Below are 72,089 nucleotides of genomic sequence, written 5' to 3'. Positions count from 1 at the left end.
GCTCAGCAAACATAACTGAATCAGCTGGTGGGGCTGGGGGTTAGTGGGAGGTGAACAGGATCTGCCTGTCTCATTTCTGGCCAGGGATATGAGTGAGTGTCAGATCATTAGGACTAGCGTTGTCTTCCCAGACAGCAGAACTAGAGTCACAGCTGCTGTGAGCACAGGCTTCAAACCACCAGGATCAGGGTATTATGTCCTCTACTCTGAGTGTGCAGAGTGGAGGGCAGAGCCTTAAGGCTGGGGAAGCTTCTTGGCTACTGGCCCCAGGGCTGGACACGTTCCTGTAAGGGCTCTAGTTTTAAGATGGTGCCATCCTGCATTGCTTGGGTCATGAGGGTGGATGTTGGGGGTGCATAGTTTGTGCTAGTGTTCGAGGGCAAAGCAGTATATATTTTCTGGGACACTCCCCACACTTGGCTTCAGGCTTGTCCTGCCAAGGGAAGTGCAGGCATCTGTGGTGAGGAGGGGGGTTGGTGTGGATCCTCTGCCTACCTTTTCACCACAAAGGAAAATTCTTCCTATGCTGATCCTGATATCAGAGACGTGTGTTTCTCTCTCCTCTCTATGCCATCATCCTAGGCTTTTGTGCTCCACAGGGATTTCACCTGTCTCTTGCTGCACTCCTACACTCTTCCACCAATGCTCCCATCAATATTGAGCTATATGTTAGAAGTTCTAGGACTTTTCTATGTGAGGAACAAACCCTGGGCTCCTCTAGTCCTTCATGTTGCCCTGCTCCCACAGCCACATGTTAATTTTCATTAAACATTCACATAGAAATAACAAGCAATCAATCAGTTGCCTTTTTTAAGTCCACTATTCAGAAGAGAGATAGAAGCTATAAAAATTATACATATGTGTATATACACATATATACATATACTTACATATATACATATACATCTATACATATATATGTGTGTGTGTGTGATGGAAGGAGAATTTTGGAACTATAAGAATTAGTTTTTTTAGCCATGATCAGAAGAGTCATAGGATTGCCTAACTTTTCACTGTGAAGGGAGAAGGACTTCTGCCTGTGATCAAATTCATAGAAATTGTTATATACAAATTAAAATAAAGATGGAATGAAATGGTTATATATCATGAGATTTGCTCCTTCAATATAAGGTAATATTTTTGTAAGTATGAATAATTGGTTATTACTTTGGCCAAGTCATTATATTATTTCCTTATACAACTTTTGTTCCTAGTGTTAATAACAGTTTTGTCTTTTGCATCTGCGTGGTTATCTTTGTCCTTGTGAATACATCTTTTACAGCACTGCAGCAAGTAAAATTATCCAGAAGTCAGTTCTTTTACATGTCTTGAGCTTTCAATCCTCCAGCTCCAGAAGTCATTTCTTTTATGGTAGCTGCCATCCTTGGATTTTTTTTTTTTTTTCTTCTGTCAATTCCTGTCATTCCTCTCCTCTGTGAGATATCCTGTTTCCTCAATTCAATTTTTTCTTTTTTTTAGATTAAGTTACTGTTTTGGTTAAACACACCTTTCAATATCTTTCTGAGTTTGCATTGTAGATAAATTATTCAATACATAATGTTTGAAAATTTTCTACCCTCCCTTTCACAATTGTTATGTTTTGTTGCTGTGTAAAATTCAGGTTGAAAATTACTTTTTCTCACACGGTTGGAAGCTGTTGCTCCATTTTCACCCAGCTGTCATTGAAAAAGTTTGACATCATTCTGATTCCAGTACTTGCACATTATTCATATTTTTTTCCTCTCTTTGAAACTTTTTCTGTCTTTTCTTTATCTCAAGTACTGTGACAGTTTATGATTATGTGCCTGAAATTTTGTGGAGGAAACTTGATGTACATATTGTGGTTTGCCCCTTTGTGGATATAATGGTTTGATTTTTCTCTAATCTCCAATATCAGTTACTAATCTATTTTCATATATTGGTATTCAAGATTATAGTTATCTTCCAGTTTCATCAAACATAGCTATTTTTTCCCCAAATACATGTGATTGACTTCTTTCTTCAAACATGCACTGAACTAAAAGCACAACAAATAAAACATGGAACCAATATGTTAGTGTCTGGAAAGATCTTTTCCAGGTCAATGAGACTCCAAAGCAGTTCATAGACAGTTGGCCATCACCACACTATGTGTACCATTTCTCTGCTATCGTACCTCTTTTCTCTAATTAATGATTCTGCTCCTCCTTACCTTCTCTTCTTTTTCTTTTTCCAAAATACATTATCTCAGTTGACACAAGACTTGATTGCTCTGTTAATGCATGTAACTCAAATGTGTGCGTGCCTTGAAAATCTGTGTCCACATATGACTTTTAAGTAAGTTTTATTTTGCTCTCTTTATAATATGCATATTTGTTTACCCTCTCGTGTATTTCATTACAATAAAGTGTCTCTCTAAAATGGTTGATTTTTGACCTTTTAATACTCTTTTTTTAAAAAAAATTCTCTAAGCCCCTTTATAACTACTAAATGCATTTATCTTCTCTCAAATTACTGAGCTGTAAAGGAAGTGAATCATTATTATGGTAATTTTTTGTGTTTGTTCCATTAAAGAATATAGAAGAGTCTCTGACTTTAATACACTATTCCACTTAATGCACTGTGTTGCTTAAATAAATCTTTATTTACCAATTTTCCACATCAGAGCTGGCATTGTAAATAAATATATCTTACTCTCTAGGCATTTTGGACATTTATAAAAGAATAATTATGACTTTAAAAGCAACGTGTTGACACAAAATATATTGTAGAAACAGAGGCAAATTAAATATTAATATATTTTATAGTTCCACAGCTAGGAATATATGTTATAAACTTCAACAATTTATTTTGTCCCCCAGACACCACATAATGGTCTATGTCAGAAATGTTCCACTATCATTATTAAAGTTGTTTTCCCTCATTCTGTCTTTGCTCACTTATTTACTTGTAGGCACTTTGAAATTAGATAAAATAGATTTACCTGTGACTATAGGAATATTAGGATAGGGTTCAGTTAATAATTCAAAGTCAAAGTCCTTGATGTAATGAGAAACTTAGGAGAATGATTGAGATTCTGGTATTTAAAGGGAAATTTGATACGTAATTACATATTTATCTGATTTTGAAATATTTTTCTTATGTTCTTCCTGATAAGTCTGTCTTTTGGGACTCTCTTCCTACCTTTTTCTCACATCCTTCAATGACAAGCTAAAGTCTCTCAGAAGTTGTTTCTGACCTCATTATACTAGGAGACGGCTTCCTCCCTATAAAATTCTTGACCTTGCTATTTATTAATCCTGCTAATACCACCAACTACATCACTGAAAATGATGCTTAATCCTCTAACAACTATAATCAAATTATGTCTTTCACTTTTGATATTACCTCTGTGCCTAAAGAGCAGGTATTAAAATTGAAGCTACCTGACTGAGAGTGCTCACCAAATTTATTGCTCCCTTAAGGAGTCAGACCATCAATGAAATCAAAGACCAGTGTTTCTAGTATCTTGTTATCGGTGAATAAATGATCAGAAATTTTAAAGTCTAATAACAGAACATACTGTAAAACAAAAGTTTTTAAATAACACAAAGAACATAGACATATGCACTTTTAATATTTTTATTTGATAGTACATGGGATACTAAACTGCAGGATAAATATGCAACCACCATACAACAAAAGACTTAACTACAGATCATTTTTATTCCCAGATACCCCTGTGCCAACTAGGGGCCAGCATGAGCAGTCTTATTTACCTATTTACCTCAACTATTTAGCAGTACGGGAATTGTAATATCAGATATGCTTATCTCAATAATCTTGGCATCTCCAATCATGAGCAGGTGCAGGAAAACTATGAGGTGCTGGGCCCAGACTCTGGAGTAAGATACTTCTTGACACTGGCCCCAGTAAAGCCAGCACTCTGAGAACAAAGCATGGCTGTGTGTGCCAAGAAGAGCCATGAACTCATTGTGTCTGCACAATGTATACATGGGAGGTTATGCAAGGCAATGAGGTTGGTGTGGGAGCCAGAGGCCAAGTAGAACATTGTAGGTCTGGAAAGGACCATTGAGTTCATTCTACCTGGAATGGGAAGCCTTTAGAGTTACGTCTTAGTCCTGGATGCCATAACAAAGTACAGTAGACTGGGTGGTTTTAAAATGATAGAACTTTACTTCTTACACTTTGGGATCCTGGAAGTCTGAGATCAGGATGCCAGCATGGTCAGACGGTCCTCTTCCGAGTTACAGACAACTGACTTCTCATTCTATCCTCACATGGCAGAGAATAACCTCGCTCTCTGGCCTCCTCTTATAAGGGCACTAATTTCATTCATGAGGGCTCCACTCACATTACTTAATCACCTCCAAATAGTATCACACTGGGGACTAGATTTCAACATATTAATTTGGGGGACACACAAACATTCAGGCCCAAACAAGTTTTGAGCAAAGAACTGGCATGGTTTTATTTGCTGTCAAACTGTCACTCTGAATTTGAGGTGAGCAACTTACTAGGACAGGAAAGAGAGGTGCTGGTGGACTAGAAATAGAAAAAAATAATTAGTAGAGTATTAAAGTAATCCAAGTCCAAGCAAAAGATAATGTTATTTAGTTTAAGGTGGTAACTGGAGAAAACAAAAGTGGTTGCATTTGGGATTTTTTTTTTTTGTAAGATTGAGAAAATTGAGTACAAATAAAAGAATAACGTTATTTGAGAAGAAATGTACTAAACTTATAAACAAATGCAGTAGAAGCAAGTAAAAATAAGAGGTCAGGTATGAAAGTCTCTTTCAACATAAAATAAACAGAGTTTGATAGATTTTCAGGGTGTGGGAGAGAGGGGCTCACAATTCTTTGAGATTTTAAGCCCACCTGACTGGAAGAATGATGAATGTACTAGTCATCACAGTGAATTATGGAGAAAAACAAGCTTTATAGATAAACCGCTGGAGACAGTTGAAGATATATTGGTGCTGTGCTGTAGAGATGGCCAACAAATAATTGTAAGTTTGGATCTGATGACCGGGGGTAGCAAAGAGCTGAGGATTATGTCTTCATCTTTAGAAACTTATAAATATCAGCCAAAATCTGATCCAATAAGTCAAAAAGAAAAGGAAGCAAAACAAAAGCTTATGAAACTGCATTAAAAAATGTGAGGAACTGGAGCTTACTCAAAGACTATAAATGAATTGTTCTTTAATAGAACCAAGAAGTTCAATTTTATTTAGAAACACTTCAAGGAATCTTTGTGGGAAAGGACTATAGCATAACAAGCTACTGAAGTTCAGAGTTCATGAAGGTCAGAGTTCATTTTTTTAAAGAGATGTAGAAGATAAACCGTAGGCAAGGGAAACCCTTCCATTTCTCTGGGAATAGATTTTAGAAAATGTTTGTTTCTTAGAATCTTTCTGATTATCTATGAATATATCCATCACACATCAACGGCTTCAGACCACTTGTTCTTCAAATGTTTCCTCTTTGAATATCATTCCCTTTTGAGATACCAACTAATCACAGGATAAGATTGGAGCATTTGGTCTGAGGATACAACTTAAGAGTGGACAGAAGGATTAGTAGTACCTAAGGGTATCAGCAATTGTTATACAAAGCAGATTTCTGCATTTTGGTTAAAGTTGAAACTGAAGAGTTTACTCCCTTCTATTTCTTATGTGAGTATTATGAATTTTAGTGGTTATGAAGCTATAAGACCATCTCTCCTAAATTCTTGGCAGAGAAAAATTCTCTCAAAATTCACTATTATGGAAAGACCATTGTGGCAGGGACATAGGAGGAGAGTGAGTTGCTGTTACCTATAGATGTCTTCATATCTAAACTCAAAGAACTGACCTTAATTTGAAACAGCCACCAGAGAAAAATACATGTTAAGACTGGACATAAATGGCAGTACGGTAGGAAAAGAAGGCTGATAGAGTGGGGAGGAAATAGGTAAAATAATAAAAGGTCTATATTCAAATTTTATGTGGTTTATAGCAAATGCAATTTTTAAGTGTAAAGAATTTATGTATTCATTTCCAACAAAGTGGCAGATTTAGTATCTTGACCAGCTTTCCAAAAATGTTAAAAATGCTAATTAATTGTTTTTAAGTTCTATTACATGCTGTGGTGATCCAACAAAAGAAACAAACAAATAGGTAGAATATAGATCAAAATATAAGTGAGGGCAATGATCAAGAGAAGAAGTATAAGCTGCAGCTGACATTCACTTAAGGTTATTTACTAATCTATGGCAAGGTGAAAATTTTAATGAGAAATCCACCATAAAATTAACATCCCAAAGAACTCTAACTTCATTGAAAGTGTGACTGACAGACATAAAACTTGCTCCCTCACTCTAGGCGCACTGTACTACTAAGAAAATTGAATATCTTGTACCCTGATGCAAACAGATGAAAAGTCATGTTTCTGAAAATTGCTTATGATATACATTATAATATGTTGTTGATCATCAGACATTCATTCTCCAATCCCATTCCATGTACAGAGAATACTGGAAATGCCATTAACTTTGGCACTGTTATGGGTCTCTATTTGACTGGTGGATAATGAGCAGATATGTGACAATAAATACACGGTCCAGAGAGTGAATGAGAAAAGTAAGACATGTAATATGGACTTGAACCTGACCCATAGCCCAGAGGTGAGCAGAGCAGAGCTCTAAGACTTTGAGGAAGAAATAAATGATTGTTATTGCAACCCACAGAGTTTGGGGAATATTATCAATGTATCATTATAAAAATCTGACTAATACACATTCTTACTGTTTTAAAATCTGAAATGTCACTTTCTAGGGAATTTTCTCTAAAGAACCTATGGTCATCTCTAACACAATATTTTCTCAGGAGAAGCTCCAAGGAAAATGAGCTTCTTAAATTAAAATGTGTGCATGCATACACGGCAACAAGATACCATTAACAGCAATCAGCTGTCAGATACAGGATGTTACATAATTATATTTATTTTTAAAAATATCTTTAGAGGACATAATGGAGATGGCAGAATAGATGGTCCCCAGCATCATTCTCTCCCACAATTGGTCAATTTATAACTATCAAAAAAGAAAGACTGCTAACCCAGGACTACTGGAACTCAGGGGAAGAGGAAGAGAGGACTACAATGTTTGTGAAGATAGGAGAAGCCATGGTGAGAAACAGAAGGGACCATTCCAACTGTTTTAAGCCCTAGCCACTTCAAGGCTGGCCCTGGTGAATACACAGGGCAGGAGTTGGCAAAAGCCACAGCTGTGCCATTTGAGTGAAGCTGCTCGGATTTTGCAGGAGAAAAAAGGGCCTTGGTATGCACCATATCAACCCACAGGCCAGTGAGACCATTCACAGAGTTCCTGTGAACCCATTTAGGAGTGAGGGTCTACAGAAAATAGGAGCCAGCCAGAGGCTGATGGGTCATTGCAAGAGATTGGTGCACGGCCCACCGCACAGGAAGTGTTTGGAGTGTGGGGAGAAGCTGGCCCACTGGAGGAACATTGTGGCACAGCATGGGCAGCTGATTTACATTTCAACTGGCACAGGCCCACTCAGTGAAGACTGGACAGGGTGATAGAACAGCAAGGGGCCCAGTCTGCTGGAAAGACTCAGTCCCAGGCTAGAATTTCCACACAGCCCAGGTGTATCTGACCTCACAAGACCTGGCATCAACAATTAAAACCGAAGCTGCATAAAATGCCTTCCCCAGAGAATCAGCACCAATGCAGTCATTTAGCTCAACCATGGGGTTCAATTGCTGGTCCCCACAGGAATTTCCCCTATTTTGCAATTAACCAAAGGACAACAAATTAGTTCTAGTTCAGACTTTAAGTGGTGTCAGATAATAATCCAAAACAGAACTGAAAGAAAGAAAAAAATAACACAGATCAGGGACAATGCTCTTATATTAACCAGTAAAGATCTTACACCACCAAAGAACATCTATAAAACGTAGAAGAGGTAGAAGTCTCCTCAAATGCCCAGGCATCAACTTAAAGACAAAGAATAAGAAAGAACAGAGAAATATGACACCATCAAAGGAAATAACCAAGCACCAGCAATGGACACAGGGGAAGAGCAGATTTATGAATGTCTGCCATAGAATTCAGACTTAGCCTCTTAAGGATGTTCAGGGAATCACAAGAGCATACAAACAGAAAATTAAGTGAAAATACAGATAGAAAATTAATGATATCTGGAAAACAATCCAGGAGTAGAAAGAGAACTTCCCCCCCACACACACAAATTAAATCAATTAAAAAAAATAGAAATACTAGACATAAAGAACACATTATCTGAACTGAAAAACTTGATAGAAAGCTCCAACAGCAGACTTGATCAAAATGAGGAAAGAATCAGTGAGCTCAAAGATAAAACACATGAAATTATCAAATCAGAGGAGCAAGAGGAAAAAAGAATAAGAAAAAAATGAAACAGAAATATGATAAATATGGGACTCCTCCAAGTGAAACAACTTCTGCATAATTGGGATACCTGCAGGAGAAGAAAAAGAAAGAAATATAGAAAGCATATTAAAGGAAATAATGGCTGAAAAATTCCCAAGTATGCAGAAAAATGGCAGCATTCTGATACACGAAGCTCAGTTCAATCCAAGGAGGAACACACCAAGGCACATCATAATCAAATTATCAAAAACCATAGACAAAGAAAGGATACTGAAAGCAGCAGGAAAAATGAAATATATAGCATTCAATGGAACTCCAGTACATCTCTCAGTGAATTCCTCTGTAGAAACCCTACAGGTCAGAAAAGGATGGGATGATATATTCATAATGCTGAAGGAAGAAGACTGTCAACCAAGAATTCTCTAACCAGTAAAACTAACATTCAAATATGAAGGAGAAATAAAGTCTTTCCCAGACATATAAAAGCTAAGGGAATTCACCAACACTATACCTGCCCTGCAAGAAATGCTAAAAAGAGTTCCTCAATTTGAAAGAATATGACAGTAAGGAGAAGCAAGACAACATTTGAAGATACATAGCTCACTAATAAAGTAAATTCACAGAAAACCTCTCCAATGTCATAAGGGTGGTGAATAAACTGCTTACATCCTTAGTATGAAGACTAAAGAACAAACCTAAAAACAACTAATACAACAACTGCATAAGAGATAGGCAATACTAAAAGATGTAACTTGCAAAACAAAATGTCAAAAAGTTGGGGGGGCATTATTGGCTTTGATTTTTTCTTTTTTCTTATATATCAAAGTAAGTTGTTATTAGTCTAAAATAATCTGTTTTGACTGTAACATGTTTTTGTAAGCCTCATGGTAACCATAACAAAAACAAGACATACTAAAAATAAATAGCAAGAAATAAAAATACACTCCTAGAGAAAACCACTCAATCACAAAGGAAAACAGTAAGATGGAAAAAAAAAAAAAGGATTAAAATAATAACCAGAAAATAGTATCAAAATGGCAGTAACAGGTCCCTATATATCAAATAATAATTCTAAGTGTGAATGGGTTAAATGTTCCAATTAAAAGGCAGACACAGAGTGGCTCAATGGATTACAAAACAAGAACCAACAATATGCTGCTATAAGAACCTTACTTCCACCTGTAAAGACATGCTACATCTGAAAGCAAAGGGATGGAAAAAGATATTTTATGCAAATGGAAACCAAAGAAGAGCAAGAGCAGCTATACTTATATTAGATAAAATAGACTTCAAGCCAAGGAAAGTAAAAAAGATAAAGGTCATTATATAGTAAAGTAATTTGACAAGAGATTGTAACAATTCTAAATATATATTCACCCAAGTTTGGAGTACCCAGTTAAACAAAGCAACTACTGTTAGACCTAATAGGAGAAATAGACTCCAACACAATAATAGTTGAGGACTTTAACTGCTCATTTTCAGCAAAGGACAGATCATCTAGACAGAAAATTAAACAGAAAACATAAGAATTAATCTCTACCTAGGCCATTTAGACCTATCAGACATATATAGAACATTTAATTTAACAGCTTCAGAATACATTCTTCTCAGCAGCACATGGAACATCACCTAGAGTAGACCATATGTTAGGATACAAAACAAGCCTCAAAAGATTTTTAAAAAAACTGAAATCATATTAATGACCTTGTTTGACCACAGTGGAATAAAAGTAGAAATAATAAAATGGACACTAGAACCCATACAAATACATGGAAATTAAACAACATGCTCCTAAATAATGAATGACTCAAAGAAGAAATCAAAAAGGAAATTAAAATATTCCTGGAGACAAATGAAAATGAAAGCACAACATACAATAACCTATGGGATACAACGAAAACAGTTCTAAGAGGGAAGTGTATAGCAGTAAATGCCTACATAATAAAAAAGAAAGATTCCAAAATAATCAACGTAATAGCACACCTCAAGGAACTAGAAAAGCAAAGATCAGAGAAACAAAGCAAACTAGAGAAACAAAGATCAGAGCAGAAATATGGGTTAGAGATTAATAAAACAATACAAAAGATGGACCAAAAAGAGTTAGTTTTTTAAAGATTAAATCAATAAGTCTTCAGCTAGACTAACAGAGAAGACTAAGATAAAATTGAAAATGAAAAAGGAGACATTACAATTGATACCACAGAAATACAAAGGACCATAAGAGACTACTGTGAACAACTACATGTGAACAAACTGGAAAACACAGAAAAAATGGATAAATTCCTGGACACATACAACTTACCAAAGCTGAACCATAAATAACTAGAAAACCTAAACTGACTAATAATGAGTAATGAGATTGAAGCAGTAATAAAATGTTTTCCAACAAAGAAAACCCCAGGACCAGATGGCTTTAGTGCTAAATTCTACAAAACATTTAAGAAAGAAGTAATACTAATTCTTCTCAAACTCTTCCAAAAAGTTGAAGAGGAGGGAATACTTCCAAACTCTTTCTATGAAGCCAACATTAACCTTAAAACAAAACCATAAAAAGATACAACAACAAAAAAAGAAAACTGCAGGCCAGTATCCCTAATAAATACAAATGAAAAAAATCCTCAACAAAATACTAGCAAACAGAATCCAGCAACACATTAAAAAGATCATTCACCATGATCAAGTGGGATTTATTCCAGGGATGCAAGGATTGCTCAACATATGCAAATCAATAAATGTGATGCATTACATAAATAGAATGAAGGACAAAAATCATATGATCATTTCAATAGATGCAGCAAAAGCTTTTGGTAAAACTCAATACCCCTTCATGATAAAAACAACAAACTAGGTATAGAAGAAACATACCTTATGGGAAACGTATGCAGGTTTCTAAAACAACCACAGAACTGCTCTATGATTCAGTAATCCCACTGCTAAGTATATACCCTAAGGAATAGAAATCATCAAGTCAAAGGGATACATGCACTCGCAGGTTCATCACAGATCTGTTTACCATAGCCAAGAGTTGGAAGCAACCTAAATGTCTATCAATAGACAATGGGATAAGGGAATTGAGGTATATATACTCAATGGAATACGACTCTGCCATTAAAAACAACAACAACAAAAAAAAAAAACATGAAATTCTACCATTTGCAGCAACATGGATAACTTAGACAAAATTAAATGCAATAAGCCAGGCACAGAAAGAGAAATACCATATGTCCTCAATCGTAAGTGGGAGCTAAAAGAAAGCAAATAAATAAACAAATGAAATAAAAAGAAAGATGCAATGATCACAATAATATGCTGAACTTTCCAAAGAAAAGAACAGAACTGAGATCACCAGAGGTGGGAAAGAGGGAGAGAGCTTAGGGAGAAATTGGTAAATGGCCACAAGAAATCATTACATTGTGTAATGTTGAATATAATAATTATCATGATATGAGCATCACATATTGCATGCAGATATTGATATTCAACTCTGTACCCCACAGCTATGTACAATAAATTATTTTTCAATTAAAAAAATTTTTTTGAAAGAAGAAATGTATCTCAGCACAATAAAGGCCATTTATGACAAACCTACAACTAATATACTGAACAAACAAAAATTGGAGGCTTTTCCTTTAAGATCTGGAACAAAACAAAAATTCCCACTTTCCCTACTCTTAGCCAACACAATACTGGAAGTTCTAGCCAGTGTGATAAAGCAAGAGGGAGAAATAAATGGCATCCAAATTGGAAAAAAGGAAGTTAAACTATCCCTATTTTCAGATGACATGATCATACACATGGAAAACCCTAAAACTTGACAAAAAAAATTGCTAGAAGTTATAAATCAATTCAATAAAATGGCTGGATACAAAATTAACAAAAAATAGCCTTCCTGTGTGCCAATAATGAAATAGCTGAAGAAGAAATCATGAAAGTAATTTCATTCACAAAAGTTACCAAAAAAAAAAAAATGAAATGTCTAGGAGTAAATTTAACGAAGGAGATGAGAGACTTTGGTCTCTCAATGGAAACTATAAAACATTGGTGAAAAAAAATTGAAAAGGGCACAAATAAATGGAAAGATATCTCATGTTCATGGATTGGAAGAATTAACATAATTAAAATGCCCATATTATACATATACATTCAATGCAATCCCTATCCAAATACCAATGACATTCTTCACAGAAATGAAAAAAAAAAATCTTAAAATTTACATGGAACCACAAAAAGCCCCATATATGTAAAGCAATCTTGAATAAAAAGAACAAAGTTGGAAGCATCAGACTTCCTGACTTCAAATTATACTATAAAGCTATAATAACCCAAACAGCATGGTACTGACATTAAAATAGACACAGACCAATGTAGCAGAATAGAGAGCCCAGAAATAAACTCATGTACTTAACAGCCAACTGGTTTTCAATGAAGGTGCCGAGAATATACAGTGGGGAAAGAACAACCTGTTCAATAAATGGTGCTGGAAAAACTGGATATCCACATGCAAAAGACTGAAACTAGACCCTTATCTTTCACCATTCATAAGAATCAACTCAAAATGGATTAAAAACCTAAATTTAAGACCCAAAACTATGAGACTACTAGAAGAAAACATATGGGAAATGCTACATGAAATGAGAGCAGGCAGTGCTTTTTTGAACAAGACTGCAAAGGCACAGGGAACTAAAGTAAAAATACCCAAATGGGAATATGTCAAACTAAAAGCTTCTGCACAGCAGGGGCACTATCAAGAAAATGAACTGCCTACAGAATGGGAGAAAGTGTTTACAAACTACACATCAGATGAGTTGCTAATATCTGGAGTATACAGGGAACTCAAACAACTCAACACCACAAAAACAAATGACCCAATTAAAAAATGGGCAAAGGACCTGAAGAGACATTTCTTAAAAGAAGACATACAAATGCCCAGCAAGCACATGAAAAAAATGCTCAAAATCACAAATCATCAGAGAAACTCAAGTTTAAACTGCAATGAGATATCATCTCATTCCAGTTAGGATGGCTATTATCAACAAGACAAAATAACAAATGCTGACGAGTAGGCAGAGAAAAGGCAGCCCTCCTACATTGTTCATGGGAATGTAAATTGATACAGCAATTGTGGAAAATGGATCTACCTTATGACCCACCTATCCCACTACTGGGTATATACCAAAGGAAATGAAATCAATATATCAAAAGACACTTGAGATGAAATCAACCTAAATGTCCATCAAAAGATGAATGGATAAAAATACTGTGCTATACATACACAATGGAATACTATTCAGCCATTAAAAGAAATGATATCCTATCATATGCAGCAACATGGATGAGACTATAAGTATCATGTTACATGAAGTCAGTCAGGCACAGAAAGATAAATACTGCATGTTCTCACTCATATGTGGAATCTGCGGGGGGGAAAGTAGTTTCCATAGAAGTAGAGAATAGAATAATGGTTACTAGAGGCTGGCAGAGTCGGTGGGGGAGGTGGCTGAGTGGGAGGAGAAGTGATGGACTAAAGGGTACAAAACTAAGCTGTCTACCCTAAGTGGTTCATCGTGCATTGTATGCATGTATTGAAACAACATGCTGTATCCCACAAAAATAAATATAAATACAGTAGAAAATAAATAACTAAATCAGAAAAATAACTTTATGTATTATTTATGTAAAATAAAACATATTATAATTGCTCAGATCAGTTATGTATATAACCATGTTAACATTACCATAAATGAATATTTCCCTCATCCAAAAAGTTGTATTTGCCGCTTCACACTCACACTCTCCCCCAGATCTTGTCCTAGATAACTACAGCTCTGCTATTTGTTATAATCAGTGCAATTTGCTTTTTCTGGAATTCCATATAAATGATGGAATAGTGCAAAATTTACTTTTTGGGTCTGGATTCATTCACTCAGCATATTTTTCAGTTTTATCAATGTTCCTGTGTAAATAGTGTATTTCTCTTTATATATTAGTATTGCATTATATGGATATACCTCAATGTGTTTATTCATTGATATTTGATGGTCATTTTGCACAAGTTTTCGACTTGTAAAATCATGAGTTTCTATCTGTAAAGTAACTAGAAACATGCCTGTAGAAGTCCTTGTGAGTTCATAGATTTTTATTTCTTTTGGGTAAAGACCAAGGAGTGAAATTTTGGGGTCATATGAAAGGTATATTTTTAATATTATAAAAAATGAACACTTTTTTCCCAAAGTAGTTATGCCATTTTACATTTTCACCAGCTGTGTATGAGACTTCTAATTGCTCCAGGGTCTTGCAAACCCTTGATTTGTCAGTGCTTGTCTTTTTTCTGGCTTTGTGGTTGTTTGCATTTTCCTGATGACTAAAGATGATGAGAACTTTCTTTTACATTCTTATTGTTTATTTGTATACTTTCTTTTGTATAGTGCCTGTTCAAATATGTTGCACATTTCTTTTTTCTTATTATGAGTTAATGGGGTTCATTTACATGTAAGGGCACAAGTTGTTTTCAGAGGTATTTATTGCAAGTATGTTCTCCCAGCATGTGTCTGCTTCTTTTGCGTTCCTAATGTAGAAAGTCTGAGAGAAGTTTTAAATTTTGTTAAAGTCCAATTTCATCTTTTTTTTAATTTTATGATTCCTACTTTTTGTGTCTTGCTTACAAAGTCATTGACCTTTTCAAGGTCACAAAGATATTCACCCAGTAATTTATGTTTTCTTAATATTTTCATAGTTTTAGCTTCAGTTTCCATATTAATTTTACATGTAGACTGAGGAAAAGGTTTGAGGTTAATTTAAAAAAAAAAAAAAAAGCAAGAATACACCACAGTTTAACAAAAGCTGTTCTTTCCCTGATGAATTAATTACTTCGATGCATTTAAGGAAATATACATATTTATATATGTGTGTGTTCATATGTAGATTCTGTTCTTTTATTTATATCAGTGCATCTATCCTACTGCCAATAACACACAGTCTTGATGAATATATATTCAGAATAAATCTTGGAATCACATATTATATGTCTTCCAAATGTGTTTTATTTCCCCTCAAAATAGTTTTGGCTAATATAGAGGCTTTATACTTCTCTGTGAACTTGACAATTATCTTTCACACTTCTTTCAATATATTGCTGAGATTTTGACTGGATCCTGTTAAATTTAGAGGCTAATTTATTGAGAATTGATTTCTTAACTATCTTTTGTGACTCAATCAATGAACAGAGTCAATCTCTCAATTTACTTAGGACTTACTTAATTTCCCTTAGTGATATTTTCAGTTTTAATGAACACATCCTGCACATATTTTGGAATCAAACTATTCCATGTTTTTAATGCTGCTGTAAATGTTAATTTATATTTAAAAAATCCTTTCCAGCTATTTGTTTCTAATATATAGAAATAAAATAAATAAGTAACATTTTGTATTCTGATTTTGTGTCTCATGAATTTGCTAAATTTATTACTTGTTCTGTTATAGCATGTTACAGCTGTGTTATAGCAAACTCTCAAGGAGAGCCAGGATACTGAGGCTTGCAGCAGGAAGCAGAGTTTATTGATGCCGGCAACAGCTCAGAAGACTCATGTCACAAAGGCTGAGCCCTGAACACAGTGGGTTATATTGTTACACTTCTGGTTTTTACAGTGGGGTAAAGGGGTGACCTTATATGGTTATAAGTTCCATTAAGGCAGGAGAAGTTCAAAGTTCATTAGCCATTACAGCAGGGCAGGAAAGTCAAGTGTTGCATCATCCATTGCAGCAGAGTGGGGCACAGATAGGCATATATGATAGCAGGGTGGGAGCAGTCAGGAGAAAATGGGTGCCTCAGTTCTAATAGGTTTCTGTGTGTAAACAAAACCAGTTTTATTTCCTCCTTTCCAATATGTATGCTATTTCTCTTTACTTGTCTTATTGCATTGACTAAAAACTCCAGTACAATATGTAAAGTGGTGAGAATGAACATCTATTTCTCAAACATAGAGAAATATCAATGTTTAGCATTAAGCATGGTTTTTGTAGATTCCTTTATAAATTTAAGGAATTTTCTTTCTTTTCCTAGTTTTCACTTTGTAATGAGTTGAATTTTTAAAATCCTTTTTCTGCATGTTGGGAAAATAGAATAATTTGATAAAGCCCCCTTGCCTTAGGTCCAGTTGGGGCTGGTGCAGTGCATTCTTTGTAAATAAGTAGTGTGTGGGTGGAGTTAGGGTGCATGCATGGTGCCATCACTTGGCAGGCATTGACTGCCTCAGGCACCTGCCCTGTGTGGTCATGCTCTCCATCCTATGGCTCCAAGGACATTTTTGCCAGTTATCTAGCTCGTAGACCTGCGTGTGAAGGGTTTGTGACCCAGTCTGTGAACAGGCTTGAGGGGTCTATGAGCTCCAGACCCAGCCCTAGATCAAAAATTGGTGTAGTCATAGCAGGATTCTGAACAGGTACAGGAGACAAAAGTCCTTGGAAGAAGTAGGAAATGTGGCTATTTGTAAATATGCTCTACCCTATGGCCACCTTCCTGTTGACTGAGATCTGGTTTCTGTTCACTGTATTGCAAGGCAGCATAGACCAGGCACTGTGGCAGAAAAACCCTTGGGAGGGGGGAGGAAACGTGGCTATCCTTCAGCATGTGGTGCCCGGTGGCCACTTTTCTGCTGACCGGAGCCTGGCTACTGCTCACTATGCTGCAAACTGATTGAGATTTGTGGCAGAAAGCAGAGTTACTGGAATCAAGGATGATTATACTGGAGGATGATGTGCAGTGACTGGCCACCGCTGCCTCTCACACCAGGGAAGACTACCAACATAGTGGTGAGTTCAGGAAAAACATGTGTCTCCAGGCATGACCTGTTGTGCATCAGAAAATGAAGCACGAGCAGCCTATGGGACCAGACGGAAAACCGGTGGGTGATCCACAGGTGACACAGTTCACCACCTATGTCCCATATTCCCAGGTTAAACTAGTTGACTTGGGAAGACAGTTCAGGTAGAAACATGGGGAGACCCTGGCTTCTTGGCTGTTGCGGTTATGGGACCTAGGGGTGGATGGTGTGATGTGCTCCAGTGAGGAGATGGAGAAATTGGCCACGGTCACCATGCACCTGTCCCTGAGGTAGCAGCTGCAGAATAGCTGCAGATATACACAAGGGCGAGGTAATCACTCCTTTATGGACTGGATGAATGCAGCTACCCAAACCATGTGGGCAAATGCTGCAGAACTGGCCAAGATTGTTAGTAAATGGCAAACATATGCTGAGCTGGTCCAAATCTTTTGGGAGCTGGGAATGTAGCAGTCCATGTTTAATCTGAACACTCATGGCCCAGACGATGAAAATTGTACAGGCAGTGTGAGAGATGTAGTGCTTCAGAATGCCCATCAACGTCCTTTGGGTCACTGATGGCCTTACTGGCCCTGTATGTTGGTTGTCCTATACATGAGGTAATGACCATGTTAGCCAGCTTGGGTGAAGTACAGGAGAGGAGACAAGCCAAAGGGGTCCGAAAGGTGGCTAAGACCAAGCCCCCAAGAAATGCTCAGGATTTTAGCCCAAAGGGACCAAGAAAGACTAGCCATAAGCAGATGTGGCTTGACTTGACTTGCAGCCAGGGTTGATAGGAAGAAAATTGACCGGCAGCCAGATGCAGTCCTGTTTGCCTCGTGGCAGCAATTACACCCTGAACAGTGTTTTACCAAATGTCCAGAAACAGGCAGCAAGGTATGCTCAGTGGATTTAAAAGATTTTTTGGTTGCTCCTGAAGAGGCAGATGAACTGTTCCATTTCAGTCAGGGAGCAGGCCAAGGTGCTCGTCTTTTGGGGGCAGGTGGGGACTGGAGGCCTCATGTTGAATTGGCAATATATTGGTTGAGGACAAATGTGCAGCATGTTTTGGCATTGGTGGATACAGGTGCAGAATGTAGCCTGATATATGGCAATCCAGATAAGTTTCCAGGGGTCACAGTTCATCTAGATGACTATGGAGGACATACTACTGAGGTCAAAGGTGTGTCATTGCCATTGGGCATAGGAAGATTACCTCCTCGTGTATATATTGTATATATATCCCCCATAGCTGAATACATCTTGGGTATGGATGTACTTTATGGTTTGCACCTGCAAACAACAGTTGGAGAATTTCGGCTGCAAATACGGAAAGTAAAGCCTGTGTTATGAGGATATGTAAAACATGACCCACAGGTGTAACCCAAGCCAAGACGTGTAGTTAACGTAAAGCAGTATCGCCTACTAGGAGGACATGCAGAGATAAGTGCCACCATATTGGAATTAGAGAAAGTTGGCATTATTCATCTGGCTCAGAGCCCATTTAATGCTCCAGTATGACCAGTGAAAAAGCCTGATGGTACCTGGAGAATGACTGTAGATTATTGAGAACTGAACAAAGTAGTGTTTCCTTTGCATGCAGCTGTGCCTTCAGTTCACAACTTGATGGATCAGCTGTTGACTCAGCTGGGAACTTATAATTATGTATCAGACCTTGAAAATGCTTTTTTCTCTATTCCAATCTCAGCTGATAGCCAAAATCCGTTCACCTTCAGCTGGGAAGGAAGACAGTGGACCTTTCAAGTATTGCCCCAAGGTTATCTGCATAGCCCAACCATCTGTCATGGTTTGGTGGCTGGGGACCTAGCCAAGTGAACTCGGCCCAGCACAGTTACAATGTTTCACTACATTGATGAGGTGTCCCTAACCTCCGATTCTCTTGTAGATTTAACTCAGGCAGCTTCAATGCTGTTAAGTCATTTGGAACAGTGTGGGTGGGCCATGAACACAGCCGAAGTACAAAGATCTGGGCTGTCAGTCAAATTCCTGGGAGGAGTCTGCTCAACTAAGGCAAGGGTCATCCCAGAAGCTATTATAGGTAAGATAGAGGCATACCTTTGACCCACAACCGTAGCTCAGCTACAAACATATTTGGGACTCCTGGGGTATTGGAGAGCTTTTGTAACCCATATGGCCCAAATGGCACACCAACTATATGCATTGACAAAGAAAGGAGTCCTCTGGGATTGGACTGAGGAAGTAGAACAAGCTTATTGGGCTACAAAAAGGGCAATACAGCAAGTACAGGCTTTACAAGTGGTGGACCTCACTAAGTTAGACATACATATAACCCAGGAGTGGTTAGGATAGGGTTTGTGGCAGAGACAAGACTGATTCTGCACACCTGTAGGATTCTGGTCTCAGCTCTGGAAAGGTGCTGACATGCATTATACCCTAATAGAAAAGCAATTAGCAGCTGTGTATTCTGCCTTGATAGCCACTGAAGCTATCACAGGAACTGCCAAAGTCCCAGTAAGGATGGCATACCCCATAACAGGTTGGCTGCGCATGAGGGCAACCAACCCTAAAACAGGTGTAGCTCAGACTCCCACTCTGTCTAAATGGGGAGCATGTATAGAACAAAGGTGCACTGTGTCAATGAGTCCTCTGTCCAAAGATTTGCAAACTGTGCTAGGCCCAGTGGACATTGTGGAGGAAACTTTGGCATAACCCTTACCCATGGAGGTGGAGGCTACACCTTTCCATGAGGGACAGGGGCCTATCACAGAGCAAGCTTGGTATATAGATTGTTCTAGCATGGGAACTTCAACATCATGGACAGTTGTTGCTGTCCAACCCTTAACAGATACCATGTGGTATGAAAACAGCACAGGACAAAGCAGTCAATGGGCTGTATCGAGAGCAGTATGGATGGTGACAAAAAATGAGCCTGGGCCATTAGCCATCTGTACTGACAACTGGGCTGTGTACAATGGTTTAACCCTTTGGATCTGTACTTGGAAGAATCAACAGTGGATGGTAGGCCACCAACCCCTGTGGGGACAAGCCATGTGGCAAGAGTTATGGAAATTGGGGAATGAGAAAGAACTAACTCTTCCATGTCACAGGACATTTTCCCTTATCCAGTCCAGAAAATGATGAAGCGAATGCCTTGGCTAATATAAAATGGCTGGAAAGAGCCCCAGCTGCTGATGTAGCCCAGTGGTTACATTGACGAATGCAGCATGCTGGCAGCAAAACCATGTGGATGGCAGCTCAAAGATGGGCCCTGCCTATAAAATGGGAAGATGTAGTAAATGCCTTTCATGCTTTTCCAATGTGTAGTCAAGAGAGTCCACACCCATGGCAGGTACCCCATACACATGGGCAAATAACTCGAGGAAGGGTGCCCCTGACTCGATGGCAAGTGGACTTTGTCAGACGACTGCCAAGGTCCGAAAATTTCAGATACATCTTCACTGCTGTTGATACAGCTACTTGTCTTTTGTTTGTATTGCCTTGCAAGGCCCCAGACCAGGTAAACACTGTGAAGGCATTGAATAGCCTTACGGCTATGTATGGCCAGCCTGTAGTCATAGAGAGTGACAATAGAACCCACTTTCCTGGACATGGGGTTCAGATGCGGGCCTCCCAGTTGTCCACTCAGTTACATGTGCCATATCATCCCCAGACAGCAGGAATGATTGAACAGTACAATGGCCTTTCAAAGAAGGGACTAAGGCTATCTACCCAACCCCCATCCCTGAAGGGATGGACACGGCGATTATGGCTGACAATCAGGATCCTAAATGAGAGACCCCACAAGGGTGGACCCTCTCCAGTGGAAGCTCTGTTGCATAGGGCTGCAGCACCTATACAGCTGCAAATCACTACTAAAGATTAGCTTTTGAAGCCAGTATATGGCAAGAATGGAAATATTCTCTTACTGCCCAACCTCTTTGCAACAGGGACAGACAGTACAATGGGAATGGCCTTGGAATATAAAAGTCCCCCATGTACGCTGGGTAGGTTTAATAGGGCCTTGGGGAAAAGGATTAGAGGAATGCTTGCAAGTTTCACCTTGGGTGACAAGTACCTGGTCTCCTCAAATAAAGGTAAAATGGCCTGGAACAGACAAGCACTCTATTCTAAAGGGCATATTTGTTTTATCATTGTGGCCAATTATGAGTTCCCCTATACTATTACATGTAGAACCTACAGATCCAACAGTGTTAGCAGATAAAGTATGGTATCATAAACCAGGTAAGATACCTATTCCTGTAATCATCCTTTCTCAGAATGGCAAACTGGCATGTATCTTACCATAGGGGTGAGAACTTTCCCTACTGGTACCAATAATTCTTCTGTTATTGGTTAAACTGACAGAACTACAAGACTTAAGGCATATTGAATGGAAAATAGGTTATGTAAATGTAAGGGTCATCTATCCTCACTAAGGGAACATCACAGAAGATTCTGAATGCATATTGTATGGCAAAGGACCCTGAAGGTGTGGATTGTTGGGAAAATAGAATAATCAGGCCCCCTCATCTTAGGTCTGGTTGGGAGTGGTTTGGGACATTCTTTGTAAATAAGTTGTGTGTGGGTGGAGTTAGTGCGCATGCACGGTGCTGCCACTTGGCTGGCATAGACTGCCTTGGGCATTCACCCTGCACGGCCATGCTCTCAAACCTATGGCTCTAACGACCTTTTTGGCCAGTTACCTAGCTCATAGACCTGCATATGAGAGGTCTGGTGACCCAGCCTCACATGTGAAGAGTTTGTGACTCAGTCTGTTAATGGGCTTGAGGGGTCTGTGAGCTCCAGACTCAGCCCTAGCTCGACATTGCATCAATTTAGATGAAGAATAATTTTTTGTTTTCTTTTGTTTTTGCCTATATTATGTATAATATGGACAGAATTTTTAAAATATAGACTGTCCACTAACCAAATATCAAAGTAAAAATCAATAAGAATCAAATAATTACACAATTCCACTTTTGAGATACAAAAAAAATTTCTAAATAACTCATAAATTGTGGATATCATAGTGAATATTATAACACAATTTATAATAACATTATTAAGAAAATACTGAATATCAAAATTTTGAAAGAAAGTGATAAAGTATGTTTATAATATCAATTGTTTATGTTAGGAAAAAAGGAAGGCTGAAAATTAATGATTGAAGCATTCAGTTCAAGTTAAACAAATAACAATAAAATAATCTCCGGAATAAATAAAGGTGTAAGTATTAAAGTTATTTCCTGAAATATTCAAAAAATACTTAAAATACAATAGAAAAGATCAAGAAACAAAAGTCAGATTTTGAAAACCAAAAAGAAACCAACAAGCCTCTGTTAAAATGATCAAAAACACACAAAAGAAGAAAGCACCAATAAACAATATTAGAAATCAAAAAAATATTAACAGCTTTTGTAAGTCCTAACTATAAATCAGGTAGACATTAAAAAGATAAGTGAAAAGAAAAGATGAGAAGTCCTGAAAATTACAGTTCTTCCAAACAATAGAAGAGGAAATAAAACTCCTTAATTAGGTTATAACTATAAAGACATTTTATCAAAATCGCAATCACACCGTTAAGAAAAACTCCATAGCCAGATAATGTTACCATGTAGTTCTAATAAGCATTAGTGAAATCAGTAGTTCCAGATTCACAAAGTTAGTCCAAAAAAAGAATGAAAATTCTTCATCTCACTTTGTTAGACCATTTAACTCTACACAAGGAAAGCAAAGCTTCAAACAAAAAGCAGTCTATACAAACTCATCAAAACTGATGCCACAGCGTGTAAATATCAAATCAAATCTAACAATGTATTTCAAAAGATAATGTTATGATTAAATGAGCCTATCCCAGGAATACAAGATTGGTAATGTTAGAAAATCAAATAGTTTGATTGAAAATATTCATAGGTTTAAGGAGAAAAATCTAATGAATATCTCAATAGATGCAGAAAAGGCATGTAGAAATGTATCTAATCATGGCAAATATTTTACAACCCAGAAATAGAGAGAAACTGCTTTAATAAAATAAAAAGTGGCTACCAAAACTAACAAAAGCAACAATAACAGAAAATATCATATGTAATGATGAAGCATTATGGGAATTTCTGTTGATATTGTCAATACATGTAAATGCATTTGCTATTTCACATCTATCGAACATTTTCTGGTATACCTTTGTAAAAACAATAAGGCATAAAAAAATTAAGAAATGAGTGAAAAGGAATATATAGTTAAATTTATTTCCCAGATATTATTATAATGTATATAAAAATTTTTAAAATCTATAGTAAAGTCTTAGAATCAGTTAGGGATCTGAAGAGAAATCTGTTTACAAAAATCTAGTGAGATATGAATTGCATTTCAATGTACCTGTCACAGAGGTAAAATAAGGTTGTATTTAGAATAGTCAAAAATATGATTACCTAGATCTTAACTTATCACCAAATATCTAAAAAGCAATTAGGAAGAAAATTATAAAACTCTTCTATTTAAAAAAATTTAAATAAATAGAAAGATATACATCTTCACAGTTTGTATTACTTAATGAAAGTCTTCTCCAAGCTAACATGTAGATTCAGTGAGATTTCAGTTTAATATTAACTGTGTGTGTTTTTACATGTGTGTGTATGTCTTAATAAGGTACTTCTAAAATTGATGTTGAAGTGCCTTTGGCAAAGAATATCTGAGACATACTTGAAGAAGAAGACAGTACGTCTATGGGGTTTATTTCAATATCAGCTTTCAAAGCTTATTATAAAGCTATATGTATATAAGACAAATAGACTAATGGAATAGAATTAGAAGTCCAGAAGCATATGTGGACCTGATAAATAACAGAGGGGGTATTTCAGATTTGCAATGAAAAGGCAGATTTTTAAAAATGATCTTGTGAAAATAGGCTAATATGGAATAAAATGAATTTGGACCCATACTTTGCACCATAGTAAAGAAACAATTCAAGGAAAATTCAATATGTTAATGTAAAAGACCATGTTATAACATTGTAGAAAATAATACAAGAAAATATTTTCAAATCTTTAGTTTTTAAAAAAACTTTCTTAAATGTGACTCTGAAAATGCAAACCATTTAGGAAAAATGGATAAATAATTATAGAGACCTCTATTTGGCACTAATATTGCTAGGTAACTTAGTTAATAGGAGAATTGAAGTTTTAAGTAGAATTGATTGGGCTTTAAAATTAAAAATTCTTTATATCAAAGTGCATCACAAGGAAATTATGAAAAATAGTATATTAGAAAGAGATATTTTAGATATAAAACAAAATTTACTTGTATCTAAAATATGTAAAGTGCTACTACGGTTAATAAGAAATAGATAATTCAACTTTAAAGAGTAAAAGTATTAACAGTTTAGTACATGCACTTCAGAAGTGAGAAAATCTATTTCTGATCAAATAAATATTAGAAAGTGGGAAAACTCAGATTCAAATTATGAGATACAATTTTATAACAGTGTAATTTAACACATTTAAATGACTCATCCTATCAGTTGTTTACAAGTGCAGCAAAGAGAGCTTTCATACACAGGTAGGTAAGGAGTAAATTAGAAATTGTGCTTTTGATGATACTTCGGCAATTCCTGGTAAAGTGGAGCAATTCCTCTTGTGTTTTGCCTAGATAAACGTACATATGTGTGCACCACTGGACATGAAATAGAATGTTTATAGTGTCATTGTATGAGTAAACTGGGGACACCCCAATATTCACTAAGACAAGAATGAAAATAAATTCATGCTATATTGATAAAGTACAGTAATATTCAGACATGAAAATGAATGAAATAGAGTTATATAGAGCAATAAGGTGAAGGGTGTAAATCACAGTAGAACACACACAATATGATTCAACTTATGCAAGGTTTAAAGCTAGGCCATGCCAAACAACGTGTGCTTCAGAAAAAAAAAATAGGCCTAAGTGAAAAATTGTAGAAATAATTAGAATGATTAAAAGAAAACTAAGGATAGCATTTAACCTTGGTGGAGAGGGAGGATCTATTATCAGGCAAAAGTACTCAAACGAGGATGAGGAAACTTCTATATAATGTTGTGTATCTTAATGTTGTGTGTGTTGTGTATCTTAATTTGGATGAAAAGTTCCTTTGTGTTCATTTTATTGTGATTAACCATACTGTAGTTTGTATACAATTCATGTGTGTGTGTGCGTGTGTGTGTGTGTGTGTGTGTGTGTGTGTGTGTGTGTTTACCATCATTACAGACTTGGCCAAGTTAATACGACCAATTTCTAAAACAGTTAAAATCAATTAATGTTCAATTTTAGTAGCATTTATGGATTTACATTTGTAAATATGTTTCAGAATTAAATTATACTCTGTATTCTCTTAACGAAGATGCAGCAAGAAGCTCAATCGCATATTGATTTTTTTCTTTGTGTTTCATTGATCTTCCTTTTGGCAAGATTTAGAATTAATAGCATTTGGAAAGCATGAACACAATTTGGCAAATGTAGCACCTACTCAAATATCACAGATTTGGGTTTGAAATTGAACTCACACATTTCAAGTTTTAAGTTCCATTTGTTACTAGAGAAAATCAATTTCTGGTTTAAGAGAAAAGGCTTGTTTTTACTTACTCCAGGAACATTTAACACATTCTGTGTGAAAAATATGTGGCTAATTGAGTTAAACATATATTTGATTTTAAAGAATTTTAATTATATTTTAATATAAAATTATCCCCCAATATTTAAGTGTCCCGTAAATTTCTCACACTAAGTATCAGTGATTTGATTGAGGACCAGCGGTTACCTATACCTTGATTAAGACTGGTTTCATACAAACATGAAGATTTTGAATGAAATATTACAGGTTTTAAAGTTTAATCTGAATTTAATTGGTGACATTGGAGGAAAACAAAATAGTCATTTTATTTTATATATTTATTTATTTCAAACATTTTGTCTATATAATTCACGAATATTCAACAATTTCTGAGTCTGTTTGTGACGCTAATAAGTGTTAATATCTATAGACAATGTTTGGAATATTTTTAAATTGTCCCTCCTACTGATAATTGAGAATCCATAACAGGTGGAAAACCTCAACTTTAGTTACTTACAGAGATAGAAAGCATCACAGATGACTACTTATTGGATATTTGCAGAACACTTGTGGGGAGCTGGGAAAAGGTTCCCTCCAATCTCACCTAATACCCCTTGTGAAAACACACCTAAAGATCATTGGGACAGCATGCCCAGGTAAATGGTCACTTAGTAAGTATGCCTCACAGTGTTTTATCTATTTATTTTTAATGCCACCTGCATGTTACTGACAGTGTAGATTTCACATCTATTAAGTATTTCTACTACTAATAAAATCAACCTTTTAAGGACAGGTGTGTTAATGGCACTTGGGACAAGTCATTAAAGCAATATGATTCTCTCCATATTTCCAGAAACTGTAGAAAGAGCCCCAGATCTCATTTGCTATCTTGCAATTTGCAGCACACGTGATTGTTGTGGCTTCAACAGCATCTGTTTCCTCTTCTTCTGTAAGACCACCTTGACATTGCTTTGGGCAGCCATCCCTCCCCCACACTGTCCCAGGGTTTGGGTGGGGCTGCACCTGAACCAGCTCCCCTGGTTTGACGCAGGCCAGTGGCCAGTGTTTGGTATAGGCTGGGCCCATCATCCGCTCTGGGCCAGCAAGAGCAAGTCTAGAAATTCTGCTGGCGCACTGAGTGGGAACTTTCCTGAAATGTGACCTGTGAGCTGTAGACCTGGAGCCACTGCAGCCTGAGGACAAGCCTACAACATAGTCATTTTATATTGCAATTTGTATCACTAAGCTCTATTCTACAAATTATCAAAGAATAACAGAATATATCAGAAATACAGTATCATTTCCCCAAAAAAGCATGTTGTAATTTAATATTGAACATAAATATTCAATTACTGCAATATCCAATTGAAGAAAAAAAGTAATTAAAATTAATATGCAATTTTGGAAAAAAACTAAGAAAATTTTAAGTTATTATAAGGAATATATGACAATAAGTTCAAAGTTTTCTCTCATTTCCCAGGGAAAACCATGTAGTTCTAGTGGTTCTGTTGATGTTTTGCAATATGTTCATCCCTACTTTACAATTGTTTCAGTAGGCACATTTTTAATGTACCCTCCAGAAAGGCTTTTAACAATGACTTTCACACCTATAAACCCAGGATATGAGGTTTTATTAATACCACTTAGATAGATCTGTAGCAAACTTACTAGAGGAAATCATTCATAGCTATAACCTGAGGGCTGAAGAAAAATTATAACTCAGGAGAGAAAAAAAAAAGTTGGTAAAGATCAACGGAGGAAAACTGAACAGCAGATCCAAGATGAAAATTTAATTTCTAAAACATTAATTAGAAAACTGATCTAGGGAAAATGTTTTAAGGCATAAAATCCTAGCAAGTTAAGATTGTAGGGAAATTAATCTTACTGAATACTGGGCATGTAACCCAGGAATAGACCAGTTGGCTGTAACACTTGGGGTCAGGATTCATATGAAATATTGTTAATGTAAAATTGAATGAGTTCTTTACTCAACAGTCATTTAATGATTGCCTTCCAGTATGAACTATGTTAGATTTCAGAGACACTGTGAACAAAACTCAATCTTTTCCCTCAAAAGGATGATGCATTGTTTGGTAAATAATTTCTCTCATTCACAATGTAAGAACTAATACAACAAATAAGAACTAGTATGCATTGTGATTTAAAAATGTATATCAAAGTTGCAGCTCCTTCTGGGCTAAAGGGTTAAAGATAAAGATATGAACCTTGAAGTACAAGTATGATATACTTCCGGTAAGACTCATGAAAATCATAACCACTTTGCTAAGAATATGAACAAAGACAAGAAAGGAGAAGAAAAAGTAACCAGGAATGGGTTATGAACAGAGACATGATTCCAGATGATAAGCCTGAAAAGGTAGGACCAAATATGAAGGTTTTGTATGAAATGCCACAGTCTTTAATGTTTAACTTGAAAGCAATATGGAACTCCTGAATAAGTTAATGTAAGGAGGCTAAATGATTGGATTATTATGTTAAAGAGACCACTCTATCAATAATATTCAGGAAGACTCCAAGATATAGAATACATTTACATGTATCCCTAACAAAAAACTAATGAGTTCTTCATAAAAGATGAAAATAATTATATGTATTATAAAATAAATATTGAAGGCAAAATCAATAGGACCTAATAATAATTTAGATGAGAGTAAAAGAGAGAAGATAAGGTGAAGAATGATTTCAGGTTTCTGGCTTACTTGATAACGAAGTTAAACATGTTTCCCCCACCCTTCTTCACTGGCTATCCTGCCCTCAATCTCTTTAAGCCACAGATTTATATGGGAGTTCATTCACTGAAAAATACAATTTGATAGACCCAGAGAGATACAACATTCAGTCAAAATGGGTGCAGCACATACGGTGATCCATAGAATGCACATTGCTAAAGTCGTTAGCATATTACTGGACTTGCAGGAATCACAAGAGCCAAATAGTCTAAGGTTGCATTCCATGATGAAAATTAAAATTGGGGGCCAAGCCCGTGACGCACTCGGGAGAGTGCGGCACTGGGAGCGCTGCGACGCTCCTGCCGCGGGTTCGGATCCTATATAGGAATGGCCGGTGCACTCACTGGCTGAGTGCCGGTCACGAAAAAGACAAAAAACAAAAACAAAAAAAAATTAAAATTGGTAGCATATATTGTGCTATTATTCTGTGCCATACATTATTCTAAACTCTTTACATCTACTAACATATCTAATCCTCTTTACACTCCTACTAGATATGTACTGTTACTGTCTCCACTTGACACATGAGGCAACTAAGACACAGCGAAATTATAAAAACCCTTCCAAGAACACATGACTGCTACTAAGATTTAAATCCAGCCAACCAAACTCCAGTATATCTTCCCTACTATTCATACTTAGTTCCTTTGTTTTATTTGGGTATTTTCTTGTCAAAGAGAATTTTAATAAGTAGAAATAATAAATTCATGGCTGTAATGATAGTAGGAAACTTCATGATTCCTGAACTATCACCAACAGATTTAAATTTCTTTTTAATTCAAGTTTATTGATGAAATTCTTGTTTTTCAGTAAGTAAATGTACTTTAAGTATAATCAGACTAATACTATGTGATCTCATTTTATGTGAAAGTAGACTCAAAGGAGAGAATAGAATAGTGGTTACCAGAAGCTGAAAATAGTACATAGGTGGGGGGAGGAATTGGGGAAAAGTTGGTTAAAGGATATAAAATTTCAATTAGACAGGAGAAATAAGTTTCTCCAGTAGAAGATTTATTGTACAACATGATGGCTGTAGTTAATAGCAATGAATTATATACTTGAAAATTGCTAAGAGAGTAAACTTTAAATGTTCTCACCACAAAAAGTATGTAATGGACTTGTTAATTAGGTTGATTTAGCCATTCCATAATATATACATATATCACATCATATTGTACACCATAAATATATAAAAATTTATTACAAAATAAATACATTTTTAAAAAGTATAATCAGGGCCAGCCCCTATGGCGCACTCAGGAGAGTGCAGCGCTTGGGAGTGCAGCGGCGCTCCCACCCCGGGTTCGGATCCTACATAGGGATGGCCGGTGCGCTCACTGGCTGAGCACGGTGCGGTGCGGGCGAAACCACGCCAAGGGTTGCGATCCCCTTACTGGTCACACACACACAAAAAAAGGATAAAAGGTATAATCAGACAATTTGAAGTTGAACACATCTTTCACACTCTAAGTGGCAAGAAAGATGGAAAAGATAGCTTACGTTAAAGGAAATACAGTTGCACAATTTGGAAAAATCAATAATTGCTCGATGTTACAAAAGTATCCAAATGTAAGTGAATTTCACACCATGGAAATCCATTTTCCAGTAGCTGACAAAGTGGTTCCGCAATGGTTATATTTGTATAGAATCAAAATCCAGAGGTAATTGACAACCCTAAGACAGACTTGAATATATATTTTTGTTTTGGTAATAGGCACATTATAAATTGTGTGTACTTCATCTAAATTGAGGTGAATTCTTGCAGACTTGATGCAGCAATCTTAGAATGTTTGCAGATTTATTCCAATTATAGTTATGCCCCATAGTGGGAAGATCTTAGAAAATAGAGGAAAGTACCATGTTGGGAAACGTGAGATTGATTTGAAGGATCCTTAGAAATTTAATTTTTTTTTAACCGTGTATTTTGGGAATAGCCCACAAAAGGTCTTTTGTCTCAATTTCCAATCTTAAGAAATCATTTATCACTAAGTTTTCAGTTGTACTTTCATAGAAACAAAGTGTTAATAAATCACTAGGAACTGCTTTCAGATTAGTGCCAACAAATGCTTCTCCCTTAATTCTCAGTAAAGATGATGCAGACTTCTTAAGTGATCTAGATCTATTATTGAAAAGAGATAAGTTTTAATCCACTCTGAGAGGAATGGAAATATGGGTGTGATGTAAAAGATAGAAACATAGTGAAGAAGTGAGATAGCCATTGAAGAAAAGCTGCCTGCAGGGCCATTTGTACTTCTAATGTACCCAGCACTCTTGAATTGAAGTCAGTTTCTTAATTAATTCAGCAGCATGTGGCAATTCTGTCTCTAACAAGGCTGATTTCAAATTTTTATCTGACAAAATAAACCCAGAGGTTTGCTTCACTGTTCTTGAAGAAAATTATTGCTTGAGGAAACATTGTATTCTTAAATAAATTAGGGAAATTTCAGTTTGGAACTATCAAAGTGATAGTCAATTCATTAGCATGTTCTGGAGATGACTGGCATAATAAACAAAAAGCACTGTTTAATTTTGTTTACAACTTCTAGCATGTTATTTGTGATCTGCGACACCACAGTTTTACACAGGCTTTCTTAGTAAATATCAAATGCTTTTTTACAAACCATTTTGCCATCTCTGAGTTTTCTACAGAGTAGGAGAGCTACTAGCTGCAAAAGATTATTAGCTTTTTTTGCTTTCCATAAGACATGTATTTTTTTTATATCAACAGTGACAATTGAATAAAAACATTAAAAATGGTTTATGTATTCCTTTCATAGGGTACAACTCTGCCTCCTAAATAAAAAGAAAATAAATTTGGTTTATAGTTCTTTGGATTAAGAAACATTTCTTGAAGCCTCTACCTCTTTCTCCAGCTTCACATTGATCATATTTGGATTCTTAAGATCCTTGCCCCTCAAAGAGTGATGCCACTTTAGAACAAGATGTAATACAGAGATCAATGTTAGAAGATGTTTTTAGAGTCACTATTGGCAAAAGTGTACTCCAGATACAATATTTTAGGTAAAATAACACCTGAAAGAAACAAAAATAAATATACTTATTTAGAAATTCTCTTTGGAATAGCATTCCACTCTCTTGCAAAATAAATTTAGTCTGCCTTTAATTAAAATAAAGAGAATTACTTCATTCATTCAAGGGACATTTAATAACTCCTATTTATTACAGAACAGCATGCACTCAAATACAAAATGATAATATAGCAAAAACTTTTGTACAGTGGTTCTATGGATTAAATGTGTCCTCCAAAAGTTCATTTATTTGAAGCTTGACTCCCATAGCAACAGTGCTAAGAGCATGGGAAATTCAATTATAGTATTTGAAAGTTGATGGCCTTTAAGATTGTGAGGAATGGATTGATACATTTATAGAGTAATAGATATGGTTTTGATGGCTTTATAAGGAGAAAAAGTATGAGAAGTTTAGCTCTCTTGCTCAACCCATTCTCACCATGTGATACCCTGGCCACCACGAGACCCTATGGAGAGTTCACACCCAGACAAAGTCCTTCACCAGATGTGTTCCCTGGACCTTGGACTTTCCACCTCTAAAATTATAATAAATTTGATTTCTTTATAAATTACCCAGTTTCAGATATTGTGATATAAGCAACAGAAATACACTAATACGAGTGGAGATCAAGTAAAAAAAGATTTTTAAAATTTAAATAATTAAGATACAAAATAAAATATAGTAAGCATCATTAAAGTAGTGCTAAAAGTTCTATGAATGTCTCAAGAAGGAAGAATATCTCTTGTGGTCTTTCCAAAAGTTATAGCTTCATTGAGTCAGCCCTTCAAGATTCAGGGAAAGGCATTCCAGGCCAAGTTAATAAATTGAAACAGAGGCTTATATACCAGAAAAGAAAAGATATAGGGGGGCTTTAAACTCTGCTTGTTTATCACGTACAGTTTGTGCTTATCACATAGAAATGTGTAGGGAAGGTTAATGTCAGACTATTAGTAACAGTATGAGGGATTTGGATTTGATAAGGAATTAAAAACCACTGTGTGTCTGTATGTACAGATGTTGAGTAGTGAGGAGATTTAATATGGTTATAACATTAAAATTAATTTGGTAAACATATAGATTAAATTAGATGAGAGAAAACAGAAACTTATTGAGGAATATACTGCACAATACTGGTTATAATACTGACAGTGGAACTGGAAAAGAAAAGGCATAATGGATGTAGAGAGACAGAAGGGTAGAGTATATGTTTCATGATAAAGGAATATCCAGCTATTACTCAAAGATAATTTTTAAATTTTCTATTCAACCGTCTAATACTAATTTACAAATGTAAACGTTTAAACATATGACTATAGGTATATAAAGAGAAAATATATGTGTGATGGAGCTAAGAATAATGCTATCTATAAGATTGTATAATTAGTTATATTTCTTCTCCATTATTGACTTTAACTAGAGTTTTGACTTAATAATTAAAATTAGATTTATATATATATATATATATATATATATATATATATATATGTCACTACTAGAACAGAATAGAAAAAAATTCTTCCCTATGAATTAGTTGCATCCAGTTTCCAATTAAAAGTCATCAGAAATGAAACCACATGGAAATGGTCAACCTTGCCCAAGTTGGCAATAGTGTTTGAGTCAGGAAATTGACATCATCTGATTAATAGTGTCAAAGGATGCTATACTAGCAAATTTAACACACATATTTAAGAAATAGATGTCAATGGTCTACAAAAATCACTGACCTAGCTGTCCTCTTTACAAATGAGATACCTGCTAGTATTTTTTTTTTTTTTTTTTTTTTTTGTAATTACCATTCTGTGCTGGCCCTGTTCAACAAAATCAATGACTAAATTCTGACCTTCCAATTGAGACATATGGAGGGAATGAAGGCAGGTGCCAAAGACATACAACAGTTCCCAGAAATAAAGTCCAGTTTCATCTTAAATTAACAGGAGATGGAGGGCATTAACCAGTATGTGACCCTGAGTTAATGATTTTATATCTCCTGTACTATACTTTATGAAAATGTATTAGGAGACAGAATGTCTTATCAACCTCTGAGCAAATAAGGAGAAGGTTCTTGGGAAAGAGTGTCTCAACCTATTGTTGAAAAGCAATTTGAGGTTAATTGCCTGATCTTGAGGCAGGGTTACTAGTTTTCAAGTCTCCAGGGCAGAAGTTGAGCCTTAATGGAGAAAGACTATTACTCCAAGAGGAAGGGTAATGACTACTTGGTGAGTCTGTGATTGCAAGAGCAATGATCCATTAAATGATGCATAATCCTCCAGAGAGGAATTCCCTGATCCAGAACTTAGTAATGAAAGTTATACCAGGGACAGAACCATCCAAGTGCTCTCTCCTTCTAACATTTCTAATGTTCAGGGAAGATGCCAAAACAGGTAGTCTACAAGCTGAAGAAACTTCCATATTGAATGAAGCATATTTACCACAGAGGACATGATACATGGGCTTAGTAGAAGAAGCAAATATCCACATAGGGTACTGAGGAAATTTAATACATACACATACATATTTATATGTATATATGTATAGAGTTCTATTGTGTATTTTAAATATATATATTATTCATTAGGTGAGAGTTGAAGCTAATGACATTTGGGATATAAGTAAGATATTGTATAATTGCAAGCTACAAGATATTTAATGAACTTTAATAAATTCTATTTAGATACACTGTTTTTAACAGGTACATATTGAAGTATTATGTTTATTTTGACATATTACAGAAAAGATTTCTTCAGATTCTCTAGGTCAATAAATGTGACACCTCAGTGGTTCTTGAGCATGAGATAATCTCTGTTACTAAATTGTAAGATAAATAAATGATGTTGAATTTCCTACACAGCTACAGTTTACCATTCATAAACATATCAATCATTACTTGAAGTGATATTCTGTGACATCAGTTATGTCTTTGATGACATCATAAATTTCTTAATTCTCTTTGAGTTATATAATCAGAACTCACCATTTCATTTAAGGAAAAAAAAAAAGAATGACTGAAGAGCTCCACCTTTAGACAGTAACTTTTCTCATATGGAAAAAATTATTTAATTTTTGTGGAGGTGGTCTACAACAGCCACCACCACAGCTTCTACCACTGCAAGAATGGCTTGCCAGCACAGTAGCAGCCACAACCACCATGCAGGTGACCTGCTGCATATTCAACTGAATTGAAACAAAGAGGCGCCTGGAAGAAGAAGAGGAAGTATTTCACCCCAAAGTCCACTCCAGAATAATAGAAGAAGCAACTGATCTACCAGATGACCAATGTATATATACTAGAAATTAATAGAAAAAAAAACTAGAAAATATGACACTACCAAAGGAATAAAGTAATTCTGAAGTGCCAGACCCTACAAAACAGGAAACCCTTGAAATGATTGAAAAGGAATTTTGAGTAATAATCTTAGGAAATTCAATGAAATAAGAGAAGACTTAGTTAGACAACACAATGAAATGAGAAAAAATATACAGGATATGCAGGAGGAAATTTGCAAAGAGATTAGTACCTTAAAAAGAATGTAGCAGACCTCCTGGAACTGAAGGATTCATTCAATGAAATAAGAAACACACTGACACCTTAAGCAGCAGAACTAGCAGAAGAATTTCCGATCTCTAAAACAGTCTATGTAATAACCCAAGCCACCAAAAAAAAAAGGAAAAAAATAATTTAAAAAAAATAAAGTCTAAGAGAGCTAGAAGACAATCTTAAGCACACAAATATTTGAATCATGGATGTTCCAGAAGGGGAGGAGAAATGTAAAGGCATTGAAAACCTGTTCAACAAAATAATAATGGAAAACATCCCAGGTATACAGAGAGACATGAACCTTCAGGTCCAGGAAGATCAAAGATCCCCAAACAGATTCAATCCAAAAAGATCCTCTCTGAGACACATTATAGTAAAACTGGCAAAGCTCAAAGACAAAGACAGAATTCTAAAAGCAGCAAGAGAAAAGTATCAGGGCATTTATAGGGGACCCCTCATTAGAATAATAGAAGACTTTTCAACTGAAACTCTACAGGTGAAAAGAAAATAGGATGAAATATTCAAAATACTAAAAGATAAAACTGCATAGGTGGTTTGGAGGGCTTTAAAGGAGGGCCACAAAGAGTTTCTTTCTCTGCTCTCTCTGCTTCCACCATCTTGCAATGTAAAACCCCTGGGTCACTGTCACCACCACCAGATGGATGTTGGTCTTCCCAGCCTCAGAAACTGTAAACAATAAATTTCTTTTTGTTTACAGATTACTCAGTTCTGTGTACTCTGTTATAAGCAACACAAATGGACTAGTACAGAAAATTGGTAGCAGAGAAGTAGGGTGTTGCTTATAACAGATACTTGAAAATGTAGAAGCAGCTTTGGAACTGGGTGTGGATAAAAGGTTAGAGGGGTTTGGAGGACTCAGAAGAAGGCAAAAAGATGAGGGAACATTTGGAATGTCTTAGAGACTGATTATGTAGTGGTGAGTAGAATGCTGACAGAAATATGGTCAGTAAAGACCATTCTGAGAAAGTGTCAGATGAAAACAGGGAGTTTATTGGAAACAGGGGCAAAGATCACCCTTGCTGTGAACTGGCAAGGAACTTGGCTGCATTGTGTCCATGCCCTAAGACTTTGTTGAAGTTGGAACTTAAGGGTTGTGAACCAGAGTATTTGGCAGAAGAAATTTCTAAGCAGCAAAATGTTCAGGAAGCTGCATGGCTACTTGTAACAGCCTACTCTGAGTTATGGTGGCAAAGGCATGACATAAAGCCAGAATTTAAAAGGGAAGCAGAGCATAAAGATTTGGAATATTTGTAGCCTGGCCATGTGGTAGAGAAGCAGAGAGCATTTTCAGGAGAAAAATCAAATGGTGCTAAGAAGACTAGTACAAAGGAAAGGGATTATTGAGAGAAGGGGGAAAAGGCCCACAAATATTATTGAAGTCTCTGAGGCCAACCCAGTCTTTTCAGGCCCAAAGGACTAGGGAGACAAAATGATCTTAGGAGAAAGGCCTGAGGCACCCTCCACAGGCTCACTGCCCAAGATTACCTTGAGATGCTGCTCCCAGCACCAGCACCCCAGCTGCTTTGGCTGCCCCTGCTATGGCTAAATTGGTCTCAGGTATGGCTGGACCCACAACATTGGAAAACAAAAGCTGGAAGCCTTAGTGATGTCCAAATGGTGTTAGGTCTGCAGGCTTGCAGAATGCAAGAGCTTTGGAGGCTTGAGAGCCTCCATCCTGATTTCTAAGGATATATGGAAAAGCTTGGGGACCCAGGAAGAGATTTGTCACAGAGGCAGATTTACCTCACAGAGCCTTCACTAGGGCAATGCTGAGCAGAAACATGAGGTCAGAGTTGCCTCAGAAAAACTCCAGAAGCACCATGCCTAATGGAGCCATGAGAGCAGGACCACTATGGAGGCCCCCAACCTGTGGAGCTACCAGAACAGAATACCAGCCTGGGAGAGATGAAGTTTGTCCTGAGACCAGGAAAGCCAGAGGAGCAGAACTGCCCAAGGACTTGAGGACATAACCAGACACCAGCATGCAGATAATGTTGAACATGGAGTTAAGGTACTGGATTTGCCAGCTTTGAGATTTAATGCCAACCCTGCTGGGTTTCAGACTTATTTGGGACCTATTACCCCTTTCTTTTGGCCTATTTCTCCCTTTTGGAATGGTAATATGTGCCCTATGTTTGTCCCACCATTGTATATTGGAAGTTGATAACATATTGATTTTACAGATGGGACTTTGAACTTTGGACCTTGGACTTGTAATAAGTTAAGACTTTGGGGATGAAATGTATGTATTTGCCTGTGAAAAGACATGAGTTTTGGGGGGCCAGGGGCAGAATGTAATGGATTGCATTATGTCCCCCCCAAACTCATTGAAGCTTGAATTGTGTCCCCCAAGTTTTATGTATTAGAAACTTAGCCCCCATGGTGACTGTTAAGAGGGTGGGAAATCCTATTACAGTAATTGAAAGGTAGGGTCTTGAAGAGGTGATTAGATTATAGGACCATGCCATAGTACATGTATTAAAAATGGTGGTCATGGATATGGTTTGGAGGTTTTTAAAAGGGGAGGCATGAAGAGTCTGTCTCTCTCTCTCTGCTCTCTCTGCTTTTGCCATCTTGCACTGTGAGACTCCTGAGTCACTATTGCCACTACCAGATGGACTTTGGACTTCCCAGCCTCAGAAACTGTAAGCAATAAATTTCTTTTTCTCACAAGGTACCCAGTTCCAGGCATTTTGTTATGAGCAACAGAAATGGACTAATGCAATAGATAAACCATTAGCTTGATTAACATAAAAAGAGAAGACCCAAATAACAAAAATCATAAATGAAAAAGGAGACATCCAACCAATACCACAAAAATACAAAGAATCATCAGAGACTATTATAAACAACTGTATGCCAACAATTATGAAAGCCTGGAGGAAATGGATAAATTTCAGAACACATACAAACTGCAAAGACTGCAGAAGAAGACAAAGAAAACCTGATCAGATCAATAACAAACACCAGGACTGAAGCAATAATCAGTAGTCTCCCAACAAAGAAAAGCCCAGGACTGCATGGCGTTACTGCTGAATTCTACCAAACCTTTAAAGAGAAATTAACAGCAATTCTCTTCAAACTATTCCAAAAAATTGCAAATGAGGCCACTCTCTCAAACTCATTCTATGAGGCCAACATCACCTTGATACCGAAAGCAGACAAAGACACAACAATAAAATAAAACTACAGGCCAATATCTCTGATGAACATAGACACAAAAATCCTCAAAAAAAATACTATGAGAATACAGCAACACATCAAAAAAATTATACACCATTATCAAGTGGGAGTCATCCCAGGGATACAAGGACAGTTCAACACACACAAGACAATGTGATACACCACATCAACAAAATCAAGGACAAAAACCATATGATCACCTCAGTAGATGCTGAAAAAGCATTCAAGAAAATTCAACAACACTTTATGATTGAGGCTCTTAGCAAAGTAGGTATAGAAGGAAAGTATCTCAACACAATTAAAGCCATATATGACAAACTCACTGCCAATATCATCCCAACTGGGGAAACACTGAAAGCTTTTCTTTTAAGAACAGGAACAGGACAAGGATGTCCACTATCACCATTCCTATTTAACATGGTATTAGAAAGATTAGCCAGAAAAATTAGACAAGAGAAAAAATAAAGGGCATCCAAATTGGAAAAGATGAAGTCAAACTGTCCCTGTTTGCAGATGACATGTTCCTATGTATAGAAAAACCTAAAGACTCTACCAAAAAATTCTTAGAGCTGATTAACAATTTCAGTAATGTTGCAGGATACAAAATCAACACCCCCAAATTAGTAGCATTTTTATTCTCCAATAACAAACTAGCAGAAAAGAAATTGAGAAAGTATAAAATCCCTAGGAATCAATTTAACCAGGGAGGTGAAAGATCTCTACAAAAAAAAACTATGAATCAATACTGAAAGAAATTAAAGAAGATACAAAAGGGTGGAAAGACATTCCACTCTCAGATTGGAAGATTCATCATTGTGAAAATGTCCATACTACCCAAAGTGACTTACAGAATCAGTGCAGTCCTTATCAAAATACCAATAATATTCTTCACAGAAATAGAAAAAAACAATTCTAACATTCATATGAAACAACAAAAGATTAAAGACATAAGTTTAAGACCTGAAACCATAAAGCTACTAAACAAAAACATAGGGGAAACACTTCAGGAAATATGACTGGGGAAAGACTTTATGACTAAGACCCCAAAAGCACAAGCAAGAAAAGAAAAAATAAATGTGATTATATCAAAGTAAAAAGCTTCTGCACACCAAAAGTGCCTTGGGTTGAATGTCCCCCCAAAACTTAATTTCCACTGTAACTATTGAGGGTGTGAAATCCTATTATGGTAAATGAAAGGTGGAGCCTTTTTATTAGTCTGTTTCTGTTGCTTGAAACTGGGTAATTTACAAAGAAAACAAAATTCATTGCTTACAGTTTTGCAGGCTGGGAAGTCCACATTCCAGGGAACATATCTGGTGAAGGCCTAGGCAGTGGTAACAGTGACCCAACGATCTTACATGGGAGAAAACTGCAGAGCAGAGAGAGAGATAGTTCCTCATGCACGTCCTTTTACAGTACTCATAACCACACCTCTGACAACAATTATTAATCCATTCACTATGGCATGATCCTACAATTTAATCACCTCTTCAAGACCCTACCTTGCAGAATGCCCCTGCCCCCCCCAAAACTCATGTCCTTTTCACATGCAAATACATTCCTTTCATCCTCAAAGTCTTGTTTCTGCTCATAAACCCAAAGTTCAAAGTCCCATTTGTGAAATCAAAACAAGTTATCTACTTCTGACATACAGTGGTGGGACAAGCATACACATTCCCATTCAAAAAGGAAGAAATAGGCCAAAAGAAAGGTCCCGAACAAGTCCAAACCCATCATGACAGGCATTAAATCTCAAAGCTAGTGAATCATATACTTTGACTCTATGTTCGACATCCTCTTCATGCTGGTGCAAGGGTTGGGTCCCCAAGTCCTCAGGCAGTTCTGCTCCAATGGCTTTCCTTGTCTCAGGTCAAACTTCAGCTCTTCTAGGCAGGTATTTCACACTGGTAGCTCCACAACTCTTGGGTCTGCATGGTGGTCCCACTCCCATGGCTCCACTAGGCGTGGTGCTTTTGTGGTTTTTCTACTGCAACTTCAACCCTACGTTTCTGCTCGGCATGCTCTAGTGTAGGCTCTATGCAGTGACAAAATCCCTGTGACAGATCTTTTCCTGTGTCCACAGGCTTTTCCATAATTCTTTGAAACTGAGGTGGCGGCTCTCAAGCTCCACAGCTCTAGCATTCTGTGAACCTGCAGACCTTATACAACATGGATGATGCCAAGTCTTCTGGCTTGTATTTTCCAAAGCTGCAGATCCAGCCACACGTGGGGCCAAGTTAGCCATTGCTGGAGCAGTCAAACACCCAGGGGGCTAAAGCTAGAAGCAGCATCCCAGTGTGGTCCTGGGCAGCAAGCCCATGGAGGATGCTTTAGGCCTGTTCCCCAAAACCATTCGGTCTCTCTAGGCCTTGGGGCCTATAATGGAAGGGTTGGCCCAAAGGCTTCTGCAATGCCTTCAGGACATTTTTCCCCTTCTCTCGATAATCCCTTTCTCCTATATTCATCTCCTTAGCAAAGGCCCCAGGGATATACCCTTGATTTGTGGCCAGGCTGAAAGATATTATCTTACCTCAGTTACAGTGGCTGTATAATCAAAATGACAGAGAATAACAAATGCTGACAAGGATGCGGAGAAAGGGGAATTCTTCTACACTGTTGGTGGGACTGTAAATTACTACAACCATTATGAAAAACATTATGGAGGTTTCTCAAACAGCTACAGATAGATCTACCATATGATACAGTGATCCCACTACCAGGTGGGATTCTATGCAAAGGAATGGAAATTATCATGTCAAAGGGATACCTGCACTCCCTTGTTTATCACAGCTTATTTACAATAGCTAAGATAGAGAACCAACCTAAATGTCCATTGATGGATGACTGGATAAGGAAAACATAGTGTATAAACACAATGAAACACTACTCAGCCATAAAAAAAAGAATGAAATTTTGACATTCACAGCAACATGGATGAGCTTGGAGAAACTTATGTTAAGTGAATAAGCCAGGCACAGAGGAAAAAACACCACATATCCTCGCTCATATGTTGAAGTTCAGAGAGAAAAAAAGAATGAAAGAAAGACCACAGTGGTGTGTTGGACTTGCAGAAGGAAAGAATAGACTTAAGGTTGCTGGGAGTGCTGGGGGGAGGGAAAGGAGGGTTGAGGAGAGGTTGGTTGGGGAACATGGGGAATAATTGCAACTCGTGGCAGAGGGCACGCTGACAGTATTGATCTGATTATCATGTCTTGGGCACAGATGCTGAGTCAGCTCTGTGGCCCATAAATATCCATAATCAATAAACGTAAATAAATAATGTAATAGTAGTTATCTATGGGTAGTGGGATTACGGATGATTGTTTTTTATTTCTTTTTTGTATTTTCTAATTTTTCTGCAAGGAACTTGTACTACTTTTGTAATAAAAACTAATAATAAAAGTTAAAGTGAACTATTTTCCCAATTATGATCTATATTAGCCTTGATAAACAATATCTTATAAACTATCTGTATTTGTATGAAATATTGAGCTAAGTGTATTTTGTTCTATTACAATAATTTATGTATTACATAGTTTTAAAATAAATATTTAAACTATTTTATCTTAATTTTATTTATATGAGGAATTTATATGAGGAATTAAAAATTTTTGTATTAAAATTTTATATTTATGAAATCCTTTATTATTAAACATTCTTCCCATTTTTCAGGTAGCTGTGATTTTTCCTATTTATTGACATTCCACGTTCCTGAAAGCATTTTAAGATATTTCACTATTTCCAAATTCTTGGCTGACTATATTTATTATTGATTTCATTATTTTATTGTTTTGTTTAATTTTCGCTGCAGTGATTTCCTCCTTTTAAACATACCTCAAATATCGGACATACATTTTAATTTTTATCCTAAGCAAATGGTTTTTATAAATTTGCCATCTTAGACTACATTGACAATTCTCAAATTAGTTTTGAATAACAAACATTTGAAATGCATAGTAAAAATGTGATATTTGGGAGAAATTACATAGTCTAACAAGACAAAATTTCAGTTAGACTCAGTTAAAAGATTGATTTACTGTAACTTCCAAAAAACTTTGAATTTGCTGACGTGTATTGTGAATCTTAAAGAGACATAGATTATGGAAACTTTCTCAAAATATTTGAGGAATTCTGTTTTTACACAGCCTCCTGTAGAATGCTTAGTCACTAAACACACTTCATAAAATGCTCCATGACAGTAGTACTAATTTTTTTTTAAATGCATGGGTAAGAAATTATGTGGCATACCTGTACTTCCATATTCTTTGCAGTTTGTTCTTAGTGATATTTTGCCCTTTCTCTACATAATTATTCAATACTCATTTATTATTTGACTCTTTGTTCGGGACCAGAAATATAAAAGGCTTTTACCATGAAGGAAATCAGAAGGAAATATGTATTATATTACTTAACAATTGAAAAATAACTTAATTTTTTAGAGGAGTTTTAGGTTCACAGCAAAATGATTGAAAGTACAGAGATTTATCATATTCCACTTGCCTCAACAAATGCATAGTCCCTTTTCTGTCATCACATACTCCTAAAATGATACATCTGTTACAACTGATGAACCTACACTGACACATTGTAATCATCCAAAGTCCATAGAATTCGCTCTTGCTGTTATACATTCTATGGATTTATATAAATGTATGATAACATGCACCTATCATCATAGAATTATACGGAGTATTTTAATTGCCTTAAAAATTCTCTGTGCTCAATCTATTCATTCCTTCCTCCTCTCATCACCTCTGTTTCTTCTAGAATCTCCATAAGTGAAATGACAATTTTTCATTTCTTCTTTTCTTTTTCTTTTTTTAAACTAAACATTTATAGTGGTAACAATACAATGACTATTTGTATGGTTTGGCAGCACTGCTTTGATTCATGTTAAGGCATAAGAGGTTTTGCTGACTGTTGCTTTTTATCATTATTAAAAATTTGTACACATTGAAAAAGGTGAGTAACATCTTAAGAATAGTTTTGACCTTGCGAATCTCTTAAAAGTTGTTGGAGATACACATAGGTCTTCAGTACATGATTGAGAAACTGGTGTTCTACAACTGTCGTTAGGTACAATTATCTTTCTTATATACTGATCTGATATTTTTCACTCCATTGCCTAACAAACATTATGACTCAACTCTCTATGGAATCATATCCACTCATTTTACTGAAGTCTTAACAAATCTGAGTTTAGCTGGCCTTTCCAGGATAGATTACCCACTATTACTGTAAAAACATGCCTATTAACCAATCCTTGAACATGGTGGTCTCTCCTCTTAGAATGGTATCCTCTTTTCATAGATTTATATTTCTCATCTATTTATCAGTCTCTCGAAGCCCAACAAAAATGTAATCTTTGTGAAATCAAAATTATCTGAAAACAATATCTCCCTAAGTTATTGCTAGCACTTTCTTTTATCTTCGTTTTCATATAACCAGCAGACAATCTGGTAAATCCCTCAAGATTTCTCACGTTATTCTTAAATTCAAGATGACTAAAATCAAACCGTCATCTATACTTCCCAAGCCTAAGCTTCCGGTATTCCCACACTCAGTGTGTAATACCACCACCACTGAAACAATCACATCAACCAAGCATCTTCAATCTCCCTTACACTACATTTCCCCCCCAAATGACACCTAATGCTTTACAAAATCCGAGTTATTTGGCCTTCTTAACCTCTTTTCAATCTGCCTACTCTCCTGTTTCCACCACCATTCTGTCTTGCACAATGTCCTCATCTCCTATTTGACCTACCACTGGAACCTGTTAGTTATTCACTGACATCCCCCCTTCCCTCCCCTCCAAGCTCTTCTTTGAAAGATGATCACATTTTCAAAGGGACCAATATGATTAAGCCCTCCCCCTCCCCCCTCCTCACAGACCTCCTCCCCAGCCTGGCCCTCCTCCCTCCTCACAGCCCTCCTCCCCGGCCCGGCCCTCCTCCCTCCTCACAGCCCTCCTCCCCGGCCCGCCCCTCCCCCCTCCTCACAGCCCTCCTCCCCGGCCCGCCCCTCCTCCCTCCTCACAGTCCTCCTCCCCGGCCCGCCCCTCCCCCCTCCTCACAGTCCTCCCCGGCCCCCCCTCCCCCCTCCTCACAGCCCTCCTCCCCAGCCCGCCCTTCCCCCCTCCTCACAGCCCTCCTCCCTCCCCTGCCCGCCCCTCCCCCCTCCTCACAGCCCTCCTCCTCGGCCCCCCCTCCCCCCTTCTCACAGTCGTCCTCCTCAGCCCGCCCCTGCACCCCCACCACACACACACAAACCGTGCTTGTGACTCTGGGATAGCTTACAATTGATCCTCAGAGCAAACAGAAAAGCCTCTAATATTCCAATGAAGTCAACATTTGGGAGATCTGCACAACAAGGGAATCAGTATTTTTAAATACCAGTGGTTAATGTTGAAAACTCATGAACGGGTAAAAGATTCAAAGCACAAGATGTACCAATGTATCTTAATGTAAAAGAGTAAAAGTTTATTGATATGGTTTTTGATCCCACATTGCAAATAACACTAGCAAATTACTACTTGTTGAGTTTTGGTGTTATATAAAATAAGAATATCCACAATTATCTTAAAAGGATATTTTTTAAAAAAACACGTTTCAAACTGTATACTTGTGTGAAAACAATCCTTCTCTCCTCACTAATTTTTGTCTTTGAAAATAGTTATTTTTCATAAAAACATGTCATGTTAAGATGTTATTAAATTTTTATTTTAAAATGTATTAATAAGTAAATATTCTATAAATGTTTTAGTTATTCTTTCTAATGAAGCAATATCAATGAATAGAATGTACATAAACAAAATATTTTTGAGGTCCTTAATAATTTAAGAGTGTAAATGAGTCCTGAGACCAAAAAAAAAAAAAAAAAAAAAAAATATTAGAGTCATTGATGAAGAATTGTTATCTGAAAGGCAAGATAGAGTATTATAATGTTTTCAATGGTGATAAAGAGGAATTTAAATTAGTCAGTCATGACAAGCAAAAAAAAAACAAATTAGGAAATTTCATAATTAAAAATAACCATCCTAGATAACTGAATAAATGTCTGGTTGTAAGAAAAGGAAAATGTTGAACAAGGCCAGGCTTGTGAGTCTGTGTGATAAGTGTATTAACCTAGTTGGCTGCAAAGGAAAAGAGAAAAATTTAAGGGTAAAACAGGGGAGGCATTAATGGATAATAGAATTAATGAAAGTCACTGTACAGTACTTCTAAATATTTATCATCACAGAATTAGGGTAATTTGTTCTCTACTTCAAAGATAAGATTTTTAGTTAAAGCCATCAATCATCAATTTTATTTTTATTTATTTATTATTGCTGCTGGCTGGTAAGGGTATCCAAACCTGTGACTTCGGTGTTATACAGCTGTGTTCTGGGCCGACCCCGTGGCTCACTCTGGAGAGTGCAGTGCTGGGAGCGCTGCAGTGCTTCGGCCGCGGGTTCGGATCCTATAGGTGGATGGCCGGTGCACTCACTGGTTGAGCGCGGTGTGGGCAACATCACGCCATGGGTTGCGATCCCCTTACCAGTCACAAAAAATAAAAATAAATAAGGCTGTGCTCTAACCAACTGAGCTAACCAGCCAGCACAATTACCAATTTTTATAGTAATATTAGATAAATTGTCATTGTAAGAGAAAGCAGAAGGAATGAGTAAAATGATTATATATGACTATGCTACTTATTGCTCTGGAGACTAGATTCCCAACCCAGTAAGTCATTACAGTCAGTTCCTCTTTGGTAAATATTCCTCCCATTTCTCTTTATTGGTTTACCTGTTTTTGTTGTTATTTTTAGAAACAATGGTGGTACACTGTCACTGAAAAGCTGTCGATTATGATTAATTAATACTTGTAGCTGAAGGCATTTTTAACCATGAGGATACATTTTTTCTATCTGAAGGCTTTCTCACAATCTGGTTTTATGTTTTAAGTTAGAATAGCTGAAAATAATTTGTGCATAAAATTTCATTGATAGAAGTGAGCATATTAGGGTGATATTGGGTGTGTCAGTGGTCAGAAATAATCTCTTTTAAGAACTGTCATCATCAGAGAATTTTTTAAGTTTCTCATACCTTAAAGATTATATACGAAACTATAGAAGAGTTAAGAAAAGGTAGCTTTTCTTACACATGATGCATATAACTCCTGATGATTTAGAAAGAGGCTGTAAATATTTATCTATATGTTTGTCAATCTCATCACCTTGATGCTTAAAATTAAAAGAAGTGGGAGGGAATAAGTTACTAGATACCTAAAAGATTAATAAATTAAAGTGCTTTCATATTCACTTTATGAAATATCATTAGCATTTTTATCACTAACCAATAAAACTGTCACCTTAAATGTTATAGACAGTACATAGAATAATAATTAAAAACTAATATAGTAAACAGTTCAATATGCTTCTGTTTTTGTGTGATGTGATTTAGTTGGTCATGTAGCATCATTACAGATTATTATTGCAATTTAAAGTAATTAAACTATTAAAACATGAGTAAACTATTAACACACAATCTGTGTGTATACACACACATGTACATACATATTTTTTGTTTTAAAAACCATTTTTCATGCATATATTCAATGGATAAAAATTTTAAAATATTAAAATCATATGCACTCCATAAAGTACCAATATTGAGATAACATATTTATTCACGCTGTGTAGGCTGAGGCTTTTCATCACCTTCTGAAATAAATACTAGTGTGAAAAACACAAACAAAAAAACCATCAAACTCTATGTACAGATCAAGGTCTATAAAATTAGAGAAGTGACAAATTTTCTTTTTAGAAATAAACTTCTGATATTATAAACATTACCAATGAATAAACCAATATCAGAATCCCAGAATTACCTATTATTTAATAAATGACAATACAACAAACATAAAATTATGTTCTTGGCACAGTCAAATACATTTGTCTTTAATTCAAAGTACACTTGAACTGCTATGGCAATACTTGTTAACTTTACTCTGAGAAAATTAAATAATTTAAAGAGTCATTAGTGAATATAAATGGACAGTCAACTTTTACAAATTACTTAAGATTCTTGGATGCCAGTTGACATAGACCTTATAAACTCATTTAGGAAATAAAATAAACAACATTTCCTCAGAGAATCCAATGAAAATGTAAACAACCAGAATGCAGATGGCACTGATGAAATGGGCTATGAACAACTGGACCAGGGACCGCAATGCAATCAGGACTCTCTTTATACTAATTTATGTTTCTTTCAATATGCTGGTTTCATCTTCTTTCACATTAAAATTGTTTCCTTTAAACAGCACGGAATATAACCAGTGAACACTGTAGTGTTTTGATGACTTACAACTTCCATCAACATAAAAAATTGTCTTTTGTATAGAGTAGTAATTTGAAAATTTCAGGCAAGAACTCTGATTGAGGTAATTTGGCTGTTTGCCCAATTTTAACTTAACTATGATACAGTGTTCTCTCATTAGCCTAGCTTGGATCTTGGATTATGGGACTCGTTTATTTATATATCAAGGACATTTTCCCAGAGGCAGTAGCATTTGAGGCCCACTTATTGAATTGGAGGTCATTGTAGAGAGGAGAGGGAAAACATCTTGAAGCCACCAGAATAGACATCTACTATATCTATTTTCTCCAGTGTTTCACAGACTTGGGGGAAAATTGTGTTGGCACTAGCTGTCACATACTGAATATTTCTCTGGGTTTATTATGACCTGCTCTTGTTTTTTAATTTTTTAAATTTTAACTTCTCAATATACATTGTAGTTGATTTTTGTGTCCCTTTACCCATTCCTTTTCCCCCTCCCTCTCCCCCCTCCCCCCACCAACTACATCATATGTGTTCACCTGTCTTAACAAGTTCAAGGAATTGTTGTGATTGTTGTGTCTTCTTCCCCCCCACCAGCATTTATTTGTTTGTATATTTATTTATTTATTTTTCTTATGACCTGCTCTTTAGAAGTACCTATCATCATGAAGTAATACCTTAGTAATTCTTTGAAACAGCAAAATCTAACTCATGGGTACATAGTGAGCTATTTTACTCAGTCAGCATTCAAATAAAACCCACAATACCTTCCTTTTCTTCTTAACTTCCCTTTGATGATATGGCTTTTTTCTGACAACATTGAAAGTAGTAGTTATGGCATAGTTGTCTGCCGAAATCCTCCCTGCCCACTGGAAGAATGGATATAACTGCTGCTGAATTCTTTCAACAGTGTTGTTGAGATGTCCCATACATGCATTATCTGTCCCATGGTGTCATATCTTCCATCTCAGGCAAAGCTGCTTGCACCAAAGCTGGTGGTGCCAGTCACTCTCAATACCTAATACAGTAGAGGTGAGAATTATTCTTTCTAGAAGAACTCTAGAAGAACTTTATGTTTGGCCTTAGCAGGTAGAGGAAGAGGACATGGTAAATAAGGCAAGTAGCAGGAAGTGTGAACTGCAAACCAGTGGAGCCAATCAGTGTAGGTCCTTACTTAAGAACAGAGCAGATTAACCTTAATCCTAGAATAAAAGAGAGCGAGGGAAAAAAAATCTCTCCTTACTAAAGAAAATGTAGACATTGCAATTGGGAAGAGCTGAGGTTGCAGCATGGAACTTGGTTTCTGATAGGCTCTAAACATAACCAGCACCATTTTAGGCAAGGCCAAGCATAAAATAGCCCCAACCCCTCCCCACTTATTTTTATGAGAAACCTCATGATTTCTGAGAAACAGAAACCCTTTTGCTTCCACAAGGGTGCAGTTCTCCACCCTGGTTGCATAGCTTCTGCATTTGCATAATGCCTCTCCTTGGTTGTATTAGCCAGCCCTTGGCACCCTATATAAGCTCTCTCACCCACAAACCTGGTACTGTCCTCCATTATGAGGGCAGCCCCGGCTGCCCTCCACTTTGAGCACAGCCCAGCAGATTCTTTTCTTTTAATAAAGCTTGATCGGTACCCGGTGTTTCAGCTCACTTTCTTTCAATTCCCCAGAGTGAAGTCTCTCTTATTTTGGCATTTGTCTGGGTAGAAGGGACATCATTCTGGGCTATTGCTGTCATTTGCTTATGAAAATAGGGTGACAAGGAGTGCATGAATATACGAAACTTCCGCCAAGCTCTCCCCACTCAAAGAATCAATCTGTAGAAGAAAAAATAAAATATAAACCAGTGGCAAAGGCCAGAAAACCTGCAATAACTAACTAAAGTAAAAATGTACAACTCCATCTATAAATATAATTGAACACACAAAGACCACTGATATATAAGAAAAAGCAATGGCACAAAATATAGGAACAGTATAATTAAACAAAGAACTAAACCAGGAGAATTCAAGGAAGCAATAAATTTAGAGAATAGGAGAGAGCTTAAATTAATTTGAAGTAAAAATATAATTGCTGGAGGCAAAATCTCAATTAATGCAACAGCAGGACTCAAGAAAAATTTCCAGGATGAAGAGAGAAAACTGAAAGGTGATAAATGAGTGAAATTTTAAGAGAAAGGAAAATCAATCCAAGGAATTCAACATGAATTTATTTTTAAAAAGAAAAAATGAAAAACAAATGGAAGACAGTAAATAAGCAAAGATATGAGTGATGAAAATGTTTCTGACCTGGAGGAGAGATTAGTTTCCAGATTGGAAGCTCCCACAGAATACCAGCATGTGACAAATGATTTAACACTGGGAAATACTGTTGTGAAATTTTAGAACAAGGATAAAGATAATACTAATTAATAATAAAATAATAGTAGAAATAATCATTGTACAGGTTACAAGAATAAAGAACCTGATTGGCGTCATAATCTTTGTCTGAAAGTGGGATGTCAGAAGAAAGTTATCATTGACATAAGTTTCATGATAAAATGAGTTTAACCCTACATTTTATATTCACTGAAATTATTAAATAAATTTAAAATTAACACATTTTCTAAAATGTAAAGTTTAAGAAAATCATAGCTTCAACAAAATCTCAAATATATGCAGACCTCTTATAGACATCGTCAAGCTAATTCTAAAATTCATATGGAAATACAAAGTTGAATTATCCACCAGATGACTTCAAGGCTTATTATAAAGGTATAATAATCAAAGAAATATGTCATTTGCCAAGAGATGGGTAAACAGATCAATAGAAAAGAATAGTATGTCCAGAGATAACCTCAACAAATATATGGTTAATTGATTTTTGAAAAAAATCTGGTGTGGGTCCAAGCCCGTGGTGCACTCGTGAGAGTGCGACGCTGGGAGCGCAGCGACGCTCCCGTCGGGGGTTGGGATCCTATATAGGAATGGCCGGTGTGCTCACTGGCTGAGTGCCGGTCACGAAAAAGACAAAAAGACAAAAAAAAAAAAAAAAATCTGGTGTGAATGTAAAATGGTATAAGCACTTTGGAAAGCAAGAAAGTTTTGTTTTGTTTTAAAAAATTAAATATAAAACTACCATATGATTCAACCATTCAACTCCTAGGTGTTTACCTAAAATAAGTAAAAGTGCATATCTCTAGAAGAATGGATAAACAATGGTGGCATATCTATTCCATGGAGTACTGCTAAACGAGGTAAAAGAAGAAAACATAGAATAATTATGTCGATTGAAATAAATTGGACCCAAAGTATACACTGTATAATTTTATTTATACAAAATTCCAGAAAATACAAACCAGTGCATAGTGACAGAAAGTAGACCCTCTGTCCGGGAAGGGGGTGTCTGAGAGGGGTGGGGAAGAGGTGAATGGCAGGGTGGTATTGTAAAAGGGAAGGCCACAAGGAAATGTTTGTGGATGAGGAATGTGTTCATTGCTTTGATCTTATGATCCTGACTTCGCAGGTGTATGCATATGCTAAAACATCAAATTCGACACTTCGCGTGTGTACATTTTTTAAAGGTTGTATTTAAAAAACTGACAATTCTAAGCATCAGTGAGAATACCGAAGAAGCAGAGCTCCCCTGTATTTCTGGTAGGAGGGTGAAATGGTTTGGAAAACTATTCGGCCTTTTTAAATACAATTAAGCATATACCTACCCTAGGCAGAAAAGAAATAAGGTTTATCTGTCATGAAAAAAAAATTACTTGGATATACACTCCATGTAAATAAAGAAGTAATATCAGAATATAAAAGGCATCCAAGTTACAATTTGACTTAACCCTAGATCTAACAAGAAGAAATCCAGAAATACAACAGCAGGACTAAAGATTTAATTAGGCTTTGAAAAAATAAAAAGCAAGAAAAATTGGAATTATGTTAAGAAATATTATGATTAAGGCACTGCATAATCTCATTAAAGGGGGTATCATATTATTCTATGCCAATAAAAGAAGCAAAAAACAATTTTTGGAAAATAAAAATCTATTCAAGAAACACCAAATACAGAGTAGACTAAATGAGGTGTGTTTGAACTACTGATATACAGAATGAGAAAATAGAAAGTACCATCTAGACTCTATAACTTCAGAAGAAAATAGTATTTTCATAATCTTAATAAGTTTAAATGACAATTTTTATTCTATACTCAGACACTATTCTATAAACCACAAATTTAAATTTAAAATTAACATGCAAAATAGATATTAATTACTTTAAAATGTAAAATAATGGTGTAACCAATAAAAAATGGGAGGTAGTGGTAGGCAGAACACAAGAATAGGAGTGAAAATTTGCTCATCTGACAAAATGGGAAATCAAGTGATATTATCTGGAAAATAATAATATGCATTTGTTCATAGTTTTGGGGAAAGAAATACGGAGAAGGGGTGTAGTGTAATTGTATTTGCTTTCTGATGTTTCCCAACAGGAGGGTAGAAGATACTATTCATAGAGGATAGGGGAACAAAACAAAACAAAAAAACCTAGATATGAAACAACAAAATTTAAAATACTGAGATATAAAAAAGCTGAATGTGATTACTACGAGTAGGAGCAGAGGAGTGCTTGAGTGTATTTCTGTGTGTGTGTGTGTGTGTGTGTGTGTGTGTGTGTGTGTGTGTGTGTGTGTGTGTGTGTGTGTGTGTAGAATTTTATCTATACTGTGATTGTTTTAGTCAAGCATGCTTCTATATTTTAAAATATAAGTTAAAAATTTATGCCATATTTTATCATCAATGGGTCTTAGTATTAAATAAACATGGCAGCAAAATAATGCAAGTTCCCTGTTAACTCTCCAGATGTGCATGAATTTGACCAAACTGTGGATGAGCTAAACTCAGGTTCATTTGAGAGCTTGTTACACATACATGGGAAAAGTCAGCTAAGATTTCTCTGCACGCCTGCTATACTTTAGGAATGCCTTGAACACTGACACTGCTAATAAAACACAGTCACTTTGTCCAATTATTTGGTACCACTTATTAGTCACTTACGTTATGCCCACACATTCCCAATTGTACTTTTTATATTTAAATCTCTCCTCAGAGCAAAACTCATAACACTACTAGGGCGGTGACAAAATCCTATATTTGTTTATCTAACATGCAGTATATTCTCTTGCAAATAAAAGACAATATCTATGGAGTATGATGGTGAAACCAATGGAACCAGAAAGGAAGCATTTATGGAGTAATTTACGTTTTTTTTAGCACGGGTGTTATTGAAAGAGTGAAACCTAATTCCCGTATAGGCAAAGACTAGGAAGCTTTCAGCATTCCTGGAACCCATTCTCAATTTGTAAAAGTCTTTACAGGGAAAGAAGAAACTAAAATATAGAGTGAGAATTTGAGGGAGGGGAAGAAGGAGAAGGAGAGAATATTAAGAGAGGAGGTGAATTGTGGGGAGAATAGAAAATGCACAAGGAAGCCGAGTGAATAGTGCCAAGGGTCAGGAGGAATGGGTTACTCGCCGTTACATCGATATCCACTCAACACTGATCTCTCCCCCTGGAAACATTGTTATGGCAAACTTAATTGCTCAGAGGATTTATATCATCCCTCAGCCTTGATTTTGCTTTATTCCTACGTGCCTTATTTAACCGAATTTTAACCTTTGTTTAAAGGCAGTTTTAGAATTGTAAGATAAAAACACCATGCAATATGCTCTGGGATAATACCACAATACAGCCAACTTAAACCTGCATTCTAGAGATGGGGTGGGCTGAAATATCACAAGGAAATCAAGGTTCACAGGGAAATCAACAGCAGTGGCTTCAGAGTCAGCGGAGGAAACGTGCAGTCATGAATAAAAGCAAGTTTGGAGCCCCTTTTTTTCTTTCATCGCCTCCCCTCCAATTTCTGACAACAGAAACATATATATATCTATATGGCCATCTATGCTGCCTGTGGAGCTCTAATAACTTCTCTGCCAAGGCATCCTAGTGAGCTGGAGGTAGAAAATAATGACTTTCGGGCAGAAGATGTCGTTCAGAAGGTCAGAGAGCAAAGCCTGCGAGGCTTCTGCATAGGAATGAAATGCCATCAGGTGCAGCTGCTGAGGTGGATTCAGTCTGGCACCAAAGTAATTTGTCTCTAAGCAGCTTTTGCTGAAGTAAAGAAACACACATTACAGCATTCATGACTGAGATGGGTTCAAAGGGTCAGTGATCAAATTGCTCTTACAATCTTCCCATGAATTCATAGCTCTTGAAATCAAAACTATAGACCGTGAAGGGCAGGTGTGTCTTGTTTGTTTTATTTTTACAAACTCACAAAAAACCATGAAATCTTTTAATGTATTATTTTCCAGTTTCTTATATTCACATTATTAAAACAGCAACATTTACAAAGCTTAGAAGTCCTCAAAGAAATCTAAGTGCAGGAACACATTAAAAAATGAGAGGGAATGGGTTTTGCACACAGGTTATGTCATGGTTTTGAGCATTCTTTCATGAATTTTATTCAATTGAGGATCATTATAATATAAAACAGGTTTCTTTATTCAGTTATCTTAAATGACAATTCACAAATCTATTGTCATAATAAATAGATCTTTAGATTATGGGCATCTCATGCTAGATTTGAAATTCCCTTTTAAATATTAGGACATTAATCACTCAATGGCAGGAAAAAAAAAAAAGAATCGTCAACATACTGTTTGTTTCCTTTGGTCACAGAAGCAATGATTTTCCTGTCTACTCCCTGGCCTCTAGGCACTATTCACACATACAAAGCATTTTCACTTGAGTCTATTAAGGATAGGGCAGTCAGTGGGCAAGGTTAAAGATGAAGAGTAAGGAAATAAAAGGATTGGCTGGGTACACCTGCGTCTATTTGAGTAGGAGTAATGTCTTTCAATAGCATCTTTTCTAAATAATGTGAGTAAAGTTGAAGAGAGAAAAAATGTGAATATCTAAGGAGTAGACACATTTTTTTTTTCAAACTGTGTCTATATATTGATTTGGCTAATTAAATACAGTACCTGTCTCTTGTAAAATTAGAAATGAAACTATTTGGAAAGGTATTTAATAATTATAGTAATAATAATAATGAAAGGATACAGTATATAACACTTATTAAGTGCACATAGTGTCCTACACATTGCTAAATGTTTTACGTGTATTAACATTTAATTCTACCAATGATTCTCTGAGGAGGATATAATTATTAGACCCATTTAGAGATGAAAAAAGTGAGCCTTATAAATCCTATGATTAAGTAACCTGCCAAAAACCCTTCAGCTGTTTACCTCCCAGCCTTTATCCCTAACTACGTCCCTTAGCAGTGATTTTAAAGTCCATCACAATGCTGCCCCAGAAATAACTGCTGCTCTTTGTTAAGCCTGTTATATATCATTCCATATTTTGTAATTTAATATATCGTTGTAAACTGACATATTGATGTAGAAAGGTAGGCATCTCTTTTGTAAATCTAGAAAAAAATCATAATATTAAAAATAATATCACAGACAGTGATATATCTCCATTTCAATACATGGAATCAGTGCATATTATTTCACTGACTGAATATCAAAAATTACAATAATGTGTGGATGTCCAATACTTCATTTAAGCAAAATCCATAGATGAGTATTTAGGCTCTTTTTGATCTTTTGCTGTTTACACATGATGTTCTTAATTAAAAATCTATGTACATGTATATTTATACAGTTGTAGATCCATTTACAAGCTAAATGACTTTTGCGGGGTTGAAATTCCAGCATCCATTTTTATTCAGATGTTTCAAAATGTGATTGCTGTATTTTTTATAACTGATGTACCTCATAAATGTACTATGCAATGATATCTTAGACTCTTCTGTTTCAAATCATCTCTTTTTTATGATTGTTATGAACTAAATTGTGGCCCCTTCAAAATTCATAGGTTGAAGTCCTAACCCCTAATGTGAATGTACTTGGAAATCAGGTCTTTAAGGAGTTAATTTAAGATAAATAAGGTCATAAAGGGGACATCATCTAATAGGACTGGTGTCATTTTAAAGGAAATAGACATCAAGAGTGCACACTCACAGAAAAGGCCATGTGAGAACAGAGGGACGGAGCCCTCACCAGAAATCCACCCTGTCAGCACCGTGATCTTGAACTACCAACCTCCAGAACTGAGAGACAATATATTTCAGTTGTTTAAAACACCCAGTCTGTGGTATTCTGTTATGGCAGCCCTACATGACTAATGCAGGGGACTTAGGTTACCAGGGCCTGGGGAAAGGAAATATATCAAAAGAGAGGCCTAGGATGTCCTTGAGACCTTGGGGCTCTATGTCTAAGGCTGCCTCAAGTCTCTGCTCCCCCTATTTCAGTGAAGCATTCCTAGGCCACCCCAGTCATGGCTCAAGGGGGCTCAAGTGTGGCTTGAATCACCACTCTGAAAGGTACAAACTGTAAACTTTGGTGGCCTTGCGGGGTGCTAATTATTCAGGTGTGCAGGATGCAAGAGCTGTGAGGGCATACCCTACTTGACCTAGATTTCAAAGGATGTCTTAGAGAGCCTGGGGACCTAGACAGAGACTTGTCACAGGGGTGGAGCTTCCAGACAGTCTCCAATAGGATTCTGCCTAATGGAGCCATGGAAGCAGGGCCACTCCAAGAACCCAGAATTGAAGAGCTATCAGCAGCAGCACCAATCAGGGAGAGCTGCAGGTACAAGACTCCAACCTATGAGAGCTGCTGCATGGGCCGAGCCCAGCAAAGCCATAGCAGGGGGGCTGCCTGAGGCCTAAGGGGCCCAATCCCCACCCCAGCGTGTTTGGATGGCAGGACATTAGAGTCAAAGAAAATTATTCTCAAGCCTTAGGATTTAGTATTGTTTGCCCTACTGAGTTTTGTATTTGCTTGGGATCTGTTACTTCTATGTTCTTTCGTATTTCTCCTTTTTGGAATGGAAATGTCTATCCTATGCCTTTCACACCATTGTATTTTGGAAGCACATAACACATTTAATTTCACTGGCTCACAGCTGGAGAAAAATTTGCCTGAGGATGAAGCATGCATTGAGTCTCACTCATATCTGATTTAGATGAAATTCTGGACTTTGGACTTTTGAGTTGATGCTGGAAAGAGTTAAGACTTTTGGGGATATTGGGATGAAATGAATATATTTTGTATGTGAACAAGACATGAATTATAGGATCTAGGAATAAAATGCTATGGCTTAAAAGTTTATCCCATTCAAAAGTCATGTTGAAATGTAATTGCTATTGTAACAATATTAAGAGGTAAAACTCTTAAAAGGTGATTAGGTCATGAAGGTTTCACGCATCCTCATGTGTGAGATTAGTGCCATTATAAAAGGGCAAGTTTTGTCCTCTCTTGGCCTTTCTATCTTTGCCATGAGATGATGCATCAAGAAGGCCCTTGCCAAATGCTGGCACCTTGATATGGACTTCCCATACTGCAGAACTGCAGAACTCTCAGCCAATAAATTTCTGGCCAGGTATTCTGTTATTGCAGCACAAAATGGACTAAGGTAGTACAGAATAAATTTAATGTGAGAGAGGATTTAAAACTAAAGACAGAGAAATTAGGTGGAATAAAATTTTAATACACTAGACAAAATGTTGGGAAGATTTAAATTAGGCAGTAGTAATAGTAAAGATGCAAAAGATAGAGAATCTAGAAATATTTAGGAATTTACTTGGGCTGTATTTCATAACTGGTTTAGTGCAAACGGTTTGAAATAAAAAATAATTTAGGATAACATATATTTTTGCCTGGAGTGACTGAGTGAATGACATAATTTTTAATTGACAGTGGAAAAACAAAATGAATCACAGGTTTTAGAATGGGGATGATGTTGAGAAGTTCACTATTTTTGGCATCCAAGTAGGAACATCTAGTAGCTAATTAGATATATTGAGTATAAAGGATAAAGGGTCAAGTATTGAGGAAAGTAAAGCATTTACATTGTTAATTAGAGCCATGAAAAAGAAATAACCAATGAAAAGCTAAGAAGAATGGTATGTAGTTAGAGTTCATGAATGGAAGCACTAGAAAGTATTACTGGTTGTATTAGGCAAAAAATGATAATAAAACTGAAGGAACACCAGTGACAAAATGGTGAGTAATCATGAGGAGTTTGGAGGCTAGACAGGGAAACATGTGGACCTGCTTCTAAAACTCCCCTCTCTCAACCCCCCACAATATGGCTGCCTTGGAATCTCTGTTGCGAATAGCTGCCAATAATTTATTTTATTTGGTATCGTTAGGTTTATTATCTAAGTCTTAGCTGTCAGAATTATCAGTCTTCATTAGTACAAGTCATTGGTCTGTGTGTTTGGTACCATGGAATGGAAGATCAACTTAGGCCTGACAAGTCTTAACTTTCATCAATTCTCCCAGAAGGTTCCTCAAGGGACCTATACACAGCGGCAGGGATGGGAAGATGGTGGGGAAGGCAAATTGATTTTTAAAAAGATAAAAGGCATAAATAATAGAGGTATGAAGAAAACAAGTGGTGAAATTTTGCCATGGAAATAAAGAAAATTAAAAATTTCACAATGTGAAGGGAAATACAGACCACATACAAACATGCATGCATACACATCAGACACGTATGTTTCAAGAAAATGAATGGCCAAAGTACAAGGGTACTTCATGGAAAAACAGAATCGACAAGTCTTTCCATGAGCTTTGTGAAGTACCTTCGTAGTTTTAAAGTTTTCAGCTATGTGGTCATTTTCCATTTGTAGATTGGCATTTCATATTTATCATAACCAGGCCAATTTTATTTTCTTGACCAACAACAACAAAAAAAACCCTTCACTTTCAAAGTAATGATACCTTTCAAAACATGACAATCCTGGAATGTTCTTCTGAAAGTATCAATGAATTTATTTGCTCATTATTTCCCTCCTGCTATTATAAAAGACTTGAAATTTGATATGCAAAATCTTTAACAATTTCTTATTTCTTCCACATGAAAACATGGATAATTAACTACTGAGTTAGTAGAGCTAATTAGCATTTTTTAAAAGCCTGCCCATTTAGCTGCTAAATTTGTACCAGTTTCAACATAATGATGTTCATAATAAGATATGGTTTTCTGAGAGTTATTATAAAATTGCAGAAAACTGAAATTTAGTAGTCAGAATTAAAAACAAAAAGGTCTACATCTGATTTTATTTAAGTTTGTATATCATATTCAATTACTTTAATAACTTGCCTTGGCTTATATTTCTGAGAGCTATAATCTTACACATTCTGTGATCAAAATATATGTATATATAATAATAAAAGAACTAGAGCTATACATTTTATCATAACACCAGATGTTCTTTCTACTTAGCTGTGAGAAAAATGTGATGATATTTTGTTAGTCTGAAAATCATAAACTGTATTCAAGCTAAGATGTAAGATTGCTAAAGCTAAGAATACCATCTATTTCACTATGACTAATATTTTGCATCTTACCGTTCTTCATTTTCAAAACTTCTTCTATTCTTGCATTTCTATCATAGCTGATATTTCATTTTCTTTGCTCTTTATCAGTTTTATTTTTCCTACATTATCCCATGTGGAGTAATTAATGGAAAACTTTAAACATGAACAAAATAACTTGTCAATATATATTAAAGATGGAATTATTAAATTGTCTTTTAAAACAGAGGGATCATGAAAAGTTTAAGAAAATATTGAGAGTAAATTATATTTAAAAGAAGATAATATAGCAAACTTCATTTCCTGTAAAATAATTCCAACACAGAAAAATTAATGTGCTGGAAAAAATAGTTTTAAAAATACATGTTGAATGAATGACTGAACTGGTAAACGAAAATCACCAGGCCAGCACGAGACAAGGGATGACCCCAAAGAGTCAGGAAGGTATTGGAGTTGGAGGCTGCCTTGAGGGTGTGTGCATTACCCAGTGAAAGGATGCTTTGTTTCTGTGGGGAAAGGAGACATAGCCTCAGGCCTTTGCATCAAGCCAAGGCCCCTAAGTGCTATAACTTCAGGATAAAATAAACCCCTTATACAAAGGGAAATGGTAAAGAAATTTGTCTGTTTTGGCTATTGTTCTGTATGGAAAGAAGAAAAACACATGGCTCCAAACAGAACTCAATTAAATTCACACTTGCTGTGTGGGGCCAAAAGCTAATTAATTTTGAGTAGTCAGTAATATCATGAGTCATTATCCAAGCGAAGGATATCTTCAAGACACTGATGTCAATTAAATAGTTAATGGTGATATGCTTGTAGCATGCCATTAAGATTTTATATAATTTCAGGCAGAATGCCTTTTATTTCATATGATTGATATCATATACCCACTGATACGGTATAATGAGAAGGGCTTTTCACCTCTGTGTTATTCTTCCCCAAAATCTATAATCACATACTGATTTTGAGAAAAATCATTGGACAAACCCAAACTGAGAAATAGTCCACAAAATACCTGAGCAGTACTCCTCAAAACCGTTAGTGGGAAAACTAGTGAAATCTGAATGAAGTGTGGGAGTTTTAATTAATAGTAATGTACTAGTAATAATAGTTTCTCAGTTGTGGCAAGTGTAGCATAGTTTTGATTTTAGAAACATTGAAAAACTCTTGAGAGCCATACCTTTGCAATTTTAAATCCAAAATTTACATAAATACAATGTTTATTAAAAATAAAACCTTTTGATTACATTTCAATCAAAAATTGTTTATCCAAAGAAACGACAAAAAAAGTAAAATCCTACAAACTGGGAAGGATAGTTTGAACATTTTTAACCCTCAAATCATTCATAGCCAAAACATGTGGGTAATTATTAACAACTAATAGAAATTAAGTATCATAATAGAAAATGGGTAAATGAAATTGGCAAACATTTTATAAATCATGAAGATTTATAAGATGCTCAATTTCATTAGTTACCAGGAAAAAATAAAAATAAAAATAATTATTCAAAATCTGACCTGTAGTGGAGTGGTGAAAAAAAGATAGAAACTATACTAACAAGGATTGATGGGAATCTGGAGTCTCAGGAGATCATATTCTGTTAATGGGAGAGTTTGTAGATAGAGATAACTTGGCAAATAATTTGGCATTTTCTGAAACATGAAATATGTGCATACTTTCTTCCATAGCAATTTCTTTGTTAGGTGTATTATAAGTCTCCATGAATTGTCAGATTTTTCATAGCAAAATTCTTTGTACATGCAAACATTTACAAATAACTGAATTTTTAGGCAAGAGTAGAATGAATAAATAAATCTGGTTATTCATACCACTGAATACTGTATAGTAGTGAAACATACACCTATATGACTACTACAATATAATATTAAATAACAAAAAGTAAGTTATGTGAGGATTCATACAGTGTGATATCATTTATAGAATACAAAAACAAGCAAATAAGTCTGTTTGCAAAACTTAGTGAATAGCAAAATAATATTAAATAAAACATTTAGAAATAGGGATAGCTGTGGGGTTTAGGCACAGGATATGATCATGGGGATGTTTCAGAGTTATCATTAATGTTTTCTATCTTAAACTAGGTGTTCTATATGGGTATTTATTTTTATTTTAGTGTCTAAAATTATCCGTGTTGTGTATATATATTATAGAGATTATAATGAATAGTAGTAGGGCAAAAGTAAAATCAGCTACACTTGTGTTATACTTTTAAAATTTCAAACAATACAGAAAGATAAATATTTTAAGCAAAATGTAAAAGAAATAAGAATGTATTTCTTTTTATTGGTTACCAAAGATGGGAGAGAGAATTAGGAACTGATTCATTCAGAAAACAAAACTCGTAGGCCTTTCTTTTCTTCAGCTGCGGAATTGAATAGAAGATGTGGGAAGTATCACACAGAAGTATCACATAGAAGATCACATAGAAGATGCAGGCAGTATCAGTGAAATTTTATCTCTCATGGCTATAGTTAGATTGGCACCCGTCCATTATAAGGTTTGTACTTAAACTGAGAAGGAAAATTCTAAAAAAAATTTGTAAGAAGAGTAAACATTTTCTTTCTTTCTTTCTTTCTTTCTTTTTTTAAAGGAATACATAAGGTTTAAAAGTAGTGAGTAAAGAAAGAGCCAATGTTAAGCTTTCGTATCCATGAGTGTCCCATGGTTTGCTACCATAGAAAAAAAAATAATGGTTATTATATTAATGATACTAATATAACTAGGCATATGCCTACAGTAACTGCCCTAAGACGAGTGGTACTTAAAATATGTTAAGAGAACTGAAATAAGTTTGTAACTTTAGATTTTAAAAATTATATTAATTTGTTGTAAGGTATATAATTTGAAGAGGCATTTAGATAAAGGCATATACTACATCATAGACAGTTTTTAAATAACATCAAGTAGCTTTTTTAAGCATAATGAGAAACCTTTTAAAAAGTTTTGAGTCATGGGATACCATGATAAGCTCTGTATCCCACTGCTATGTGAAGGATAAGTTGAGGGGAGTTTCACTAGCCATAGTCCAGACAAGAAATTAGGTTTGCCTGGGCTACGATGGTGGCAGTGGGCTACAAACTCAAGAAATATTCAGAAGGGTAACTTGAGAGGCCTTGGTAGTTAATCGTCTCTGGACATGAGAAAGTGAAGAGTCAAAGATTACTCCCAGAATACTGAATTATGCAACCAGTTGAGTCATTGACTAAATCAGACCGTGAATTGAAGGAGAGGACACAGACCACTTTCAGTACATGCAGTATGAGGTGCCTAAGAAAACCTCTTTGTGGAAATATCCAGAGAAGAGCTAAACATTCAGAAATGGGGAGGAGAATGATTCAAAGTAGAGAAATAAATATGGAACTCGTTAGACTATAAATAGTGAAACCATTAAAATAGATAAGTTCACCAAGAAGAGTGTGTAGAATGTGAAGAAAAGACAATGAAGACAGTCATGAGGAAACCAGCACTTAAGGCAGGGTAAGGGAAGCCTGAAAGAACGAGTGAGAAAAGCTTGGCTAAATAGCTCTTATCATTTACCAAAGGTGAAGAAGTTTCAGATTTTTCCAGCAATTAAGCAAGGCTCAGACAGTTCCATAAACTCCTTCAGCTAGGAATTAATCTATGATCTTGGAAAAAGAGTCTTTAGTGGAGTGATGTAACATAAGTGGTTAAAATAAGCTAAAAATAGGTGGAAAGTAAGCAAATAATAATAAGGTATACAAAGCTTTCATTCAAAATGATTGTCCCCAAAAGAAAATGGAATTTTGACCTACCTTGCATTGTAAGTAAATGAAGTTATGGAACTGTTATCCAGAGGCCAGATTCCTAACAGACAAATTTTTCTAGTCCTTAAATACTTGTGAAACTTTGGGTGATAGAAAGAAAAACAATTTTTAATCAATATAAAGTTGACTTCAATATTTTTATACCAGTCATTTATTTTAAATCTCATTTCATATTTTACATTTTATTTTTTATTTTTAATACTTTTGACTTTTTTCCTTATTGAAACATAATTGATTATACATATTTGTGGGGTACAGAGTTAACTATTAGTATTTGTGTACAATATGTGATGATTGAATCATTCTGATTAGCATATTCATCACTGCAAAATGTAATCATTCTTTGTGTCCCTTAACCAGTTTCTCCCTAATCCTCCTCCCCCATTTCCAAGTGTACAGTATAGTAGTGTTAAATATATTCACATATTCACATCATTTTAGCCTAAATAATTGGTTTGGAAGAAACATATTTGAGTAGTTTCATTTATTATTAAAATAAAACAGGTAAGAGTATTAAAATGTTAATACATATAATGGTCATAAAAAATGCTTATGCATATAAATATTGTATTTCTTGAGTATCTTGCAATTGTAATATATTTAAAAGTACTATACAATAACAATTTTAATTATATTTCAAGCTTTATGTATGCCTGGTTTGTCTCTTGGTAATACAATTTTTAGTAATACATTTTTAAACTAAATTTATTTCATAAAACCTATTTGGATTGTTTTTTATGTCCTTGCTTTGCTTTGTCATAGTTCGTCACAATAAAAGTGCCTTCATTTAAAATTGCATAGTAGTTCGCAGTCTCAGAAGTGCCCTATTAGACATGCTACGTAATTTTCAATAGATAAACATGAGGAAATATTTGAGGGGTAACGATGAAGTTCAGGTAATTTTACATGTTTTGTGCCCTAAGAACTCGTTTGAACAGTAGGGATTTCTCTGTTTGTAAAGATTAATTTCTCAGTGCACAAGCTTGAGGGTAATGTTTTCTTGAACACATCTACTCCTTTTTTACAAGTGAGAGATTCATCCCCAGGTATGTTTTAGTTCAGCCTATGTGCATATGCCAAAGAACAGCTGAAATCGACTATAACTAGAGAGAGGGCCCCTGAGGAAAACTTTAAAAATATTTACTTGAGGATATAAATAACAATAGCAAACAAAGTACGATTGACCTATTCTTCACTCAAGAAGTGAATAATATGTAGTTTATTAGGAAGTAAATTATTGCTTCCCATGCTATTTCACCATCCAGCTGGTTTCATATTTTCAGTTTTCTAAGGACATACAGTTCAGTGGAGTCTATATGTACTTGGGCCTCGGGCAAATGATGCGAGTAATAAAAGGTAAAATATTTTTTAAACTGTAACTATTTTAAAAATGTGCTTTTTATTACCTCATGAAAACATATTGTTTGCAGATTAGTTAGAAAATGTTCTTTAGCAAGGAAGAAAATTAAAGTCATCTGTAATCCCATGTCCCCAGCCAGAGGTAACCACCAGAACAATTAATATTTTTTTATTAGGTTCACATCCAATTATTTTAACCTATTTCTCTATTTCAACATCTTGTTTATGTGTATATATGTGTGATATGTATGGATATATAAAATATATGCAAGCCTTTTAAAGATATCATAAAGAATGTACAATTTTGAAATCTGACTTATCAGTATATTTAGCTTTTAAAAGAATATTTAAAGTATTCAACTATAGAAAATATGCTGAAGTTAACATTAGGTATTATTTTACTTAGACTTAATGATACTAATAGGGAATTAGATGCTATCATATTAGTAAATGGCAAAAACCAGGGTTAATTTTTAAAAAGTTGTATCATGCCCTTTGGTTTTCAGTTACAAATGTCAGTTTGAGTGGATTAAAATTTGCCCTCAAACAATGTGAGCATTTTATCAACCTCTGAGTGAATATCACCTTATTCTTTGATTAAATGATACTGTACTCATTCTGTGTGCATAGAAAGTGTGAAATTTTACTCTAGCTGCTTAATAGTAGTGGTATTTAAATGTCCCATTCTTTACTTACTAGTCAACCTACAAGAATCCAGTCTCTTATGCTTGAAAATGGTATAACTTGGTCAGATCACAAATATAATTCAGAACAGATTTCACAGAAAAATGGTAATAGGGATGGATTTTTCTCAAAGTGATGGTTTAAGTACTCAGTCTTCCAAGGTCAGGGAACACAAAGCCCCGTTCTAACCAAAGTTTTAGTTAGAAATGCCATTGTATTGTAATTTAAAATTACTTTCCATTAAACTAAATGTAACACTCCTTATCCTATATCCTGCTCGCAAGTTCACATGAATTGTGGGGATTTTTCTCCCTCCACCCACCTTCCACTTGGATACTTACCCACAAAGAACATACCAATGCACTATTTGGAATATACTTACACTGAAAAATTATTCGTTGTTTATCTGAAATTTAAATTTAACTGTGTGTCTTATAGTTTATCTGACAACCCTCTGCATAACTCAGAATGAGGGTATTTAAGAGATGGCTTCTCACAGACATTATCATCTAAAGTGAAATAAGAAGTGTGAATTAAGAATTAGGGGTGGGGGGTTAAAAGGCAAAAAATATGTAGTCAGATGGACTCAAGTGGGAGAAAGTCTTGCATGTTTTTGAAATAAGTTCTTTGTTGCTGCAACAGCTGTAGTGAGGCAAAAATTAAGTAAAAAATTGCAAAAGGTGAATTAAGATCTAGAACCTGAAAGAAAATTTTGAGGAAGAAAGAATAGATGGATAGGCAAGCTTGGAGAGAAAGACAGGAGAGAGAAATGGAGGTAGAGATCTTGAGGTAGCGATTCTATTTCCCAGTGGTCATTTGAAAAGTGTATAGTTTGCAAGCAAGTCTGAGTGAATCATTTTGTGTTAGGCCCCCCAGGAATTTTGGGTGCAAGTTTTTATGTGAGAAAAGTAAGTAACTTTTAACTTACATTGACATATAAAGTATAAACACCTCAAAAATTCTGTTTCTGCAACCTGGTTAGTGTACTGATGAAACTGGCTCAATTGACTTAAAGGTGCATTCATGTAAAAAACAGTAATTGTATATTGTGTACAAACTAGATTAAGAAAATAGGTTGCCCTTTTGTATGACAAACTGAAATGTGGATTCATGTACAAAATAAAGTATTTGTTCATTGTGCAGGGACCAGATGAAGGCATGAGTTTTGTTTAAAAGAAAATGTGAATTAAATTTAGAGCAATAAGACCTTATCTTTCCATAATATGGAGAGAGATAGAGAGAGAGTGTGTGTGTGTGTGTGTGTTTGTGTGTGTGTGTGCGTGTGCGTGTGCGTGTGCATGTGCGTGTGTGTGTTTGGGAGAAATGAAGGTATAGGAATATGATGCTATTGTTTTTCATTGAAATGATTTTGGCAGTACTGAATTCTTTTACGGAATCTACGTTGAATATCAAATGTCCATTTTCAAAGAGCATTTAAAAAGTATGCATACACAGAAGGTTATTCCTTGGGTCACTATTAGATTTTCTCTTGTAAATATTGATACATCATTCTTCCCATAATATATTATTAGCCAGTTCCTTTGTGAGTTAGATTTTGACTTACATAGAAAAGCTGATGTATAAGTAGCAATAGGGCATATGCTTACTCAACTTACACATGTTTTTATATCACATTTTGTGTAGTTTTTCCTGATCAGGGAAAGAAAAAATCATTTTACAGTCGAGTTGCTTGCATTTTGTATTTTCTTGAGTATATTAACATGGGAAATGCTTAGACCGTGAATGTTAACTTTTTCCTTGTGTCAATATTGTATCTAATAAAATAGCTTTGTTTGGCAAAGGAAAAAGAAATCCTACACTTGCTAAATAAATAACAAAATACAATAAGCAAAATTTATTGAGCTTCTATTTATGGTAGAACATTCTACATGGTCAACATGAGAAAAGCTAAGTAAACTCAATGGTGAACTCCATGAAAATTCCCAATTTCTAGCAATTTTATGAATTCAGCATTTATGTTCTTAAGAATTATTAATTAAATTAGGCAAATTACATAATATTTATAAAAATTATAGGAAAAAACCCATAACTGATACTAGGTGGGAAGTGTCTGCATTATAGGACTGATAACTGTTCAGATGGTAAAGTCTGTTTCAAGTTCCAAACATAGTGATAGATAAAATTTGGAAATCAGACAGATAAAGATGAAATATCAGGTTCATTACTAATGCAATACTATAGAATATGACTTAAATTCGAGACTCATTGGGCTTCTAAAGGACCTTACCTGTCCTTCTCCCCAAATTTTAATTATTTTCTGAGTAGCAGGAGAATCCATGCTTCTTAAGGACCCCCACATTTCAGTAAAGGAAAATAATGCTTGAGCCCTGAGCACAGCTGTTTGCAAAGGATAATTTGCAACTGCATGTGCAATGCATACTCAGTCCCATCTCCCAAATAAAAGGAAAAAATCTTTAAGGAAAGAGTGAGTGTCCAGTGACTAACTTGTGAACAGAAGATGAAAAGGTTCATCCCATATCTTTCCCTCTTGGAGACTAGACAACAATGCCATGCTTAACTCTCCTGAGAGAAAGAAAAATGTCTACTGTGCACATCTGTAACTTTAATGTCAACTGTAAGGCTCTTTGGTCTTCTAAAACACATGCGGGTTTGCCAAAGTTTCACCATTACCCCATTATATATTTAATCATTGCTTATAAACTACTTTCTTCTCTCAACAATACGGAAGAATTAAGCCTCCTAGTCACTAAAAGTATTTATTAATCAGGGGAGAAAATGTTCATTTTGGCACACTGAAATTATATGTTTCAAACTATTTTGCTAACTGGAAGAAGAAAATAAATAGAAGAATAATTCATTTCATTTAAAAAGAAAAACACTCTGGTGCTTGCGAGAGGTTTGTAAGTGTCAGACACTGTTCTCTTTCCATTGTTTCTCCCCTTATCCATTGGCCGTGTACGCTAATTCAAACCCAGAAGACTGAGTAGTGTAGTAGCTTCTTCAAATGTGTGTTGAATGCCTCTTGTAAATGGCATGATATCTATTTATAATCCTCAATTCTACTCATTTTCCAAGCAGAGTAGTCTGCACAACAGGTATTCTTGGGTTTGAACTTTAGCATATGCTGCCCAATTATGGGGACCTGTATGAAAATACAGGGAGCCTAGAGTTTCATTGGGTTACAAAACTCCAGGTGGTCTGGCCTGTGGAATAGGAATCCTGATAGCAAGCAATTCTGGAGATATTAGACAGGGTTCTCCAGAGAGACAGAACCACTAGCATATGTTATAAATATATGACAGGGGATTTACTAGGGGAATTAGCTCACGCGATTGTAAAGAAAAGTCCCACAACAGGCCATCTGCAAACTGGATATCAGTAGCGTGGTTCAGTCCAAGTCCAAAGGCATCAAAACCAGGGAAGCCAATGGTGTCCTTGGTGTAAGTCCTGGAACCCGAAAGCTGAAGAGTCTCAAGCTCTGATGTCCATGGACAGGAGAGAAGAGTGTATCCCAGCTCCAGCGGATAGAGAAAGAGATTTTTTTCTCTGCTTTTGTTCTCTCTGGGCCCCTAGTGGATTAGATGGTTCCTGCCCATATTGAGGGCAGATCTTTCCCACCCAGTGCACTCAGGCTCTCATCTTAATCTCTGCTGGAAATACCCTCACAGACACACCTGAAAAGATAGCTTTACCAGATTTCTCGGCATTCCTTCATCTAGTCAAGTTGACACTTAGAATTAACCTTCACAAGATGTTACTGTAAGGTGCTTATTCGTCTTTAAGATGTCTCTTATTTTTCTAAGAACTGCTTAGGGTTTCTGTCCCTCAAAGGCATAAAAAGTTTTAAATAGCTTTAAAGAAAAATACAACTAAGATTTCTGTCTGGTTACAACAATGGCTACTGTGAGGCTAAGGCTGATGGCTGCTCACAGTGCCAATTGTCTGGCTCTTAATCCCGTTCATGACGCCAATTATAGAGCTACACGACCACGCTAGTCATTGTGCTCTTTTACCTGATGGTAATCTTGCACCGACTGGGCCAATGGTTGAGCTAGGGCTGGGTCTGGAGCTCCCAGATCCCTCAAGCCCATTCACAGACTGGGTCACAAACCCTTCACATGCCAGGCTGGGTCACCAGACCCCTCCATGCCAGGCTGTGTCACCAGACCCCTTCACACAGGTCTATGAGCCAGGTACCCAGCCACATGGTCCTTGGCAGCTGCAGGTCAGGAAAAACATGGCCATGCAGAGCGGGCACTGGAGGTAGTAAACACCAGTCAAAGTGGCGCTGCCTTTCAGGCACAAGTACTCCACTCACACACACAATATTTGCTGAACTGCCCTGAACCAGCTCCGAGGTTAGGGGAGCCTGACCAAATTGTTCCATTTTCCCAACGATTTCCATGTGCTTTTATACCACACAAATTGCATTCCTCTAAGCAGCTTTCAGCCAAAAGGAATGCATTCCATTCTTTACTGATAAATTTCTACTCCAATGCCTTCAGTGAACATTAGGGATGCTCTTTCTAAATTGGTTTCAGGACTCAGCTATCAGAATCCCCAAACCTTTGAAAAATGACAAAAACTGGGGGTGGGTGGCAGGACTGGACTCTTTCTCTGACTAGCTAATTACTCTGGCTTCTAAATTCTTGAGAATTCCAAGCTTTTTCATTCTGCCTTTTTAACTTTTCTCCTCAAACATTAGCCACCAGAAATATGCCATGTTTTTAGATATTTGTTCATGTCTTCACTTTCTAGGAGTTATTAGTATCGTTTCTAATAATCACACAAAGTCCTTTTCAGTTTCTACATTTACATCTTTAGTTTAGAGGAGTCACTGAACACATCAAGACCAGGATTAAAACATACCTAAACAATTTGTTACCTTCCATTTCTGTTGATAGTCTGCAGAAGTATTTGTATGGCTGCGGTGAAAATAAAGTCTTCAAAAGCAGGACAAAAGTGTGTTCAGAATAACATAACAAAAATTCTCTGTGCAATGCTTCTATTTTTCCAAATATCATTAAGCATAAATAGCCAAGCTCAAGGAAACTATGATTTTAGCATATTGTGACTTCTCTAGTTTCTCCTTTTTATAATTTCTCCCCGACATATACTTGAAATAATGTCCCTTGCTTGTCTCCTAAAATCAAAATAGGAGCTCACTAATGATTTTTGAACTAAATTGAACAGAAAAGTGGATACAATTTTTCTCCTTTTTGCCTAACATATGTTTATTTTTGTCCCTATCCAGCTCAAAATTTCACAATTTCCACACTTCCCGTGACCGTTCATGATTATGACTATCTTTCCCTTGTCTTGTAGGACTGCTCTGCCCCATTCTCTCTGCTTCTCTCCCATTCCCCATACATTACACAAATCTTTTCGAAAATCCTTTCTTGATGTTCACGACACCACACTGTCTTGATTCTGCCTATACTTTTGTGTCAGTCAGGACCTTGGGAGAAACACATGGCACACTCCAATGGGATAATTGAGAATGACTTAATAAAGGGGCTACTAAAAAGGGTAGGCAAAACAGCAGGGAATAGTAAGGAACCCTTCTAATTCCCCATTCCCCTCATCAGTAGCTGGCATCATCTGAGGGCAGTAAGGAGAAGAACAACCAATCCATTGTAACAAGTCAGGCAAGATGCCTCCGAAATAAATTTCCTGACCTCATTTTCCCTTCATCTGAGCTCTACAGGCTGAAGCTGAAGAGAAGCCAGAGGACAAACAAGGACTGCTGATTAGGATAGCCAAATAGCTTATAGTCCAAACAAGAACATTTTTGAGAATGAATAACTGTGCTATTAATAACTAAACTTGGACAATGTGATAAACTTGTCACTAGATCTCTATCCTGAAGCATAGAGCAGAACAGAGTTGGGTGCAAAGCTGTTATGGAGGATCAAATAGAAAACATTCAGTTCACCCTCTCAGTTCATATCCCTTTCCCCCAAGAGTTTCTTTTAATATATGTATTCCTGAAATTTTGATATTCCCAGAGATCTATCACTGGCCAACAGGTCACCACATTCTACATCTCACCTAGGATGACTCAGCTATTTCATAGATTTTGCAATATTTTGCAATGATCTTCATATCCACATGATTAAATATATAATCCCAGTTAGCTTTAAAAATGCTTCATCCCTTCCCTGTGAATCTTATCCTTCTTTTATAAAGTGTAATTCTGTTGCTGGTATCACTTTTCACCCAAGTCCCAAGAGCAGATGTCTATAACTTTTCTCTTTAATATCTGATAACAAATCAATCATTATGTTCCTTTATCCAAGCAACCAATCAACCATGGTTTACTACTTAAATATTTCTAAAATGTGTTTTATCCTTTCTACTTTTGCTACTAAGGCTGTGGTTCATATGCCATTGCTTCCAGAGGCTTATATGGTCAGTTGTATTATATGCATAGAGGTCAAAGATCATGAGGATTGGCAGAGTTTTGGGATTTGGTACCATGGAGGCTTCTGGGGATGTATAAGAGACTAGTTTTAGCAAAGGAAAGTCCAGTTCCCGGAGCTGTATTAACAAATGGGTGGTGAAGACTTGAAGAGAAATGATTTGGCTCTAAGGTGATAGAAAGAGGGGAGAGCTCAACTTGATGGAGCAAAACATTAGTGAAAAGTTTATCTTTCTATTTGTTGCTTTCATTTTATTTTTGTATTAAGATAGAGGAAGCTCATAGACACTTTTGGGGGGGGTTATAATAAGGAGTCATAGTGGGAGAGCATTGTTAGAAAAAAGAAACAACAAATACAACCAGTAATACTCATAAAGCAGTATTCTGGAGGAGGGCATTAAGAAGTTGATCTGGGACAATTAAAGTTTAGTCCACATTTTTTTCTGAGATAAAAATAGAAAGGAAACATGCAAAAAAAATTAAGATCAAAAGAAAAGAAATAAAATGCATTAATGATCATTTGCACATTTACATGTTATTTCATGACATAAATGAAACATAATTTACTTAGCAATTCCTTGATATTTTACATTTGGATATACACTGACTGCATTTGTATTTTTTTGTTTTTCCTTTTTTTGGCCATTATTTAAAACGTGTCAATAAATATCTTTACACATAAAGCCTCAACAAAAGAAAATTTAGTTCCAAGGAATAGAGTTGTAGAATATCATCTACAGGTAAAAATGTGTATGTGCAGTTTGAAGCTTATTATGTGTTTCT

The sequence above is a fragment of the Cynocephalus volans genome, chromosome 1 (assembly GCF_027409185.1).
Source record: "Cynocephalus volans isolate mCynVol1 chromosome 1, mCynVol1.pri, whole genome shotgun sequence".
Lineage (NCBI taxonomy): Eukaryota > Metazoa > Chordata > Mammalia > Dermoptera > Cynocephalidae > Cynocephalus > Cynocephalus volans.
Note: the sequence above shows the minus strand (reverse complement) of the source record.